The following is a 72,089-nucleotide window of genomic DNA, read 5'->3' as shown; positions in this document are numbered from 1 at the left end:
CAGTTTTTAACGACTTCATATAAATCGCAATTTTGGATGTCCCTAAAGAGCTAGGAAGCCAAATTTTTTTATATTTGGATTGCTTGAGATTGTAGTTTTCTAATAAGGTATAACTTAAGTAGCTAGCTAAAACAGTACCCGATATATATGCGGGTATATCGGACATTTTTCGAAAACTGTCCCAAAATTACCCCAGTTTTTAACGACTTCATATAAATCGCAATTTTGGAGGCCCCTAAAGAGGCAGGAAGCTAAATTTTTTTATATTTGGATTGCTTGCTTAAATCGCAATTTTGGATGTCCCTAAAGAGCTAGGAAGCCAAATTTTTTTATATTTGGATTGCTTGAGATTGTAGTTTTAGATTGTAGCTTTCTAATAAGGTATAACTTAAGTAGCTAGCTAAAATAGTACCCGATATATATGCGGGTATATCAGACATTTTTCGAAAAATGTCCCAAATTACCCCAGTTTTTAACGACTTCATATAAATCGCAATTTTGGAGGCCCCTAAAGAGCTAGGAAGCTAAATTTGTTTATATTTGGATTGCTTGAGATTGTAGTTTTAGATTGTAGGTTTCTAATAAGGTATAACTTAAGTAGCTAGCTAAAATAGTACCCGATATATATGCGGGTATATCAGACATTTTTCGAAAAATGTCCCAAATTACCCCAGTTTTTAACGACTTCATATAAATCGCAATTTTGGAGGCCCCTAAAGAGCTAGGAAGCTAAATTTGTTTATATTTGGATTGCATGAGAATGTAGCTTTCTAATAAGGTATAACTTAAGTAGCTAGGATTAATAGTACCTGATATATATGCGGGTATATCGGACATTTTTCGAAAAATGTCCCATATTACCCCAGTTTTTAACGACTTCATATAAATCGCAATTTTGGAGGCCCCTAAGGAGCTAGGAAGCCAAATTTTTTTATATTTGGATTGCATGAGAATGTAGCTTTCTAATAAAGTATAACTTAAGTAGCTAGCTAAAATAGTACCCGACATATATGCGGGTATATCAGACATTTTTCGAAAAATGTCCCAAATTACCCCAGTTTTTAACGACTTCATATAAATCGCAATTTTGGAGGCCCCTAAAGAGCTAGGAAGCTAAATTTGTTTATATTTGGATTGCATGAGAATGTAGCTTTCTAATAAGGTATAACTTAAGTAGCTAGGATTAATAGTACCCGATATATATGCGGGTATATCAGACATTTTTCGAAAAATGTCCCAAATTACCCCAGTTTTTAACGACTTCATATAAATCGCAATTTTGGAGGCCCCTAAAGAGCTAGGAAGCTAAATTTGTTTATATTTGGATTGCTTGAGATTGTAGTTTTAGATTGTAGGTTTCTAATAAGGTATAACTTAAGTAGCTAGCTAAAATAGTACCCCATATATATGCGGGTATATCAGACATTTTTCGAAAAATGTCCCAAATTACCCCAGTTTTTAACGACTTCATATAAATCGCAATTTTGGAGGCCCCTAAAGAGCTAGGAAGCTAAATTTGTTTATATTTGGATTGCATGAGAATGTAGCTTTCTAATAAGGTATAACTTAAGTAGCTAGGATTAATAGTACCTGATATATATGCGGGTATATCGGACATTTTTCGAAAAATGTCCCAAATTACCCCAGTTTTTAACGACTTCATATAAATCGCAATTTTGGAGGCCCCTAAAGAGCTAGGAAGCTAAATTTGTTTATATTTGGATTGCTTGAGATTGTAGTTTTAGATTGTAGGTTTCTAATAAGGTATAACTTAAGTAGCTAGCTAAAATAGTACCCGATATATATGCGGGTATATCAGACATTTTTCGAAAAATGTCCCAAATTACCCCAGTTTTTAACGACTTCATATAAATCGCAATTTTGGATGACCCTAAAGAGCCAGGAAGCCAAATTTTTTTATATTTGGATTGCTTGAGATTGTAGCTTTCTAATAAGGCATAACTTAAGTAGCTAGCTAAAATAGTACCCGACATATATGCGGGTATATCAGACATTTTTCGAAAAATGTCCCAAATTACCCCAGTTTTTAACGACTTCATATAAATCGCAATTTTGGAGGCCCCTAAAGAGCCAGGAAGCCAAATTTTTTTATATTTGGATTGCTTGAGATTGTAGTTTTCTAATAAGGTATAACTTAAGTAGCTAGCTAAAACAGTACCCGATATATATGCGGGTATATCGGACATTTTTCGAAAACTGTCCCAAAATTACCCCAGTTTTTAACGACTTCATATAAATCGCAATTTTGGAGGCCCCTAAAGAGCCAGGAAGCTAAATTTTTTTATATTTGGATTGCTTGCTTAAATCGCAATTTTGGATGTCCCTAAAGAGCTAGGAAGCCACATTTTTTTATATTTGGATTGCTTGAGATTGTAGTTTTAGATTGTAGCTTTCTAATAAGGTATAACTTAAGTAGCTAGCTAAAATAGTACCCGATATATATGCGGGTATATCAGACATTTTTCGAAAAATGTCCCAAATTACCCCAGTTTTTAACGACTTCATATAAATCGCAATTTTGGAGGCCCCTAAAGAGCCAGGAAGCTAAATTTTTTTATATTTGGATTGCTTGCTTAAATCGCAATTTTGGAGGCCCCTAACAAGCTAGGAAGCCAAATTTTTTTATATTTGGATTGCATGAGAATGTAGCTTTCTAATAAGGTATAACTTAAGTAGCTAGCTAAAATAGTACCCGACATATATGCGGGTATATCAGACATTTTTCGGAAAATGTCCCAAATTACCCCAGTTTTTAACGACTTCATATAAATCGCAATTTTGGAGGCCCCTAAAGAGCTAGGAAGCTAAATTTGTTTATATTTGGATTGCATGAGAATGTAGCTTTCTAATAAGGTATAACTTAAGTAGCTAGGATTAATAGTACCTGATATATATGCGGGTATATCGGACATTTTTCGAAAAATGTCCCATATTACCCCAGTTTTTAACGACTTCATATAAATCGCAATTTTGGAGGCCCCTAAGGAGCTAGGAAGCCAAATTTTCTTATATTTGGATTGCATGAGAATGTAGCTTTCTAATAAAGTATAACTTAAGTAGCTAGCTAAAATAGTACCCGACATATATGCGGGTATATCAGACATTTTTCGAAAAATGTCCCAAATTACCCCAGTTTTTAACGACTTCATATAAATCGCAATTTTGGAGGCCCCTAAAGAGCTAGGAAGCTAAATTTGTTTATATTTGGATTGCATGAGAATGTAGCTTTCTAATAAGGTATAACTTAAGTAGCTAGGATTAATAGTACCCGATATATATGCGGGTATATCAGACATTTTTCGAAAAATGTCCCAAATTACCCCAGTTTTTAACGACTTCATATAAATCGCAATTTTGGAGGCCCCTAAAGAGCTAGGAAGCTAAATTTGTTTATATTTGGATTGCTTGAGATTGTAGTTTTAGATTGTAGGTTTCTAATAAGGTATAACTTAAGTAGCTAGCTAAAATAGTACCCCATATATATGCGGGTATATCAGACATTTTTCGAAAAATGTCCCAAATTACCCCAGTTTTTAACGACTTCATATAAATCGCAATTTTGGAGGCCCCTAAAGAGCTAGGAAGCTAAATTTGTTTATATTTGGATTGCATGAGAATGTAGCTTTCTAATAAGGTATAACTTAAGTAGCTAGGATTAATAGTACCTGATATATATGCGGGTATATCGGACATTTTTCGAAAAATGTCCCAAATTACCCCAGTTTTTAACGACTTCATATAAATCGCAATTTTGGAGGCCCCTAAAGAGCTAGGAAGCTAAATTTGTTTATATTTGGATTGCTTGAGATTGTAGTTTTAGATTGTAGGTTTCTAATAAGGTATAACTTAAGTAGCTAGCTAAAATAGTACCCGATATATATGCGGGTATATCAGACATTTTTCGAAAAATGTCCCAAATTACCCCAGTTTTTAACGACTTCATATAAATCGCAATTTTGGATGACCCTAAAGAGCCAGGAAGCCAAATTTTTTTATATTTGGATTGCTTGAGATTGTAGCTTTCTAATAAGGCATAACTTAAGTAGCTAGCTAAAATAGTACCCGACATATATGCGGGTATATCAGACATTTTTCGAAAAATGTCCCAAATTACCCCAGTTTTTAACGACTTCATATAAATCGCAATTTTGGAGGCCCCTAAAGAGCCAGGAAGCCAAATTTTTTTATATTTGGATTGCTTGAGATTGTAGTTTTCTAATAAGGTATAACTTAAGTAGCTAGCTAAAACAGTACCCGATATATATGCGGGTATATCGGACATTTTTCGAAAACTGTCCCAAAATTACCCCAGTTTTTAACGACTTCATATAAATCGCAATTTTGGAGGCCCCTAAAGAGCCAGGAAGCTAAATTTTTTTATATTTGGATTGCTTGCTTAAATCGCAATTTTGGATGTCCCTAAAGAGCTAGGAAGCCACATTTTTTTATATTTGGATTGCTTGAGATTGTAGTTTTAGATTGTAGCTTTCTAATAAGGTATAACTTAAGTAGCTAGCTAAAATAGTACCCGATATATATGCGGGTATATCAGACATTTTTCGAAAAATGTCCCAAATTACCCCAGTTTTTAACGACTTCATATAAATCGCAATTTTGGAGGCCCCTAAAGAGCCAGGAAGCTAAATTTTTTTATATTTGGATTGCTTGCTTAAATCGCAATTTTGGAGGCCCCTAACAAGCTAGGAAGCCAAATTTTTTTATATTTGGATTGCATGAGAATGTAGCTTTCTAATAAGGTATAACTTAAGTAGCTAGCTAAAATAGTACCCGACATATATGCGGGTATATCAGACATTTTTCGGAAAATGTCCCAAATTACCCCAGTTTTTAACGACTTCATATAAATCGCAATTTTGGAGGCCCCTAAAGAGCTAGGAAGCTAAATTTGTTTATATTTGGATTGCATGAGAATGTAGCTTTCTAATAAGGTATAACTTAAGTAGCTAGGATTAATAGTACCTGATATATATGCGGGTATATCGGACATTTTTCGAAAAATGTCCCAAAATTACCCCAGTTTTTAACGACTTCATATAAATCGCAATTTTGGATGTCCCTAAAGAGCTAGGAAGCCAAATTTTTTTATATTTGGATTGCTTGAGATTGTAGTTTTCTAATAAGGTATAACTTAAGTAGCTAGCTAAAACAGTACCCGATATATATGCGGGTATATCGGACATTTTTCGAAAACTGTCCCAAAATTACCCCAGTTTTTAACGACTTCATATAAATCGCAATTTTGGAGGCCCCTAAAGAGCCAGGAAGCAAAATTTTTTTATATTTGGATTGCTTGCTTAAATCGCAATTTTGGATGTCCCTAAAGAGCTAGGAAGCCAAATTTTTTTATATTTGGATTGCTTGAGATTGTAGTTTTAGATTGTAGCTTTCTAATAAGGTATAACTTAAGTAGCTAGCTAAAATAGTACCCGATATATATGCGGGTATATCAGACATTTTTAGAAAAATGTCCCAAATTACCCCAGTTTTTAACGACTTCATATAAATCGCAATTTTGGAGGCCCCTAAAGAGCTAGGAAGCTAAATTTGTTTATATTTGGATTGCTTGAGATTGTAGTTTTAGATTGTAGGTTTCTAATAAGGTATAACTTAAGTAGCTAGCTAAAATAGTACCCGATATATATGCGGGTATATCAGACATTTTTCGAAAAATGTCCCAAATTACCCCAGTTTTTAACGACTTCATATAAATCGCAATTTTGGAGGCCCCTAAAGAGCTAGGAAGCTAAATTTGTTTATATTTGGATTGCATGAGAATGTAGCTTTCTAATAAGGTATAACTTAAGTAGCTAGGATTAATAGTACCTGATATATATGCGGGTATATCGGACATTTTTCGAAAAATGTCCCATATTACCCCAGTTTTTAACGACTTCATATAAATCGCAATTTTGGAGGCCCCTAAGGAGCTAGGAAGCCAAATTTTTTTATATTTGGATTGCATGAGAATGTAGCTTTCTAATAAGGTATAACTTAAGTAGCTAGGATTAATAGTACCCGATATATATGCGGGTATATCAGAAATTTTTCGAAAAATGTCCCAAATTACCCCAGTTTTTAACGACTTCATATAAATCGCAATTTTGGAGGCCCCTAAAGAGCTAGGAAGCTAAATTTGTTTATATTTGGATTGCTTGAGATTGTAGTTTTAGATTGTAGGTTTCTAATAAGGTATAACTTAAGTAGCTAGCTAAAATAGTACCCGATATATATGCGGGTATATCAGACATTTTTCGAAAAATGTCCCAAATTACCCCAGTTTTTAACGACTTCATATAAATCGCAATTTTGGATGACCCTAAAGAGCCAGGAGGCCAAATTTTTTTATATTTGGATTGCTTGAGATTGTAGCTTTCTAATAAGGCATAACTTAAGTAGCTAGCTAAAATAGTACCCGACATATATGCGGGTATATCAGACATTTTTCGAAAAATGTCCCAAATTACCCCAGTTTTTAACGACTTCATATAAATCGCAATTTTGGAGGCCCCTAAAGAGCCAGGAAGCCAATTTTTTTTATATTTGGATTGCTTGAGATTGTAGTTTTCTAATAAGGTATAACTTAAGTAGCTAGCTAAAACAGTACCCGATATATATGCGGGTATATCGGACATTTTTCGAAAACTGTCCCAAAATTACCCCAGTTTTTAACGACTTCATATAAATCGCAATTTTGGAGGCCCCTAAAGAGCTAGGAAGCTAAATTTGTTTATATTTGGATTGCATGAGAATGTAGCTTTCTAATAAGGTATAACTTAAGTAGCTAGGATTAATAGTACCTGATATATATGGGGGTATATCGGACATTTTTCGAAAAATGTCCCAAAATTACACCAGTTTTTAACGACTTCATATAAATCGCAATTTTGGATGCCCCTAAAGAGCTAGGAAGCTAAATTTGTTTATATTTGGATTGCATGAGAATGTAGCTTTCTAATAAGGTATAACTTAAGTAGCTAGCTAAAACAGTACCTGATATATATGCGGGTATATCGGACATTTTTCGAAAACTGTCCCAAAATTACCCAAGTTTTTAACGACTTCATATAAATCGCAATTTTAGAGGCCCCTAAAGAGCTAGGAAGCCAAATTTTTTAATATTTGGATTGCATGAGAATGTAGCTTTCTAATAAGGTATAACTTAAGTAGCTAGCTAAAACAGTACCTGATATATATGCGGGTATATCGGACATTTTTCGAAAACTGTCCCAAAATTACCCAAGTTTTTAACGACTTCATATAAATCGCAATTTTAGAGGCCCCTAAAGAGCTAGGAAGCCAAATTTTTTTATATTTGGATTTCTTGAGATTGTAGCTTTCTAATAAGGTATAACTTAAGTAGCTAGCTAAAATAGTACCCGACATATATGCGGGTATATCAGACATTTTTCGAAAAATGTCCCAAATTACCCCAGTTTTTAACGACTTCATATAAATCGAAATTTTGGAGGCCCCTAAAGAGCTAGGAAGCTAAATTTGTTTATATTTGGATTGCATGAGAATGTAGCTTTCTAATAAGGTATAACTTAAGTAGCTAGGATTAATAGTACCTGATATATATGCGGGTATATCGGACATTTTTCGAAAAATGTCCCAAAATTACACCAGTTTTTAACGACTTCATATAAATCGCAATTTTGGATGCCCCTAAAGAGCTAGGAAGCTAAATTTGTTTATATTTGGATTGCATGAGAATGTAGCTTTCTAATAAGGTATAACTTAAGTAGCTAGGATTAATAGTACCTGATATATATGCGGGTATATCGGACATTTTTCGAAAACTGTCCCAAAATTACCCAAGTTTTTAACGACTTCATATAAATCGCAATTTTATATTTGGATTTCTTGAGATTGTAGCTTTCTAATAAGGTATAACTTAAGTAGCTAGCTAAAATAGTACCCGACATATATGCGGGTATATCAGACATTTTTCGAAAAATGTCCCAAATTACCCCAGTTTTTAACGACTTCATATAAATTTTGGAGGCCCCTAAAGAGCTAGGAAGCTAAATTTGTTTATATTTGGATTGCATGAAAATGTAGCTTTCTAATAAGGTATAACTTAAGTAGCTAGGATTAATAGTACCTGATATATATGCGGGTATATCGGACATTTTTCGAAAAATGTCCCAAAATTACCCCAGTTTTTAACGACTTCATATAAATCGCAATTTTGGATGACCCTAAAGAGCCAGGAAGCCAAATTTTTTTATATTTGGATTGCTTGAGATTGTAGTTTTCTAATAAGGTATAACTTAAGTAGCTAGCTAAAACAGTACCCGATATATATGCGGGTATATCGGACATTTTTCGAAAACTGTCCCAAAATTACCCCAGTTTTTAACGACTTCATATAAATCGCAACTTTGGAGGCCCCTAAAGAGCTAGGAAGCTAAATTTGTTTATATTTGGATTGCATGAGAATGTAGCTTTCTAATAAGGTATAACTTAAGTAGCTAGGATTAATAGTACCTGATATATATGCGGGTATATCGGACATTTTTCGAAAAATGTCCCAAAATTACACCAGTTTTTAACGACTTCATATAAATCGCAATTTTGGATGTCCCTAAAGAGCTAGGAAGCTAAATTTGTTTATATTTGGATTGCATGAGAACGTAGCTTTCTAATAAGGTATAACTTAAGTAGGTAGGATTAATAGTACCTGATATATATGCGGGTATATCGGACATTTTTCGAAAAATGTCCCAAAATTACCCCAGTTTTTAACGACTTCATATAAATCGCAATTTTGGATGTCCCTAAAGAGCTAGGAAGCTAAATTTGTTTATATTTGGATTGCATGAGAATGTAGCTTTCTAATAAGGTATAACTTAAGTAGCTAGCTAAAACTGTACCCGATATATATGCGGGTATATCGGACATTTTTCGAAAACTGTCCCAAAATTACCCAAGTTTTTAACGACTTCATATAAATCGCAATTTTGGAGGCCCCTAAAGAGCCAGGAAGCTAAATTTTTTTATATTTGGATTTCTTGAGATTGTAGCTTTCTAATAAGGTATAACTTAAGTAGCTAGCTAAAATAGTACCCGATATATATGCGGGTATATCGGACGTTTTTTTGAAAACTGTCCCAAAATTACCCCAGTTTTTAACGACTTCATCTAAATCGCAATTTTGGAGGCCCCTAAAGAGCTAGGAAGCTAAATTTGTTTATATTTGGATTGCATGAGAATGTAGCTTTCTAATAAGGTATAACTTAAGTAGCTAGGATTAATAGTACCTGATATATATGCGGGTATATCGGACATTTTTCGAAAAATGTCCCAAAATTACACCAGTTTTTAACGACTTCATATAAATCGCAATTTTGGATGCCCCTAAAGAGCTAGGAAGCTAAATTTGTTTATATTTGGATTGCATGAGAATGTAGCTTTCTAATAAGGTATAACTTAAGTAGCTAGGATTAATAGTACCTGATATATATGCGGGTATATCGGACATTTTTCGAAAACTGTCCCAAAATTACCCAAGTTTTTAACGACTTCATATAAATCGCAATTTTATATTTGGATTTCTTGAGATTGTAGCTTTCTAATAAGGTATAACTTAAGTAGCTAGCTAAAATAGTACCCGACATATATGCGGGTATATCAGACATTTTTCGAAAAATGTCCCAAATTACCCCAGTTTTTAACGACTTCATATAAATTTTGGAGGCCCCTAAAGAGCTAGGAAGCTAAATTTGTTTATATTTGGATTGCATGAAAATGTAGCTTTCTAATAAGGTATAACTTAAGTAGCTAGGATTAATAGTACCTGATATATATGCGGGTATATCGGACATTTTTCGAAAAATGTCCCAAAATTACCCCAGTTTTTAACGACTTCATATAAATCGCAATTTTGGATGACCCTAAAGAGCCAGGAAGCCAAATTTTTTTATATTTGGATTGCTTGAGATTGTAGTTTTCTAATAAGGTATAACTTAAGTAGCTAGCTAAAACAGTACCCGATATATATGCGGGTATATCGGACATTTTTCGAAAACTGTCCCAAAATTACCCCAGTTTTTAACGACTTCATATAAATCGCAACTTTGGAGGCCCCTAAAGAGCTAGGAAGCTAAATTTGTTTATATTTGGATTGCATGAGAATGTAGCTTTCTAATAAGGTATAACTTAAGTAGCTAGGATTAATAGTACCTGATATATATGCGGGTATATCGGACATTTTTCGAAAAATGTCCCAAAATTACACCAGTTTTTAACGACTTCATATAAATCGCAATTTTGGATGTCCCTAAAGAGCTAGGAAGCTAAATTTGTTTATATTTGGATTGCATGAGAACGTAGCTTTCTAATAAGGTATAACTTAAGTAGGTAGGATTAATAGTACCTGATATATATGCGGGTATATCGGACATTTTTCGAAAAATGTCCCAAAATTACACCAGTTTTTAACGACTTCATATAAATCGCAATTTTGGATGTCCCTAAAGAGCTAGGAAGCTAAATTTGTTTATATTTGGATTGCATGAGAATGTAGCTTTCTAATAAGGTATAACTTAAGTAGCTAGCTAAAACTGTACCCGATATATATGCGGGTATATCGGACATTTTTCGAAAACTGTCCCAAAATTACCCAAGTTTTTAACGACTTCATATAAATCGCAATTTTGGAGGCCCCTAAAGAGCCAGGAAGCTAAATTTTTTTATATTTGGATTTCTTGAGATTGTAGCTTTCTAATAAGGTATAACTTAAGTAGCTAGCTAAAATAGTACCCGACATATATGCGGGTATATCAGACATTTTTCGAAAAATGTCCCAAATTACCCCAGTTTTTAACGACTTCATATAAATCGCAATTTTGGATGACCCTAAAGAGCCAGGAAGCCAAATTTTTTTATATTTGGATTGCTTGAGATTGTAGTTTTCTAATAAGGTATAACTTAAGTAGCTAGCTAAAACAGTACCCGATATATATGCGGGTATATCGGACGTTTTTTTGAAAACTGTCCCAAAATTACCCCAGTTTTTAACGACTTCATCTAAATCGCAATTTTGGAGGCCCCTAAAGAGCTAGGAAGCTAAATTTGTTTATATTTGGATTGCATGAGAATGTAGCTTTCTAATAAGGTATAACTTAAGTAGCTAGGATTAATAGTACCTGATATATATGCGGGTATATCGGACATTTTTCGAAAAATGTCCCAAAATTGCCCCAGTTTTTAACGACTTCATATAAATCGCAATTTTGGATGTCCCTAAAGAGCTAGGAAGCCAAATTTTTTTATATTTGGATTGCTTGAGATCGTAGTTTTCTAATAAGGTATAACTTAAGTAGCTAGCTAAAACAGTACCCGATATATATGCGGGTATATCGGACATTTTTCGAAAACTGTCCCAAAATTACCCAAGTTTTTAACGACTTCATATAAATCGCAATTTTATATTTGGATTTCTTGAGATTGTAGCTTTCTAATAAGGTATAACTTAAGTAGCTAGCTAAAATAGTACCCGACATATATGCGGGTATATCAGACATTTTTCGAAAAATGTCCCAAATTACCCCAGTTTTTAACGACTTCATATAAATTTTGGAGGCCCCTAAAGAGCTAGGAAGCTAAATTTGTTTATATTTGGATTGCATGAAAATGTAGCTTTCTAATAAGGTATAACTTAAGTAGCTAGGATTAATAGTACCTGATATATATGCGGGTATATCGGACATTTTTCGAAAAATGTCCCAAAATTACCCCAGTTTTTAACGACTTCATATAAATCGCAATTTTGGATGACCCTAAAGAGCCAGGAAGCCAAATTTTTTTATATTTGGATTGCTTGAGATTGTAGTTTTCTAATAAGGTATAACTTAAGTAGCTAGCTAAAACAGTACCCGATATATATGCGGGTATATCGGACATTTTTCGAAAACTGTCCCAAAATTACCCCAGTTTTTAACGACTTCATATAAATCGCAACTTTGGAGGCCCCTAAAGAGCTAGGAAGCTAAATTTGTTTATATTTGGATTGCATGAGAATGTAGCTTTCTAATAAGGTATAACTTAAGTAGCTAGGATTAATAGTACCTGATATATATGCGGGTATATCGGACATTTTTCGAAAAATGTCCCAAAATTACACCAGTTTTTAACGACTTCATATAAATCGCAATTTTGGATGTCCCTAAAGAGCTAGGAAGCTAAATTTGTTTATATTTGGATTGCATGAGAATGTAGCTTTCTAATAAGGTATAACTTAAGTAGGTAGGATTAATAGTACCTGATATATATGCGGGTATATCGGACATTTTTCGAAAAATGTCCCAAAATTACCCCAGTTTTTAACGACTTCATATAAATCGCAATTTTGGATGTCCCTAAAGAGCTAGGAAGCTAAATTTGTTTATATTTGGATTGCATGAGAATGTAGCTTTCTAATAAGGTATAACTTAAGTAGCTAGCTAAAACTGTACCCGATATATATGCGGGTATATCGGACATTTTTCGAAAACTGTCCCAAAATTACCCAAGTTTTTAACGACTTCATATAAATCGCAATTTTGGAGGCCCCTAAAGAGCCAGGAAGCTAAATTTTTTTATATTTGGATTTCTTGAGATTGCAGCTTTCTAATAAGGTATAACTTAAGTAGCTAGCTAAAATAGTACCCGACATATATGCGGGTATATCAGACATTTTTCGAAAAATGTCCCAAATTACCCCAGTTTTTAACGACTTCATATAAATCGCAATTTTGGATGACCCTAAAGAGCCAGGAAGCCAAATTTTTTTATATTTGGATTGCTTGAGATTGTAGTTTTCTAATAAGGTATAACTTAAGTAGCTAGCTAAAACAGTACCCGATATATATGCGGGTATATCGGACGTTTTTTTGAAAACTGTCCCAAAATTACCCCAGTTTTTAACGACTTCATCTAAATCGCAATTTTGGAGGCCCCTAAAGAGCTAGGAAGCTAAATTTGTTTATATTTGGATTGCATGAGAATGTAGCTTTCTAATAAGGTATAACTTAAGTAGCTAGGATTAATAGTACCTGATATATATGCGGGTATATCGGACATTTTTCGAAAAATGTCCCAAAATTGCCCCAGTTTTTAACGACTTCATATAAATCGCAATTTTGGATGTCCCTAAAGAGCTAGGAAGCCAAATTTTTTTATATTTGGATTGCTTGAGATCGTAGTTTTCTAATAAGGTATAACTTAAGTAGCTAGCTAAAACAGTACCCGATATATATGCGGGTATATCGGACATTTTTCGAAAACTGTCCCAAAATTACCCAAGTTTTTAACGACTTCATATAAATCGCAATTTTATATTTGGATTTCTTGAGATTGTAGCTTTCTAATAAGGTATAACTTAAGTAGCTAGCTAAAATAGTACCCGACATATATGCGGGTATATCAGACATTTTTCGAAAAATGTCCCAAATTACCCCAGTTTTTAATGACTTCATATAAATTTTGGAGGCCCCTAAAGAGCTAGGAAGCTAAATTTGTTTATGTTTGGATTGCATGAAAATGTAGCTTTCTAATAAGGTATAACTTAAGTAGCTAGGATTAATAGTACCTGATATATATGCGGGTATATCGGACATTTTTCGAAAAATGTCCCAAAATTACCCCAGTTTTTAACGACTTCATATAAATCGCAATTTTGGATGACCCTAAAGAGCCAGGAAGCCAAATTTTTTTATATTTGGATTGCTTGAGATTGTAGTTTTCTAATAAGGTATAACTTAAGTAGCTAGCTAAAACAGTACCCGATATATATGCGGGTATATCGGACATTTTTCGAAAACTGTCCCAAAATTACCCCAGTTTTTAACGACTTCATATAAATCGCAACTTTGGAGGCCCCTAAAGAGCTAGGAAGCTAAATTTGTTTATATTTGGATTGCATGAGAATGTAGCTTTCTAATAAGGTATAACTTAAGTAGCTAGGATTAATAGTACCTGATATATATGCGGGTATATCGGACATTTTTCGAAAACTGTCTCAAAATTACCCCAGTTTTTAACGACTTCATATAAATCGCAATTTTGGAGGCCCCTAAAGAGCTAGGAAGCTAAATTTGTTTATATTTGGATTGCATGAGAATGTAGCTTTCTAATAAGGTATAACTTAAGTAGCTAGGATTAATAGTACCTGATATATATGCGGGTATATCGGACATTTTTCGAAAAATGTCCCAAAATTGCCCCAGTTTTTAACGACTTCATATAAATCGCAATTTTGGATGTCCCTAAAGAGCTAGGAAGCCAAATTTTTTTATATTTGGATTGCTTGAGATCGTAGTTTTCTAATAAGGTATAACTTAAGTAGCTAGCTAAAACAGTATCCGATATATATGCGGGTATATCGGACATTTTTCGAAAACTGTCCCAAAATTACCCCAGTTTTTAACGACTTCATATAAATCGCAATTTTGGATGTCCATTAAAAAGCGAGGAAGCTAAATTTGTTTATATTTGGATTGCATGAGAATGTAGCTTTCTAATAAGGTATAACTTAAGTAGCTAGGATTAATAGTACCTGATATATATGCGGGTATATCGGACATTTTTCGAAAAATGTCCCAAAATTACACCAGTTTTTAACGACTTCATATAAATCGCAATTTTGGATGTCCCTAAAGAGCTAGGAAGCTAAATTTGTTTATATTTGGATTGCATGAGAATGTAGCTTTCTAATAAGGTATAACTTAAGTAGCTAGGATTAATAGTACCTGATATATATGCGGGTATATCGGACATTTTTCGAAAAATGTCCCAAAATTACCCCAGTTTTTAACGACTTCATATAAATCGCAATTTTGGAAGTCCCTAAAGAGCTAGGAAGCCAAATTTTTTTATATTTGGATTGCTTGAGATTGTAGTTTTCCAATGAGGTATAACTTAAGTAGCTAGCTAAAACAGTACCCGATATATATGCGGGTATATCGGACATTTTTCGAAAACTGTCCCAAAATTACCCCAGTTTTTAACGACTTCATATAAATCGCAATTTTGGAGGCCCCTAAAGAGCCAGGAAGCTAAATTTTTTTATATTTGGATTGCTTGAGATTGTAGCTTTCTAATAAGGTATAACTTAAGTAGCTAGGATTAATAGTACCTGATATATATGCGGAGCTAGGAAGCCAAATTTTTTTATATTTGGATTGCTTGAGATCGTAGTTTTCTAATAAGGTATAACTTAAGTAGCTAGCTAAAACAGTACCCGATATATATGCGGGTATATCGGACATTTTTCGAAAACTGTCCCAAAATTACCCCAGTTTTTAACGACTTCATATAAATCGCAATTTTGGAGGCCCCTAAAGAGCCAGGAAGCTAAATTTTTTTATATTTGGATTGCTTGAGATTGTAGCTTTCTAATAAGGTATAACTTAAGAAGCTAGGATTAATAGTACCTGATATATATGCGGGTATATCGGACATTTTTCGAAAAATGTCCCAAAATTACCCCAGTTTTTAACGACTTCATATAAATCGCAATTTTGGAAGTCCCTAAAGAGCTAGGAAGCCAAATTTTTTTATATTTGGATTGCTTGAGATTGTAGTTTTCCAATGAGGTATAACTTAAGTAGCTAGCTAAAACAGTACCCGATATATATGCGGGTATATCGGACATTTTTCGAAAACTGTCCCAAAATTACCCCAGTTTTTAACGACTTCATATAAATCGCAATTTTGGAGGCCCCTAAAGAGCCAGGAAGCTAAATTTTTTTATATTTGGATTGCTTGAGATTGTAGCTTTCTAATAAGGTATAACTTAAGTAGCTAGGATTAATAGTACCTGATATATATGCGGAGCTAGGAAGCCAAATTTTTTTATATTTGGATTGCTTGAGATCGTAGTTTTCTAATAAGGTATAACTTAAGTAGCTAGCTAAAACAGTACCCGATATATATGCGGGTATATCGGACATTTTTCGAAAACTGTCCCAAAATTACCCCAGTTTTTAACGACTTCATATAAATCGCAATTTTGGAGGCCCCTAAAGAGCCAGGAAGCTAAATTTTTTTATATTTGGATTGCTTGAGATTGTAGCTTTCTAATAAGGTATAACTTAAGAAGCTAGGATTAATAGTACCTGATATATATGCGGGTATATCGGACATTTTTCGAAAAATGTCCCAAAATTACCCCAGTTTTTAACGACTTCATATAAATCGCAATTTTGGATGTCCCTAAAGAGCTAGGAAGCCAAATTTTTTTATATTTGGATTGCTTGAGATCGTAGTTTTCTAATAAGGTATAACTTAAGTAGCTAGCTAAAATAGTACCCGATATATGTGCGGGTATATCTGACATTTTTCGAAAAATGTCCCAAATTACCCCAGACTTCATATAAATCGCAATTTTGGAGGCCCCTAAAGAGCTAGGAAGCTAAATTTGTTTATATTTGGATTGCATGAGAATGTAGCTTTCTAATAAGGTATAACTTAAGTAGCTAGGATTAATAGTACCTGATATATATGCGGGTATATCGGACATTTTTCGAAAAATGTCCCAAATTACCCCAGTTTTTAACGACTTCATATAAATAAAATGAGAATGTAGCTTTCTAATAAGGTATAACTTAAGTAGCTAGCTAAAATAGTACCCGACATATATGCGGGTATATCAGACATTTTTTGAAAAATGTCCCAAATTACCCCAGTTTTTAACGACTTCATATAAATCGCAATTTTGGAGGCCCCTAAAGAGCTAGGAAGCTAAATTTGTTTATATTTGGATTGCATGAGAATGTAGCTTTCTAATAAGGTATAACTTAAGTAGCTAGGATTAATAGTACCTGATATATATGCGGGTATATCGGACATTTTTCGAAAACTGTCCCAAAATTACCCCAGTTTTTAACGACTTCATATAAATCGCAATTTTGGAGGCCCCTAAAGAGCCAGGAAGCTAAATTTTTTTATATTTGGATTGCTTGAGATTGTAGCTTTCTAATAAGGTATAACTTAAGAAGCTAGGATTAATAGTACCTGATATATATGCGGGTATATCGGACATTTTTCGAAAAATGTCCCAAAATTACCCCAGTTTTTAACGACTTCATATAAATCGCAATTTTGGATGTCCCTAAAGAGCTAGGAAGCCAAATTTTTTTATATTTGGATTGCTTGAGATCGTAGTTTTCTAATAAGGTATAACTTAAGTAGCTAGCTAAAATAGTACCCGATATATATGCGGGTATATCTGACATTTTCGAAAATGTCCCAAATTACCCCAGACTTCATATAAATCGCAATTTTGGAGGCCCCTAAAGAGCTAGGAAGCTAAATTTGTTTATATTTGGATTGCATGAGAATGTAGCTTTCTAATAAGGTATAACTTAAGTAGCTAGGATTAATAGTACCTGATATATATGCGGGTATATCGGACATTTTTCGAAAAATGTCCCAAATTACCCCAGTTTTTAACGACTTCATATAAATAAAATGAGAATGTAGCTTTCTAATAAGGTATAACTTAAGTAGCTAGCTAAAATAGTACCCGACATATATGCGGGTATATCAGACATTTTTTGAAAAATGTCCCAAATTACCCCAGTTTTTAACGACTTCATATAAATCGCAATTTTGGAGGCCCCTAAAGAGCTAGGAAGCTAAATTTGTTTATATTTGGATTGCATGAGAATGTAGCTTTCTAATAAGGTATAACTTAAGTAGCTAGGATTAATAGTACCTGATATATATGCGGGTATATCGGACATTTTTCGAAAAATGTCCCAAAATTACCCCAGTTTTTAACGACTTCATATAAATCGCAATTTTGGATGTCCCTAAAGAGCTAGGAAGCCAAATTTTTTTATATTTGGATTGCTTGAGATTGTAGTTTTCTAATAAGGTATAACTTAAGTAGCTAGCTAAAACAGTACCCGATATATATGCGGGTATATCGGACATTTTTCGAAAAATGTCCCAAAATTACCCCAGTTTTTAACGACTTCATATAAATCGCAATTTTGGATGTCCCTAAAGAGCTAGGAAGCTAAATTTGTTTATATTTGGATTGCATGAGAATGTAGCTTTCTAATAAGGTATAACTTAAGTAGCTAGCTGAAACTGTACCCGATATATATGCGGGTATATCGGACATTTTTCGAAAACTGTCCCAAAATTACCCAAGTTTTTAACGACTTCATATTAATCACAATTTTGGAGGCCCCTAAAGAGCCAGGAAGCTAAATTTTTTTATATTTGGATTTCTTGAGATTGTAGCTTTCTAATAAGGTATAACTTAAGTAGCTAGCTAAAAGAGTACCCGACATATATGCGGGTATATCAGACATTTTTCGAAAAATGTCCCAAATTACCCGAGTTTTTAACGACTTCATATAAATCGCAATTTTGGAGGCCCCTGAAGAGCCAGGAAGCCAAATTTTTTTATATTTGGATTGCTTGAGATTGTAGTTTTCTAATAAGGTATAACTTAAGTAGCTAGCTAAAACAGTACCCGATATATATGCGGGTATATCGGACATTTTTCGAAAACTGTCCCAAAATTACCCCAGTTTTTAACGACTTCATATAAATCGCAATTTTGGAGGCCCCTAAAGAGCCAGGAAGCTAAATTTTTTTATATTTGGATTGCTTGCTTAAATCGCAATTTTGGATGTCCCTAAAGAGCTAGGAAGCCAAATTTTTTTATATTTGGATTGCTTGAGATTGTAGTTTTAGATTGTAGCTTTCTAATAAGGTATAACTTAAGTAGCTAGCTAAAATAGTACCCGATATATATGCGGGTATATCAGACATTTTTCGAAAAATGTCCCAAATTACCCCAGTTTTTAACGACTTCATATAAATCGCAATTTTGGATGTCCCTAAAGAGCTAGGAAGCCAAAGTTTTTTATATTTGGATTGCTTGAGATTGTAGTTTTAGATTGTAGCTTTCTAATAAGGTATAACTTAAGTAGCTAGCTAAAATAGTACCCGATATATATGCGGGTATATCAGACATTTTTCGAAAAATGTCCCAAATTACCCCAGTTTTTAACGACTTCATATAAATCGCAATTTTGGAGGCCCCTAAAGAGCCAGGAAGCTAAATTTTTTTATATTTGGATGCTTGCTTAAATCGCAATTTTGGAGGCCCCTAAAGAGCTAGGAAGCTAAATTTGTTTATATTTGGATTGCATGAGAATGTAGCTTTCTAATAAGGTATAACTTAAGTAGCTAGGATTAATAGTACCTGATATATATGCGGGTATATCGGACATTTTTCGAAAAATGTCCCATATTACCCCAGTTTTTAACGACTTCATATAAATCGCAATTTTGGAGGCCCCTAAGGAGCTAGGAAGCCAAATTTTTTTATATTTGGATTGCATGAGAATGTAGCTTTCTAATAAGGTATAACTTAAGTAGCTAGCTAAAATAGTACCCGACATATATGCGGGTATATCAGACATTTTTCGAAAAATGTCCCAAATTACCCCAGTTTTTAACGACTTCATATAAATCGCAATTTTGGAGGCCCCTAAAGAGCTAGGAAGCTAAATTTGTTTATATTTGGATTGCATGAGAATGTAGCTTTCTAATAAGGTATAACTTAAGTAGCTAGGATTAATAGTACCCGATATATATGCGGGTATATCAGACATTTTTCGAAAAATGTCCCAAATTACCCCAGTTTTTAACGACTTCATATAAATCGCAATTTTGGAGGCCCCTAAAGAGCTAGGAAGCTAAATTTGTTTATATTTGGATTGCTTGAGATTGTAGTTTTAGATTGTAGGTTTCTAATAAGGTATAACTTAAGTAGCTAGCTAAAATAGTACCCGATATATATGCGGGTATATCAGACATTTTTCGAAAAATGTCCCAAATTACCCCAGTTTTTAACGACTTCATATAAATCGCAATTTTGGAGGCCCCTAAAGAGCTAGGAAGCTAAATTTGTTTATATTTGGATTGCATGAGAATGTAGCTTTCTAATAAGGTATAACTTAAGTAGCTAGGATTAATAGTACCTGATATATATGCGGGTATATCGGACATTTTTCGAAAAATGTCCCAAAATTACCCCAGTTTTTAACGACTTCATATAAATCGCAATTTTGGATGTCCCTAAAGAGCTAGGAAGCCAAATTTTTTTATATTTGGATTGCTTGAGATTGTAGTTTTCTAATAAGGTATAACTTAAGTAGCTAGCTAAAACAGTACCCGATATATATGCGGGTATATCGGACATTTTTCGAAAACTGTCCCAAAATTACCCCAGTTTTTAACGACTTCATATAAATCGCAATTTTGGAGGCCCCTAAAGAGCCAGGAAGCTAAATTTTTTTATATTTGGATTGCTTGCTTAAATCGCAATTTTGGATGTCCCTAAAGAGCTAGGAAGCCAAATTTTTTTATATTTGGATTGCTTGAGATTGTAGTTTTAGATTGTAGCTTTCTAATAAGGTATAACTTAAGTAGCTAGCTAAAATAGTACCCGATATATATGCGGGTATATCAGACATTTTTCGAAAAATGTCCCAAATTACCCCAGTTTTTAACGACTTCATATAAATCGCAATTTTGGAGGCCCCTAAAGAGCTAGGAAGCTAAATTTGTTTATATTTGGATTGCTTGAGATTGTAGTTTTAGATTGTAGGTTTCTAATAAGGTATAACTTAAGTAGCTAGCTAAAATAGTACCCGATATATATGCGGGTATATCAGACATTTTTCGAAAAATGTCCCAAATTACCCCAGTTTTTAACGACTTCATATAAATCGCAATTTTGGAGGCCCCTAAAGAGCTAGGAAGCTAAATTTGTTTATATTTGGATTGCATGAGAATGTAGCTTTCTAATAAGGTATAACTTAAGTAGCTAGGATTAATAGTACCTGATATATATGCGGGTATATCGGACATTTTTCGAAAAATGTCCCAAAATTACCCCAGTTTTTAACGACTTCATATAAATCGCAATTTTGGATGTCCCTAAAGAGCTAGGAAGCCAAATTTTTTTATATTTGGATTGCTTGAGATTGTAGCTTTCTAATAAGGTATAACTTAAGTAGCTAGCTAAAATAGTACCCGATATATATGCGGGTATATCAGACATTTTTCGAAAAATGTCCCAAATTACCCCAGTTTTTAACGACTTCATATAAATCGCAATTTTGGAGGCCCCTAAAGAGCTAGAAGCTAAATTTGTTTATATTTGGATTGCATGAGATTGTAGTTTTCTAATAAGGTATAACTTAAGTAGCTAGGATTAATAGTACCCGATATATATGCGGGTATATCAGACATTTTTCGAAAAATGTCCCAAATTACCCCAGTTTTTAACGACTTCATATAAATCGCAATTTTGGAGGCCCCTAAAGAGCTAGGAAGCTAAATTTGTTTATATTTGGATTGCTTGAGATTGTAGTTTTAGATTGTAGGTTTCTAATAAGGTATAACTTAAGTAGCTAGCTAAAATAGTACCCGATATATATGCGGGTATATCAGACATTTTTCGAAAAATGTCCCAAATTACCCCAGTTTTTAACGACTTCATATAAATCGCAATTTTGGAGGCCCCTAAAGAGCTAGGAAGCTAAATTTTTTTATATTTGGATTGCTTGCTTAAATCGCAATTTTGGATGTCCCTAAAGAGCTAGGAAGCCAAATTTTTTTATATTTGGATTGCTTGAGATTGTAGTTTTAGATTGTAGCTTTCTAATAAGGTATAACTTAAGTAGCTAGCTAAAATAGTACCCGATATATATGCGGGTATATCAGACATTTTTCGAAAAATGTCCCAAATTACCCCAGTTTTTAACGACTTCATATAAATCGCAATTTTGGAGGCCCCTAAAGAGCTAGGAAGCTAAATTTGTTTATATTTGGATTGCTTGAGATTGTAGTTTTAGACTGTAGGTTTCTAATAAGGTATAACTTAAGTAGCTAGCTAAAATAGTACCCGATATATATGCGGGTATATCAGACATTTTTCGAAAAATTTCCCAAATTACCCCAGTTTTTAACGACTTCATATAAATCGCAATTTTGGAGGCCCCTAAAGAGCTAGGAAGCTAAATTTGTTTATATTTGGATTGCATGAGAATGTAGCTTTCTAATAAGGTATAACTTAAGTAGCTAGGATTAATAGTACCTGATATATATGCGGGTATATCGGACATTTTTCGATAAATGTCCCATATTACCCCAGTTTTTAACGACTTCATATAAATCGCAATTTTTTAGGCCCCTAAGGAGCTAGGAAGCCAAATTTTTTTATATTTGGATTGCTTGAGATTGTAGTTTTAGACTGTAGGTTTCTAATAAGGTATAACTTAAGTAGCTAGCTAAAATAGTACCCGATATATATGCGGGTATATCAGACATTTTTCGAAAAATTTCCCAAATTACCCCAGTTTTTAACGACTTCATATAAATCGCAATTTTGGAGGCCCCTAAAGAGCTAGGAAGCTAAACTTGTTTATATTTGGATTGCTTGAGATTGTAGGTTTCTAATAAGGTATAACTTAAGTAGCTAGCTAAAATAGTACCCGATATATATGCGGGTATATCAGACATTTTTCGAAAAATGTCCCAAATTACCCCAGTTTTTAACGACTTCATATAAATCGCAATTTTGGAGGCCCCTAAAGAGCTAGGAAGCTAAATTTTTTTATATTTGGATTGCATGAGAATGTAGCTTTCTAATAAGGTATAACTTAAGTAGCTAGGATTAATAGTACCTGATATATATGCGGGTATATCGGACATTTTTCGAAAAATGTCCCAAAATTACCCCAGTTTTTAACGACTTCATATAAATCGCAATTTTGGATGTCCCTAAAGAGCTAGGAAGCCAAATTTTTTTATATTTGGATTGCTTGAGATTGTAGTTTTCTAATAAGGTATAACTTAAGTAGCTAGCTAAAACAGTACCCGATATATATGCGGGTATATCGGACATTTTTCGAAAACTGTCCCAAAATTACCCCAGTTTTTAACGACTTCATATAAATCGCAATTTTGGAGGCCCCTAAAGAGCCAGGAAGCTAAATTTTTTTATATTTGGATTGCTTGCTTAAATCGCAATTTTGGATGTCCCTAAAGAGCTAGGAAGCCAAATTTTTTTATATTTGGATTGCTTGAGATTGTAGTTTTAGATTGTAGCTTTCTAATAAGGTATAACTTAAGTAGCTAGCTAAAATAGTACCCGATATATATGCGGGTATATCAGACATTTTTCGAAAAATGTCCCAAATTACCCCAGTTTTTAACGACTTCATATAAATCGCAATTTTGGAGGCCCCTAAAGAGCTAGGAAGCTAAATTTGTTTATATTTGGATTGCATGAGAATGTAGCTTTCTAATAAGGTATAACTTAAGTAGCTAGGATAAATAGTACCCGATATATATGCGGGTATATCAGACATTTTTCGAAAAATGTCCCAAATTACCCCAGTTTTTAACGACTTCATATAAATCGCAATTTTGGAGGCCCCTAAAGAGCTAGGAAGCTAAATTTGTTTATATTTGGATTGCATGAGAATGTAGCTTTCTAATAAGGTATAACTTAAGTAGCTAGGATTAATAGTACCTGATATATATGAGGGTATATCGGACATTTTTCGAAAAATGTCCCAAAATTACCCCAGTTTTTAACGACTTCATATAAATCGCAATTTTGGATGTCCCTAAAGAGCTAGGAAGCCAAATTTGTTTATATTTGGATTGCATGAGAACGTAGCTTTCTAATAAGGTATAACTTAAGTAGCTAGGATAAATAGTACCCGATATATATGCGGGTATATCAGACATTTTTCGAAAAATGTCCCAAATTACCCAAGTTTTTAACGACTTCATATAAATCGCAATTTTGGAGGCCCCTAAAGAGCTAGGAAGCTAAATTTGTCTATATTTGGAGTGCATGAGAATGTAGCTTTCTAATAAGGTATAACTTAAGTAGCTAGGATTAATAGCACCTGATATATATGCGGGTATATCGGACATTTTTCGAAAAATGTCCCAAAATTACCCCAGTTTTTAACGACTTCATATAAATCGCAATTTTGGAAGTCCCTAAAGAGCTAGAAAGCTAAATTTGTTTATATTTGGATTGCATGAGAACGTAGCTTTCTAATAAGGAATAACTTAAGTAGCTAGGATAAATAGTACCCGATATATATTTCAGACATTTTTCGAAAAATGTCCCAAATTACCCCAGTTTTTAACGACTTCATATAAATCGCAATTTTGGAGGCCCCTAAAGAGCTAGGAAGCTAAATTTGTTTATATTTGGATTGCATGAGAATGTAGCTTTCTAATAAGGTATAACTTAAGTAGCTAGGATTAATAGTACCTGATATATATGCGGGTATATCGGACATTTTTCGAAAAATGTCCCAAAATTACCCCAGTTTTTAACGACTTCATATAAATCGCAATTTTGGAGGCCCCTAAAGAGCTAGGAAGCTAAATTTGTCTATATTTGGATTGCATGAGAATGTAGCTTTCTAATAAGGTATAACTTAAGTAGCTAGGATTAATAGTACCTGATATATATGCGGGTATATCGGACATTTTTCGAAAAATGTCCCAAAATTACCCCAGTTTTTAACGACTTCATATAAATCGCAATTTTGGATGTCCCTAAAGAGCTAGAATAGTACCCGATATATATGCGGGTATATCAGACATTTTTCGAAAAATGTCCCAAATTACCCCAGTTTTTAACGACTTCATATAAATCGCAATTTTGGAGGCCCCTAAAGAGCTAGGAAGCTAAATTTGTTTATATTTGGATTGCATGAGAATGTAGCTTTCTAATAAGGTATAACTTAAGTAGCTAGGATTAATAGTACCTGATATATATGCGGGTATATCGGACATTTTTCGAAAAATGTCCCAAAATTACCCCAGTTTTTAACGACTTCATATAAATCGCAATTTTGGATGTCCCTAAAGAACTAGGAAGCCAAATTTGTTTATATTTGGATTGCATGAGAACGTAGCTTTCTAATAAGGTATAACTTAAGTAGCTAGGATAAATAGTACCCGATATATATGCGGGTATATCAGACATTTTTCGAAAAATGTCCCAAATTACCCAAGTGTTTAACGACTTCATATAAATCGCAATTTTGGAGGCCCCTAAAGAGCTAGGAAGCTAAATTTGTCTATATTTGGATTGCATGAGAATGTAGCTTTCTAATAAGGTATAACTTAAGTAGCTAGGATTAATAGTACCTGATATATATGCGGGTATATCGGACATTTTTCGAAAAATGTCCCAAAATTACCCCAGTTTTTAACGACTTCATATAAATCGCAATTTTGGAAGTCCCTAAAGAGCTAGAAAGCTAAATTTGTTTATATTTGGATTGCATGAGAACGTAGCTTTCTAATAAGGAATAACTTAAGTAGCTAGGATAAATAGTACCCGATATATATTTCAGACATTTTTCGAAAAATGTCCCAAATTACCCCAGTTTTTAACGACTTCATATAAATCGCAATTTTGGAGGCCCCTAAAGAGCTAGGAAGCTAAATTTGTTTATATTTGGATTGCATGAGAATGTAGCTTTCTAATAAGGTATAACTTAAGTAGCTAGGATTAATAGTACCTGATATATATGCGGGTATATCGGACATTTTTCGAAAAATGTCCCAAAATTACCCCAGTTTTTAACGACTTCATATAAATCGCAATTTTGGATGTCCCTAAAGAGCTAGGAAGCCAAATTTGTTTATATTTGGATTGCATGGGAACGTAGCTTTCTAATAAGGTATAACTTAAGTAGCTAGGATTAATAGTACCTGATATATGCGGGTATATCGGACATTTTTCGAAAAATGTCCCAAAATTACCCCAGTTTTTAACGACTTCATATAAATCGCAATTTTGGATGTCCCTAAAGAGCTAGAAAGCTAAATTTTTTTATATTTGGATTGCATGGGAACGTAGCTTTCTAATAAGGTATAACTTAAGTAGCTAGGATTAATAGTACCTGATATATATGCGGGTATATCGGACATTTTTCGAAAAATGTCCCAAAATTACCCCAGTTTTTAACGACTTCATATAAATCGCAATTTTGGATGTCCCTAAAGAGCTAGGAAGCCAAATTTTTTTATATTTGGATTGCTTGAGATTGTAGTTTTCTAATAAGGTATAACTTAAGTAGCTAGCTAAAACAGTACCCGATATATATGCGGGTATATCGGACATTTTTCGAAAACTGTCCCAAAATTACCCAAGTTTTTAACGACTTCATATAAATCGCAATTTTGGAGGCCACTAAAGAGCCAGGAAGCTAAATTTTTTTATATTTGGATTTCTTGAGATTGTAGCTTTCTAGTAAGGTATAACTTAAGTAGCTAGCTAAAATAGTACCCGATATATATGCGGGTATATCAGACATTTTTCGAAAAATGTCCCAAATTACCCCAGTTTTTAACGACTTCATATAAATCGCAATTTTTGAGGCCCCTAAAGAGCTAGGAAGCTAAATTTGTTTATATTTGGATTGCTTGAGATTGTAGTTTTCTAATAAGGTATAACTTAAGTATTTAGGATTAATAGTACCTGATATATGCGGGTATATCGGACATTTTTCGAAAAATGTCCCAAAATTACCCCAGTTTTTAACGACTTCATATAAATCGCAATTTTGGATGTCCCTAAAGAGCTAGGAAGCCAAATTTGTTTATATTTGGATTGCATGGGAACGTAGCTTTCTAATAAGGTATAACTTAAGTAGCTAGGATTAATAGTACCTGATATATGCGGGTATATCGGACATTTTTCGAAAACTGTCCCAAAATTACCCCAGTTTTTAACGACTTCATATAAATCGCAATTTTGGAGGCCCCTAAAGAGCCAGGAAGCTAAATTTTTTTATATTTGGATTTCTTGAGATTGTAGCTTTCTAATAAGGTATAACTTAAGTAGCTAGCTAAAACAGTACCCGATATATATGCGGGTATATCGGACATTTTTCGAAAACTGTCCCAAAATTACCCAAGTTTTTAACGACTTCATATAAATCGCAATTTTGAGGCCCCTAAAGAGCTAGGAAGCTAAATTTGTTTATATTTGGATTGCACGAGAATGTAGCTTTCTAATAAGGTATAACTTAAGTAGCTAGGATTAATAGTACCTGATATATATGCGGGTATATCGGACATTTTTCGAAAAATGTCCCAAAATTACCCCAGTTTTTAACGACTTCATATAAATCGCAATTTTGGATGTCCCTAAAGAGCTAGGAAGCCAAATTTTTTTATATTTGGATTGCTTGAGATTGTAGTTTTCTAATAAGGTATAACTTAAGTATTTAGGATTAATAGTACCTGATATATGCGGGTATATCGGACATTTTTCGAAAAATGTCCCAAAATTACCCCAGTTTTTAACGACTTCATATAAATCGCAATTTTGGATGTCCCTAAAGAGCTAGGAAGCCAAATTTTTTTATATTTGGATTGCATGGGAACGTAGCTTTCTAATAAGGTATAACTTAAGTAGCTAGGATTAATAGTACCTGATATATATGCGGGTATATCGGACATTTTTCGAAAAATGTCCCAAAATTACCCCAGTTTTTAACGACTTCATATAAATCGCAATTTTGGAGGCCCCTAAAGAGCTAGGAAGCTAAATTTGTCTATATTTGGATTGCATGAGAATGTAGCTTTCTAATAAGGTATAACTTAAGTAGCTAGGATTAATAGTACCTGATATATATGCGGGTATATCGGACATTTTTCGAAAAATGTCCCAAAATTACCCCAGTTTTTAACGACTTCATATAAATCGCAATTTTGGATGTCCCTAAAGAGCTAGAAAGCTAAATTTGTTTATATTTGGATTGCATGAGAACGTAGCATTCTAATAAGGTATAACTTAAGTAGCTAGGATAAATAGTACCCGATATATATGCGGGCAGACATTTTTCGAAAAATGTCCCAAATTACCCCAGTTTTTAACGACTTCATATAAATCGCAATTTTGGAGGCCCCTAAAGAGCTAGGAAGCTAAATTTGTTTATATTTGGATTGCATGAGAATGTAGCTTTCTAAAAAGGTATAACTTAAGTAGCTAGGATAAACAGTACCCGATATATATGCGGGTATATCAGACATTTTTCGAAAAATGTCCCAAATTAAAATAAATAGTACCCGATATATATGCGGGTATATCAGACATTTTTCGAAAAATGTCCAAAATTACCCCAGTTTTTAACGACTTCATATAGATCGCAATTTTGGAGGCCCCTAAAGAGCTAGGAAGCTAAATTTGTTTAGATTTGGATTGCATGAGAATGTAGCTTTCTAATAAAGTATAACTTAAGTAGCTAGGATTAATAGTACCTGATATATATGCGGGTATATCGGACATTTTTCGAAAAATGTCCCAAAATTAAACCAGTTTTTAACGACTATTTGGATTGCTTGAGATTGTAGTTTTCTAATAAGGTATAACTTAAGTAGCTAGCTAAAACAGTACCCGATATATATGCGGGTATATCGGACATTTTTCGAAAACTGTCCCAAAATTACCCAAGTTTTTAACGACTTCATATAAATCGCAATTTTGGAGGCCCCTAAAGAGCCAGGAAGCTAAATTTTTATTTGGATTTCTTGAGATTGTAGCTTTCTAATAAGGTATAACTTAAGTAGCTAGCTAAAATAGTACCCGATATATATGCGGGTATATCAGACATTTTTCGAAAAATGTCCCAAATTACCCCAGTTTTTAACGACTTCATATAAATCGCAATTTTGGAGGCCCCTAAAGAGCTAGGAAGCTAAATTTGTTTATATTTGGATTGCATGAGAATGTAGCTTTCTAATAAGGTATAACTTAAGTAGCTAGGATTAATAGTACCTGATATATATGCGGGTATATCGGACATTTTTCGAAAAATGTCCCAAAATTACCCCAGTTTTTAACGACTTCACATAAATCGCAATTTTGGATGTCCCTAAAGAGCTAGGAAGCCAAATTTTTTTATATTTGGATTGCTTGAGATTGTAGTTTTCTAATAAGGTATAACCTAAGTAGCTAGCTAAAACAGTACCCGATATATATGCGGGTATATCGGACATTTTTCGAAAACTGTCCCAAAATTACCCAAGTTTTTAACGACTTCATATAAATCGCAATTTTGGAGGCCCCTAAAGAGCCAGGAAGTTAAATTTTTTTATATTTGGATTTCTTGAGATTGTAGCTTTCTAATAAGGTATAACTTAAGTAGCTAGCTAAAATAGTACCCGATATATATGCGGGTATATCAGACATTTTTCGAAAAATGTCCCAAATTACCCCAGTTTTTAACGACTTCATATAAATCGCAATTTTGGAGGCCCCTAAAGAGCTAGGAAGCTAAATTTGTTTATATTTGGATTGCATGAGAATGTAGCTTTCTAATAAGGTATAACTTAAGTAGCTAGGATTAATAGTACCTGATATATATGCGGGTATATCGGACATTTTTCGAAAAATGTCCCAAAATTACCCCAGTTTTTAACGACTTCATATAAATCGCAATTTTGGATGTCCCTAAAGAGCTAGGAAGCCAAATTTGTTTATATTTGGATTGCATGAGAACGTAGCTTTCTAATAAGGTATAACTTAAGTAGCTAGGATAAATAGTACCCGATATATATGCGGGTATATCAGACATTTTTCGAAAAATGTCCCAAATTACCCCAGTTTTTAACGACTTCATATAAATCGCAATTTTGGAGGCCCCTAAAGAGCTAGGAAGCTAAATTTGTTTATATTTGGATTGCATGAGAATGTAGCTTTCTAATAAGGTATAACTTAAGTAGCTAGGATAAACAGTACCCGATATATATGCGGGTATATCAGACATTTTTCGAAAAATGTCCCAAATTACCCCAGTTTTTAACGACTTCATATAAATCGCAATTTTGGAGGCCCCTAAAGAGCTAGGAAGCTAAATTTGTTTATATTTGGATTGCATGAGAATGTAGCTTTCTAATAAGGTATAACTTAAGTAGCTAGGATAAACAGTACCCGATATATATGCGGGTATATCAGACATTTTTCGAAAAATGTCCCAAATTAAAATAAATAGTACCCGATATATATGCGGGTATATCAGACATTTTTCGAAAAATGTCCAAAATTACCCCAGTTTTTAACGACTTCATATAGATCGCAATTTTGGAGGCCCCTAAAGAGCTAGGAAGCTAAATTTGTTTAGATTTGGATTGCATGAGAATGTAGCTTTCTAATAAAGTATAACTTAAGTAGCTAGGATTAATAGTACCTGATATATATGCGGGTATATCGGACATTTTTCGAAAAATGTCCCAAAATTACCCCAGTTTTTAACGACTATTTGGATTGCTTGAGATTGTAGTTTTCTAATAAGGTATAACTTAAGTAGCTAGCTAAAACAGTACCCGATATATATGCGGGTATATCGGACATTTTTCGAAAACTGTCCCAAAATTACCCAAGTTTTTAACGACTTCATATAAATCGCAATTTTGGAGGCCCCTAAAGAGCCAGGAAGCTAAATTTTTATTTGGATTTCTTGAGATTGTAGCTTTCTAATAAGGTATAACTTAAGTAGCTAGCTAAAATAGTACCCGATATATATGCGGGTATATCAGACATTTTTCGAAAAATGTCCCAAATTACCCCAGTTTTTAACGACTTCATTTTAATCGCAATTTTGGAGGCCCCTAAAGAGCTAGGAAGCTAAATTTGTTTATATTTGGATTGCATGAGAATGTAGCTTTCTAATAAGGTATAACTTAAGTAGCTAGGATTAATAGTACCTGATATATATGCGGGTATATCGGACATTTTTCGAAAAATGTCCCAAAATTACCCCAGTTTTTAACGACTTCACATAAATCGCAATTTTGGATGTCCCTAAAGAGCTAGGAAGCCAAATTTTTTTATATTTGGATTGCTTGAGATTGTAGTTTTCTAATAAGGTATAACCTAAGTAGCTAGCTAAAACAGTACCCGATATATATGCGGGTATATCGGACATTTTTCGAAAACTGTCCCAAAATTACCCAAGTTTTTAACGACTTTTTATATTTGGATTGCTTGAGATTGTAGTTTTCTAATAAGGTATAACCTAAGTAGCTAGCTAAAATAGTACCCGATATATATGCGGGTATATCAGACATTTTTCGAAAAATGTCCCAAATTACCCCAGTTTTTAACGACTTCATATAAATCGCAATTTTGGAGGCCCCTAAAGAGCTAGGAAGCTAAATTTGTTTATATTTGGATTGCATGAGAATGTAGCTTTCTAATAAGGTATAACTTAAGTAGCTAGGATTAATAGTACCTGATATATATGCGGGTATATCGGACATTTTTCGAAAAATGTCCCAAAATTACCCCAGTTTTTAACGACTTCATATAAATCGCAATTTTGGATGTCCCTAAAGAGCTAGGAAGCCAAATTTGTTTATATTTGGATTGCATGAGAACGTAGCTTTCTAATAAGGTATAACTTAAGTAGCTAGGATAAATAGTACCCGATATATATGCGGGTATATCAGACATTTTTCGAAAAATGTCCCAAATTACCCCAGTTTTTAACGACTTCATATAAATCGCAATTTTGGAGGCCCCTAAAGAGCTAGGAAGCTAAATTTGTTTATATTTGGATTGCATGAGAATGTAGCTTTCTAATAAGGTATAACTTAAGTAGCTAGGATAAACAGTACCCGATATATATGCGGGTATATCAGACATTTTTCGAAAAATGTCCCAAATTACCCCAGTTTTTAACGACTTCATATAAATCGCAATTTTGGAGGCCCCTAAAGAGCTAGGAAGCTAAATTTGTTTATATTTGGATTGCATGAGAATGTAGCTTTCTAATAAGGTATAACTTAAGTAGCTAGGATAAACAGTACCCGATATATATGCGGGTATATCAGACATTTTTCGAAAAATGTCCCAAATTAAAATAAATAGTACCCGATATATATGCGGGTATATCAGACATTTTTCGAAAAATGTCCAAAATTACCCCAGTTTTTAACGACTTCATATAGATCGCAATTTTGGAGGCCCCTAAAGAGCTAGGAAGCTAAATTTGTTTAGATTTGGATTGCATGAGAATGTAGCTTTCTAATAAAGTATAACTTAAGTAGCTAGGATTAATAGTACCTGATATATATGCGGGTATATCGGACATTTTTCGAAAAATGTCCCAAAATTACCCCAGTTTTTAACGACTATTTGGATTGCTTGAGATTGTAGTTTTCTAATAAGGTATAACTTAAGTAGCTAGCTAAAACAGTACCCGATATATATGCGGGTATATCGGACATTTTTCGAAAACTGTCCCAAAATTACCCAAGTTTTTAACGACTTCATATAAATCGCAATTTTGGAGGCCCCTAAAGAGCCAGGAAGCTAAATTTTTATTTGGATTTCTTGAGATTGTAGCTTTCTAATAAGGTATAACTTAAGTAGCTAGCTAAAATAGTACCCGATATATATGCGGGTATATCAGACATTTTTCGAAAAATGTCCCAAATTACCCCAGTTTTTAACGACTTCATTTTAATCGCAATTTTGGAGGCCCCTAAAGAGCTAGGAAGCTAAATTTGTTTATATTTGGATTGCATGAGAATGTAGCTTTCTAATAAGGTATAACTTAAGTAGCTAGGATTAATAGTACCTGATATATATGCGGGTATATCGGACATTTTTCGAAAAATGTCCCAAAATTACCCCAGTTTTTAACGACTTCACATAAATCGCAATTTTGGATGTCCCTAAAGAGCTAGGAAGCCAAATTTTTTTATATTTGGATTTCTTGAGATTGTAGCTTTCTAATAAGGTATAACTTAAGTAGCTAGCTAAAATAGTACCCGATATATATGCGGGTATATCAGACATTTTTCGAAAAATGTCCCAAATTACCCCAGTTTTTAACGACTTCATATAAATCGCAATTTTGGAGGCCCCTAAAGAGCTAGGAAGCTAAATTTGTTTATATTTGGATTGCATGAGAATGTAGCTTTCTAATAAGGTATAACTTAAGTAGCTAGGATTAATAGTACCTGATATATATGCGGGTATGTCGGACATTTTTCGAAAAATGTCCCAAAATTACCCCAGTTTTTAACGACTTCATATAAATCGCAATTTTGGATGTCCCTAAAGAGCTAGGAAGCCAAATTTGTTTATATTTGGATTGCATGAGAACGTAGCTTTCTAATAAGGTATAACTTAAGTAGCTAGGATAAATAGTGCCCGATATATATGCGGGTATATCAGACATTTTTCGAAAAATGTCCCAAATTACCCAAGTTTTTAACGACTTCATATAAATCGCAATTTTGGAGGCCCCTAAAGAGCTAGGAAGCTAAATTTGTCTATATTTGGATTGCATGAGAATGTAGCTTTCTAATAAGGTATAACTTAAGTAGCTAGGATTAATAGTACCTGATATATATGCGGGTATATCGGACATTTTTCGAAAAATGTCCCAAAATTACCCCAGTTTTTAACGACTTCATATAAATCGCAATTTTGGAAGTCCCTAAAGAGCTAGAAAGCTAAATTTGTTTATATTTGGATTGCATGAGAAGGTAGCTTTCTAATAAGGAATAACTTAAGTAGCTAGGATAAATAGTACCCGATATATATGCGGGTATATCAGACATTTTTCGAAAAATGTCCCAAATTACCCCAGTTTTTAACGACTTCATATAAATCGCAATTTTGGAGGCCCCTAAAGAGCTAGGAAGCTAAATTTGTTTATATTTGGATTGCATGAGAATGTAGCTTTCTAATAAGGTATAACTTAAGTAGCTAGGATAAATAGTACCCGATATATATGCGGGTATATCAGACATTTTTCGAAAAATGTCCCAAATTACCCCAGTTTTTAACGACTTCATATAAATCGCAATTTTGGAGGCCCCTAAAGAGCTAGGAAGCTAAATTTGTTTATATTTGGATTGCATGAGAATGTAGCTTTCTAATAAGGTATAACTTAAGTAGCTAGGATTAATAGTACCTGATATATATGCGGGTATATCGGACATTTTTCGAAAAATGTCCCAAAATTACCCCAGTTTTTAACGACTTCATATAAATCGCAATTTTGGATGTCCCTAAAGAGCTAGGAAGCTAAATTTGTTTATATTTGGATTGCATGAGAATGTAGCTTTCTAATAAGGTATAACTTAAGTAGCTAGGATTAATAGTACCTGATATATATGCGGGTATATCGGACATTTTTCGAAAAATGTCCCAAATTACCCCAGTTTTTAACGACTTCATATAAATCGCAATTTTGGAGGCCCCTAAAGAGCTAGGAAGCTAAATTTGTCTATATTTGGATTGCATGAGAATGTAGCTTTCTAATAAGGTATAACTTAAGTAGCTAGGATTAATAGTACCTGATATATATGCGGGTATATCGGACATTTTTGAAAAATGTCCCAAAATTACCCCAGTTTTTAACGACTTCATATAAATCGCAATTTTGGAAGTCCCTAAAGAGCTAGAAAGCTAAATTTGTTTATATTTGGATTGCATGAGAACGTAGCTTTCTAATAAGGAATAACTTAAGTAGCTAGGATAAATAGTACCCGATATATATGCGGGTATATCAGACATTTTTCGAAAAATGTCCCAAATTACCCCAGTTTTTAACGACTTCATATAAATCGCAATTTTGGAGGCCCCTAAAGAGCTAGGAAGCTAAATTTGTTTATATTTGGATTGCATGAGAATGTAGCTTTCTAATAAGGTATAACTTAAGTAGCTAGGATAAATAGTACCCGATATATATGCGGGTATATCAGACATTTTTCGAAAAATGTCCCAAATTACCCCAGTTTTTAACGACTTCATATAAATCGCAATTTTGGAGGCCCCTAAAGAGCTAGGAAGCTAAATTTGTTTATATTTGGATTGCATGAGAATGTAGCTTTCTAATAAGGTATAACTTAAGTAGCTAGGATTAATAGTACCTGATATATATGCGGGTATATCGGACATTTTTCGAAAAATGTCCCAAAATTACCCCAGTTTTTAACGACTTCATATAAATCGCAATTTTGGATGTCCCTAAAGAGCTAGGAAGCTAAATTTGTTTATATTTGGATTGCATGAGAATGTAGCTTTCTAATAAGGTATAACTTAAGTAGCTAGGATTAATAGTACCTGATATATATGCGGGTATATCGGACATTTTTCGAAAAATGTCCCAAATTACCCCAGTTTTTAACGACTTCATATAAATCGCAATTTTGGAGGCCCCTAAAGAACTAGGAAGCTAAATTTGTTTATATTTGGATTGCATGAGAATGTAGCTTTCTAATAAGGTATAACTTAAGTAGCTAGGATTAATAGTACCTGATATATATGCGGGTATATCGGACATTTTTCGAAAAATGTCCCAAATTACCCCAGTTTTTAACGACTTTATATAAATCGCAATTTTGGATGTCCCTAAAGAGCTAGAAAGCTAAATTTGTTTATATTTGGATTGCATGAGAACGTAGCTTTCTAATAAGGTATAACTTAAGTAGCTAGGATAAATAGTACCCGATATATATGTGGGTATATCAGACATTTTTCGAAAAATGTCCCAAAATTACCCCAGTTTTTAACGACTTCATATAAATCGCAATTTTGGAGGCCCCTAAAGAGCCAGGAAGCTAAATTTTTTTATATTTGGATTTCTTGAGATTGTAGCTTTCTAATAAGGTATAACTTAAGTAGCTAGCTAAAATAGTACCCGATATATATGCGGGTATATCAGACATTTTTCGAAAAATGTCCCAAATTACCCCAGTTTTTAACGACTTCATATAAATCGCAATTTTGGAGGCCCCTAAAGAACTAGGAAGCTAAATTTGTTTATATTTGGATTGCATGAGAATGTAGCTTTCTAATAAGGTATAACTTAAGTAGCTAGGATTAATAGTACCTGATATATATGCGGGTATATCGGACATTTTTCGAAAAATGTCCCAAAATTACCCCAGTTTTTAACGACTTCATATAAATCGCAATTTTGGATGTCCCTAAAGAGCTAGGAAGCCAAATTTTTTTATATTTGGATTGCTTGAGATTGTAGTTTTCTAATAAGGTATAACTTAAGTAGCTAGCTAAAACAGTACCCGATATAAATGCGGGTATATCGGACATTTTTCGAAAACTGTCCCAAAATTACCCAAGTTTTTAACGACTTCATATAAATCGCAATTTTGGAGGCCCCTAAAGAGCCAGGAAGCTAAATTTTTTATATTTGGATTTCTTGAGATTGTAGCTTTCTAATAAGGTATAACTTAAGTAGCTAGCTAAAATAGTACCCGATATATATGCGGGTATATCAGACATTTTTCGAAAAATGTCCCAAATTACCCCAGTTTTTAACGACTTCATATAAATCACAATTTTGGAGGCCCCTAAAGAGCTAGGAAGCTAAATTTGTTTATATTTGGATTGCATGAGAATGTAGCTTTCTAATGAGGTATAACTTAAGTAGCTAGGATTAATAGTACCTGATATATATGCGGGTATATCGGACATTTTTCGAAAAATGTCCCAAAATTACCCCAGTTTTTAACGACTTCATATAAATCGCAATTTTGGATGTCCCTAAAGAGCTAGGAAGCCAAATTTTTTTATATTTGGATTGCTTGAGATTGTAGTTTTCTAATAAGGTATAACTTAAGTAGCTAGCTAAAACAGTACCCGATATAAATGCGGGTATATCGGACATTTTTCGAAAACTGTCCCAAAATTACCCAAGTTTTTAACGACTTCATATAAATCGCAATTTTGGAGGCCCCTAAAGAGCCAGGAAGCTAAATTTTTTTATACTTGGATTTCTTGAGATTGTAGCTTTCTAATAAGGTATAACTTAAGTAGCTAGCTAAAATAGTACCCGATATATATGCGGGTATATCAGACATTTTTCGAAAAATGTCCCAAATTACCCCAGTTTTTAACGACTTCATATAAATCGCAATTTTGGAGGCCCCTAAAGAGCTAGGAAGCTAAATTTGTTTATATTTGGATTGCATGGGAACGTAGCTTTCTAATAAGGTATAATTTAAGTAGCTAGGATTAATAGTACCTGATATATATGCGGGTATATCGGACATTTTTCGAAAAATGTCCCAAAATTACCCCAGTTTTTAACGACTTCATATAAATCGCAATTTTGGATGTCCCTAAAGAGCTAGAAAGCTAAATTTGTTTATATTTGGATTGCATGAGAATGTAGCTTTCTAATAAGGTATAACTTAAGTAGCTAGGATAAATAGTACCCGATATATATGCGGGTATATCAGACATTTTTCGAAAAATGTCCCAAAATTATCCCAGTTTTTAACGACTTCATATAAATCGCAATTTTGGAGGCCCCTAAAGAGCCAGGAAGCTAAATTTTTTTATATTTGGATTTCTTGAGATTGTAGCTTTCTAATAAGGTATAACTTAAGTAGCTAGCTAAAATAGTACCCGATATATATGCGGGTATATCAGACATTTTTCGAAAAATGTCCCAAATTACCCCAGTTTTTAACGACTTCATATAAATCGCTAAAATAGTACCCGATATATATGCGGGTATATCAGACATTTTTCGAAAAATTTCCCAAATTACCCCAGTTTTTAACGACTTCATATAAATCACAATTTTGGAGGCCCCTAAAGAGCTAGGAAGCTAAATTTGTTTATATTTGGATTGCATGAGAATGTAGCTTTCTAATAAGGTATAACTTAAGTAGCTAGGATTAATAGTACCTGATATATATGCGGGTATATCGGACATTTTTCGAAAAATGTCCCAAAATTACCCCAGTTTTTAACGACTTCATATAAATCGCAATTTTGGATGTCCCTAAAGAGCTAGGAAGCCAAATTTTTTTATATTTGGATTGCTTGAGATTGTAGTTTTCTAATAAGGTATAACTTAAGTAGCTAGCTAAAACAGTACCCGATATAAATGCGGGTATATCGGACATTTTTCGAAAACTGTCCCAAAATTACCCCAGTTTTTAACGACTTCATATAAATCGCAATTTTGGAGGCCCCTAAAGAGCCAGGAAGCTAAATTTTTTTATATTTGGATTTCTTGAGATTGTAGCTTTCTAATAAGGTATAACTTAAGTAGCTAGCTAAAATAGTACCCGATATATATGCGGGTATATCAGACATTTTTCGAAAAATGTCCCAAATTACCCCAGTTTTTAACGACTTCATATAAATCGCAATTTTGGAGGCCCCTAAAGAGCTAGGAAGCTAAATTTGTTTATATTTGGATTGCATGAGAATGTAGCTTTCTAATAAGGTATAACTTAAGTAGCTAGGATTAATAGTACCTGATATATATGCGGGTATATCGGACATTTTTCGAAAAATGTCCCAAAATTACCCAAGTTTTTAACGACTTCATATAAATCGCAATTTTGGATGTCCCTAAAGAGCTAGGAAGCCAAATTTTTTTATATTTGGATTGCTTGAGATTGTAGTTTTCTAATAAGGTATAACTTAAGTAGCTAGGATTAATAGTACCTGATATATGCGGGTATATCGGACATTTTTCGAAAAATGTCCCAAAATTACCCCAGTTTTTAACGACTTCATATAAATCGCAATTTTGGATGTCCCTAAAGAGCTAGGAAGCCAAATTTTTTTATATTTGGATTGCTTGAGATTGTAGTTTTCTAATAAGGTATAACTTAAGTAGCTAGCTAAAACAGTACCCGATATAAATGCGGGTATATCGGACATTTTTCGAAAACTGTCCCAAAATTACCCAAGTTTTTAACGACTTCATATAAATCGCAATTTTGGAGGCCCCTAAAGAGCCAGGAAGCTAAATTTTTTTATACTTGGATTTCTTGAGATTGTAGCTTTCTAATAAGGTATAACTTAAGTAGCTAGCTAAAATAGTACCCGATATATATGCGGGTATATCAGACATTTTTCGAAAAATGTCCCAAATTACCCCAGTTTTTAACGACTTCATATAAATCGCAATTTTGGAGGCCCCTAAAGAGCTAGGAAGCTAAATTTGTTTATATTTGGATTGCATGGGAACGTAGCTTTCTAATAAGGTATAACTTAAGTAGCTAGGATTAATAGTACCTGATATATATGCGGGTATATCGGACATTTTTCGAAAAATGTCCCAAAATTACCCCAGTTTTTAACGACTTCATATAAATCGCAATTTTGGAGGCCCCTAAAGAGCTAGGAAGCTAAATTTGTTTATATTTGGATTGCATGGGAACGTAGCTTTCTAATAAGGTATAACTTAAGTAGCTAGCTAAAATAGTACCCGATATATATGCGGGTATATCAGACTGAAATAATTTGTTTAAGGGAATACAAATTATATTTAAATTTTCTCCTTTATTAGGTTGAAGACTAATATTCTTTGGAGAAAATGAATAATTATATTCACTCATAAAGTGAGTATAATTATTGAGATGATAATAAATAAAATTAAAATTGCATTAATAATTTGTGGGTAATATGTACATATATATGGAGAAATATATGTATAATTATTGGTTGGTACTTTACCTTTTTGTTTGTTTGGTTGTGAGTTACCAAATTAGTAGACCAGATTTTTTTTTTCGTTAAACGTTATAAATTATGTTTATTAAAAAAAGGATGTAAAGGCAACAGACGAGTTCTGTTGCTATGTGAGAAGTGACAAATTATAATTTTTGTTTTAATAAGGAAACCTAATTTTAACTTCCAAAACCCGAAGATGTTTTGGAATTTCTTATGTATAGCTAACCTACCGTTAGCAACATTTCATTAAAATTATCTTAATTACTAACATTTTAGTTCATTATTATGTTAAATATTAAGGTAGTACATATTTACCTTTATTTAAAAATACTAACAATTCATTTTAAAATAACAATTCATGGTAAAATTCATTCAATAATAAAATACAATTAATAGTACAAAATTCAAATAATATTATAAAATTCAATTAATAAAATTGATAAAAATAAAATAAAAAAATTCAATTAAATATGGTTTAAACCGTAGTTTAAACATGGCGCCGGCCTCGGCCTTTGCCGGGTTTATTCTGGCTTGCTTTGAAAGCATAATACGTTGGCCAGCGATTTAATAGCTTCAGCCAAGATATGTTGATCTGGCATTGGTGGTGTGGTAGTTGAAACAACTGGAGCTGGTGATTGTTGAAGTTGATGTTGTTGAGTTTGATGACGTTGTTGAGTTTGATGACGTTGTTGTTGTTGATTATGCAGCTGTTGGCGTTGATGACGACGATGATGTGGCTGTTGGCGTTGATGACGACGATGATGTGGCTGACGAGGTTGATGGTGTCGGTGTTGACGATGCTGATGATAACGTTGACGATGGTGATGATGATGTTGACGTGGTTGTTGGTGCGGTTGTAACTGGGTCTCGGCGTCACGACTGCGTTGGCTGCTGACGGTAGACAAGTTGGGCGATGGGCTGCGGGTCCTCGATGGGTGCAACATGGTGTGGTGCAGTTGGTTGCATTTTATGCAAGACTCCATCGAGGTACACGACCTTATATTGTGGCTTCGAGCCAAACAATTGGTGCAATAGCCAAGACGCTCAACAATATCACGTCTTCTCTCTGGCGTCATTTTTCGGAATTTCCGGCAAAACTTGAGCCCATGATACCCTTTACAGATGATGCAATAATAGACTTCTAAGTCCCTCGGGACTACGCTTCTCTCATCGTTTGGGTTTTGAGTTTCATTGGGGACCCGAGTTGCTGTCAGTCGTCTATTTGACCTGCTGGGAAAATATATAATAAGGAAAATACAGTTCAATTAGTATGTTATATGGAAATTGTTGGATAATAAATGGATGTGGGTAAAAAGCCACTAAACAGCAATGATTTTGAATAACTGGAAATCTTTATTATGCCAATAATTTTGAATACAATATTTGAGTAGAAATAATTATAAGAAACTATTTGAGAGAATTATCTAAATGGAGGATTGTACTTTAAGGTTTGAGTCAACTTGCGCTTCCTCTTGATTTAGAAAAGGGAGGTAACATAATTTGACGATAGGGCGCTTAATTACACCGCTAGCGGTACGTACGTCTGCAGTTCTTACATTACCATCTGAACCAGAAAATGTTTTTTCGATCCTGCCAAGATTCCATTCATGAGGTGGTAGTAGATCGTCCATAACAATAACTAAATCTCCAATCTGCATATTTTTGCAAGAGGTTTTCCACTTATACCTTTTGTGTTGTGATTTCAGATAATCAGTTTTCCAACGTTGAGCAAATTGATGATGTATGGCTTTCAGCTTTTCCCATCTATTTAAAACCGACATGTTCGAACAATCTTGTTCAGGGAATGCCATCAGGGGGGCACCTCTTAGAAAATGTCCAGGCGTTAGAGCTGTGATATCTGAGGGATCTTCTGAAACTGCTGATATAGGTCTTGAATTGAGTACTCCTTCTATTCTTGCTAAAACTGTTGCGAATTCTTCGAAAGTAAATTTATGAGAACCTGCAATTCGCTTAAAATGATATTTAAAACTCTTTACGGCTGCCTCCCAAAGGCCTCCCATATGAGGAGCGTGAGGTGGAATGAATTTCCATTCAAATCCGTATGTGATGTATTTCTGAGCTACATCTTGGGCACTATTTTTGACAAACGCAGAAAATTCTCGTTCGAGAGTTCTACTAGCTCCTAAGAAATTTCGTCCATTGTCTGTAACTACCCTTTGGGGGAGCCCCCGCCTCCCGATGAAGCGAGCGAAAGCAGCTTGGAACGCCGCTGAGGATAACTCTGAACAAGGCTCTAAATGGATAGCTTTTGTGCTAAAACATACAAACACACTTACGTATCCTTTAGTTATTGGAGATTTCCTTAGAATCGATGTTTTTGTCTCGAATGGTCCAGCAAAATCAATTCCTGTTACCTGGAAAGGAAGAGAGAGAGTACATCTTTCCGGAGGTAAAGGAGCCATTATTTGAGAGCTTGGCTGTTGTTTATACATTATACATCTTTTACACTTACGTATTATTCCTTTGATACGTGGTTTTAACCTGAATATGAGAAATTCAGTTTGTATAATTCTGTACATTTGACCGCAGTCAGCATGAGAGAGAAACTCATGCAAATGGTGTAAGTACAATTGGCAAAATCGGGAGTTGCCTGGTAAAATAATTGGGTAACGTTCACCATATGGTAGTGATGATTGGGATAATCTACCATTTACTCTTAAAATTGTGTCTTTATCCATAAATGGATTTAGACTTTTCAAAGGACTTTTATTTGAAATATTTTTTGATTCATTAACGCATTGATATTCCTCATTATAAAATCTTTTTTGAGCTAAAACAATTAGTCTCGATTTAACAAATTTCATCTCATTTTGTGTCAAAGAGACTTGAGTATTTTCATCAACATTTTGTCGCATTTTCTTCGTTGTATTATGAAAAAATCTAAAAATGTAGCATATTACACGTAAAGCTCTACTGTATGATGAAAAATTGTCCAATATATCATTTGCTTCAATCTGAACATGTAGAGATTGTATTTCTTTATCTTCTGAGCTACGATTTAAAATATTTCTTTTGGGCCATTCTGATGAAGGTTTTTGTAACCATGATGGTCCATTCCACCAAAGTGAATTATTTACCAAATGTTGGGCTTTACAACCTCGTGTGCCCAGATCAGCTGGATTATCATGTGTTGGGACATGTCGCCATGTGACATCAGACATTAATTCGTGTATTCGTGCTGTTCTGTTCGCCACATAGGTTTCCCACGATGAAGGTGGTTTTGATAACCATCCTAGGACTATAGCTGAGTCCGACCATAAATATATCTCGCTATTACTGAAATTGATAGAGTTTTTTACATAATTAACTAAATTTGCTAATAGCACTGCGCCATTAAGCTCTAAGCGCGGGAGGCAAACAGTTTGTAAAGGGGCTACTTTACTTTTTGCTACCAATAAATTTGAGAATGTGTTTTGAGTTTTTGTTTGGCACCGAATGTATACAGTAGCACAATATGCGGATTTCGATGCATCGCAGAATCCGTGAATTTGGATTGTGTCGCTAGGCATAAGTTGAATCCAACGAGGAATTGATATTAGTTCAACTTCAGACAAGTCCTGAACTAGCTCGTTCCAATTTTGTAGAGATTCCGCGTTAATTTCTTCGTCCCATTCTATACCGTCTAACCATAATTGCTGCATACATATTTTTGCTCTGATTACTATAGGAGCTAGCCATCCAGCTGGATCAAATAGTTTTGCGACAGATGATAGAACTTGGCGTTTTGTTATTTTCGTAGAAGGACTTATTGATGAGAAATTATAAGTAAATGTATCTGTGATTGCGTTCCACTTTATGCCTAAAGTTTTAGTTGAGCTAGTTTCGTGGAAACGTAAAAAATCTGAATCATATATATCCTCTGTTGGTAAATCTGATAATAATTGAGCATCGTTTGCTGTTATCTTCTTGAGTAAAAATCCAGCAGATTTTAGAGTTTTAATTAGCTGATTTTGTGCGTAACGAGTTTCTTCAATTGAATAACCTCCAGTTAAAATATCATCTACATAAGTTTCGTACCTTAAAATTGATGATGCTTGAGGGGATTCGGCTTTTGAGTCTGAAGCGAGTTGATGTAACGTACGAATTGCTAGAAAAGGCGCACAATTTACTCCAAACGTTACTGTTTTCAATTCGAAATCTTTAATAGGGCCATTTGGTTCAGGTTGATATAAAATTCTCTGGAATGCTCTATCGTCTGGATGAACTAGGATTTGACGATACATTTTCTGTATGTCACCACTGAACACATATTTATATCTTCTCCAATTCAGAATTACAGTTATTAAATCATTTTGAATTGTAGGACCAGTGTACAGAACATCATTTAGTGAAAATTTGGATTTTGTTTTTCTAGAGGCATTGAACACAATTCTTACCTTTGTAGTTTTATGTTCTGGTCGCACGACCGCGTGATGGGGCAAATAAAAAGAGCTATGTTTACCTTCAGAATTGATTTCGTTTGAGGTTGTTTCTTCCATATGGTCGAGAGTTAAATACTCATCCAAAACAGCTTTATATTCAGCTTGCAATTCTTTATTTTTTCCTAATGTTTTGTCCATACTGGCATATTGAGCGAGTGCGATGAATCTAGACGATCCTAAGAAAACCGATTCGGGATATTCCTTTTTGAATGGTAGCCTTACCATATATCGTCCATCTTTGCTTCGAGTAGTTGTTTTAGTGAAAAATTGTTCAACAAATTCATCTTCTTCGGATTTAAAGCGAGTTTTTGGTATTTCCTCTTGCTCCCAAAATTTTCTCAATAGTGTGCTGAGTTCTGAAGATTCTGATGAAGTGACAGCAGTTGTGAATGTTTGAACGGTTTCCGTTTTCATCGGTCCACTAAGCACCCATCCAAATATAGTTTTGTAAGCTGATGTTTGGCCACATATATTTTTCTTTATCCCTTCGAGGTTTAGACAATGTTCATAATCATTGCCAAGAATAAGATCAATTTGGGAAGATTTATTAAAATTCGGGTCTGCTAAATCCAATTTTCTAAGTTCTGCTGAATATGGGACATTAAACGTAACAGCTGGAAGTGTTTTAGTAACATTTGATAAAACAATTGCTTTAATTGGGATTCTCAGATTATATTTTCTTGCAAATAATGTGAAATCACACTCTTTTTTAGCTGATTGTTTTTGACCTCCTATTCCAATAATTTCAAAATGTGAATTTCTATAAGGCAACTGTAACCGACTTCTTATTCTTTCTGTTATGAAGGTTCTTTGAGAGCCTGGATCAATTAAAGCTCTTATCGTGAAAACTTCGCCTTGATGCTCTATTTGCATCAATGCTGTACGCAATAAAATGTTTTCATTGCTCGTAGAGCAGTTTGCTTGAACACGCCGTGAGGTAGTTGGAAGTTCATCTTTGTAAGAATTACTTGGCTGTTCTGTTTGTGTATTTGTATTTTGAACAATATTTTTATTTTGATTACCATTACCATTGGTTTGAGTATTTTCAGATGTTTTTTGTACATTTGATGATTTGTGTGCAATATGCAATAATGAATGGTGATCTTTTTTGCAGTAAAAACATGTTCTTTTACTTTTACAATTTGCCTTAATATGTGAAGGACTTAAACAATTGTTACATATTTTATTTTTGAAAACATAATCTATTCTTTGTTGTGTTGAAAAAGTTCTAAAATTGGGACAATTTCTTAAATAATGTACATTATTACATAGTTTGCAATTTGTGTTTATGTTTTCTTGGGATGTATATGTTTGAATATTAGGTTTTTTCGTATTAGACAGTGTAAAACTGTCTTTTGTGGTTTTTATGCTTGTTAGCCGCTCTACCGCTTCGTATCTGTCAACTAAAAATTGTGACATTTGTGACCATTTTGGTAGTTCACGAGGGGAAGTCAGTGATTGCTCCCATAGTTCTAAAGTACAATCTGGTAATTTTGTTGATATTAAACGAATTAAAATGGGATCCCAACTATTTACTTCTACCCCTAGAGTTCTGAGTGTTGCTAATGAGTCGTTTACTGACGACTGTATTTTTCTTATGGACTCACTATCTTCATTAATTGCTGCTGGTATATCAAACAAGATTTTGATTTGGTTATCTACCAAAACTCGTTTGTTTTCGTATCTTGTTTTTAACGCATTCCAAGCTAATTCAAAATTATCATTAGATAATGGATATCGTTTAACTATAGCACCTGCTTCGCCTCTTGTCTTGTTCCTGAGATGGTATAGCTTAGTTACAGGAGTAAGTTTTGAATGATTTATATAAACTGCAGTGAACATGTCTCTAAACGAGGGCCATTGTTCATAACTGCCTTTAAATATTTCTGTGTCGCATGGGGGGAGTTTAATGCAAATACTTGAATTATCGCTCGTTGGATTTTGATTTGGGACAGAGTGACGAGATGTTGATTGGAACATTGGCATTTGTACTGTATCTAAGCGGATACTTTTAAGAATTTCAAAAATTTGTGATGTGCTCTGTACATATGCGTCATTACAAGCATCAAATTCCTCTCTTGCTTGGTTCTTAAATTCTGCATCAATTACGTCATCTTGAGATAACATTACCTTTTGATATGAAGTATCTACGTTTGTCCATCTTGCATCTATTTCTTTTAACCTTGCCTCTAATATAGATTCGTTTTGATCTTCTCTTCGGCTCTCATTCACCTTTCCACAATACTGAAGCAAATGTTCACAATCAAATTTAAAATAATCTTTGTAGGATGGATTAAATGACCTATCAGCTGCAGGTGAATTTTCTGTTTCACGCGGCATTTTGTTTGATAATTGTACTTGATATTGTATTTTATTCAAGGAATTAGGTTTCTGTGGTTATACAGAGTAAAATTTTTAAATTATAAAGTATTATATTGAGATATAAACTTTTGAGATGTGCAGTTAAATTTTTCTAGTTTAGAACAAATTTTATTTTAATTTTTAGAGAATAATTAAATTTGTATTTAATTAATTTTAAATTTTTCGAAATATAATGTTATTTAATTATCGTACTAGATCCTGTACTAGTATAAAAGAAAACAAGAGATATAAATCCTATTTATTTGTTCACTTTTTAGTATATCATTAGAATTTTGTATTAAGTATAAAATAGTTTGTACACAAATGGGAGCAGCGGTTAATTACAGAGTGTTTTTTCTATATCCTTTTGTGATAGCTTAGCTATGGGGTAAATGCACTAGATAGTTGTAATCTAGTAAAACAAAATTAATAGAATATACACTTATAATCGAAAAAATTAGTTTTAATGAAACAATGAGATTGATAATGAAGCGGTTTAAACAATTATTAGTACCTATGTAGACTAATATTTTTATCAATTTTAATTTCATTAAAATTTTTGTGTACTATGTGGTATTCTGATTTTTATAGAGACAATTTTGTGAATTTGTTTCAGAGATACCACTTAAGCGGTTAATTGTGAACAAATAGGAAAATTAATCCGTAATCAATTTATTAAGTGGATTTAGTATTAATCATTAAATTTGATTTTTATTTTTTTTTTTTGAAATTTGATTTTTAGAAAAAAAATTATTTATTATGAGACAAAATTTTTATAGAAATATTTAAAATTTTAGATTTCTTCATTTGCAAATTAAATTTATTTAAATTTGTTGAGATTAAAATTTTCCTTTTATGTTAAATTTATTCTTTTAGAGAATATTCTTATTATTATGAATTTTTAAATTCTTTTGTATTATAAAATTTTTTCGATTATTATGAATTTTAACTTTTATAAAATTCTAATTGAAATAATTTTTGAATTCTATTTTGTAAATACTTTAAGAATTTTATTTTAAATAAAATAAATTTACTTTTTTAAATTGGTTTGGGAAAATGCATGTACCTTTTACTGTATAAATTTACTTGGTATATTGGTTTATGAAAATTGCAAGTACCTTTTACTGTATAAAATTAAACAAAATAAATTTCCTTAGTAAATTGATTTATAAAATTGTAGGTACCTTTTACTGTATAAAATTATACAAACCAAACCATGAGCAAAATAACTGTTAATTCTTGAAAAATTGTTGTTCTGGGTTTTTTAATATACTACAATAAACACTTGTATAAAGAAATTCAACTCAACAGTTTTTAATTGTAAATTTCATTTCTTTTATTGTATACGTGTTATTCTCTTTGTTTGTTCATCTACATTAAAGAGAGTGACAACGTTCCAACAAGTTTTTTATTTGTATTTTACTCAAGAGAACGCACTTAATGTTTTACCGGCGAGATTTGCAAGTTAATATAGAGAACGCACTTAACTTTACCGGCACGAATGATTATAGGGTTATATACATTTGAAATTTTTAAAATATTACTGAGATAAATGGTTAGTAGTTAAATATTTTATTAACTTTTGTTTCGTAATATATTTGTTATTGTGTAATGTACAATTCTCTTATTTCCCGATTACTTATATAGAATTGTAGTGTATAAAATTTTTTCCTCAAGTTTGTATCCTGTGTGGCTGTATTATGTATTCTTAATTAAGTCTCAAAATTCAAACTTTAAATACATATACATTTTTAATTCTATTCTACTTATTAGGCAGAATAAACACCACATTTGCTATTTCCACTTCAAGTTTGTGTTTTGTGTGGCTGCATATGTATTCTTAGTTATGTTTTAGAATTTAAACTTTAAATACATATACGTTTTTAATTCTATTCTACTTATTAGGCAGAATAAACACCACATTCGCTAATACACAATATCGCAATATTATTTCACACAATTTGGAATTTTCCAATTTTCTTCTCTATCGTTGGGATTTTCGGGTACAAATAATCACAAATTAGGGATTTTGTAAACCGGAGTTGCGAACCCTATATTTAGTGGACTGTATTTGGATTATTAAAGAGAATTGTATACACTTTACTTAAACACATGAATAATTGGGAAAACCGCATAAATATTTTTCAAACCGCACTTTTTAAATCAAATAAATTTATTTTTTTTGTTAAAATGCTATTTATTATTATATTTTTATATTATAATAATTTACATTATATTTTTCCTTTATATTTGATTTTTTGTAGAAATTAAATTACACACATTAAATGTTTGAGTGTAAAATTGATGTAGGTCAGTTTGTATAATATAGAGATTACTTACTTTGACTTGATGAATCTCTTACCTCAAGAGATATTCTTGATTCTCTTACCTCAAGAGATCTTAATTGATGTTGAGCTTCTTTTGTTGTTGTTGTTGGGATGTTTAACCAGTTGAGCATTTATGTTGTTTTCCTTTTTTGGTTCTTTGAGTGGGAGAGATGCAAAACCAATGTTTCTGTTTTGTGTTTTTCACTTTTTTCTTATTTGTAACTGCTATTTTTTATTTTTTTTATTTTATCTTAATTCTTATGTTCTCACTTTATTTTCTTACAATTATGTATGTATGCTTTGTGTTGAATGTAAAAAAAAACAATTAGGGTATTCGTTTTGTTAAAAATTAAAAACCAATTAGGGTATCCGTTAAATGATTAAAGTATGTAAAATAAGTGTGTATATATTTATGTTTTTTTTTTTTTTTTAGTATTCCGTTTATTATAAATATGTATATGTACATAAAAGTGAATTTATTTATTTGCAATATTTGTTAAAATCACTTTTTGTTGAAATTCATTTTATTTGTATGTACATATATGTATGAGAGATTATGTATTCATGTATATAACAAATATTTTTATGTTTTTAAATTATTTATTTTCGGAACATTTTGTTATATACATTCATACCTGTAATTTTAACGGCACCTTTTTCATTTATTTATTATATGTATATGTTTTTTATGTATTTATGTATATAACATACTTATTTATGTATTCGTTAAGTAAAAATTTATCTTTTATAAAATTTTGTTATATACATATATACATATGAATTTTAACGGCACCCTTTTTTTCTAATTAATTTTAACGGCACTTTTGTTAAAAAAAAATTTTACTTTTTTTTTTTTTTTTTTAATTTTTCGTTTTTTTTTCATATATAAGGTTTTAACGGCACTTTTTTTTTTTTTACTTAACCGGCACTTTTTCTTATACATAAATATTTACATTTTATTTCTTTTAACGGCGCTTTTTTTTTTTTTTTTTATACTTAACGTTTACTGGCTTTTATATTTTTTTTAACCTTGATTCTTTTTTGTTTCTTATTTTTTAATTTTCTTATTTTTCAATTTTAATTTTTATATTTTTTACAATTTTTAAGCAAAAAAAATCATTTCTTTTAAAATTTTTCTTAATTTCGTAAAATTTTCTCATTTTCTTAAAAAAATTTTTTTCTTTCTTGTTAATCTTTCAATTTTTTCATTCTTGTTATTTAATTTCCTAAAATCCCACGTTTCTTTTCCATGTTGTTTTTTTTTTATTTTTTAAGTTTCTGTTCGATTTTTTCCACTTATGTATTTTTTTTCCAATTTTATTTAAATTTTTTTTTTCATTCTTTTTATTTTTACTTTATTTAATTTAAGTATGTATTTTCCCAATTTTTTATTTTTGTTTTGCCGACGGCTTTTATGTATTTTGTATTGCCGACGGCTTTTATGTATTTTTTCACTTTATGTATTTTTGTATTGCCGACGGCTTTTATGTATTTTTTCACTTTATGTATTTTTGTATTGCCGACGGCTTTTATGTATTTTTTCACTTTATGTATTTTTGTATTGCCGACGGCTTTTTATTTAATTTAAATATATTTTTTTTTTTTTTCATCTATTTTATATATGTATGTAATTTTTCAATTATTTTTTTTTTTTTAACTTTTTGTATTTTTTCTTTACCGACGGCTTTTTAATTTAAATTAACACTTTTACTTTTCTTTTAATTTGGGTTTTTCGTACTTACATTTTCGACCTGTTATTTGAACTAATGTAATTGAGTGAGAAATTTTTGTATTACCTCATAATGTTGTATAGTTGAGTTATTTTTATGATCTTCTTTGTTCTTCTTTGTTTTATGTTATTGCCGACTTCTTTTGAGCTGAGGTGACCAGTTCAATTTTTGCTTAGGACCATGAAATAATTTGTTTAAGGGAATACAAATTATATTTAAATTTTCTCCTTTATTAGGTTGAAGACTAATATTCTTTGGAGAAAATGAATAATTATATTCACTCATAAAGTGAGTATAATTATTGAGATGATAATAAATAAAATTAAAATTGCATTAATAATTTGTGGGTAATATGTACATATATATGGAGAAATATATGTATAATTATTGGTTGGTACTTTACCTTTTTGTTTGTTTGGTTGTGAGTTACCAAATTAGTAGACCAGATTTTTTTTTTCGTTAAACGTTATAAATTATGTTTATTAAAAAAAGGATGTAAAGGCAACAGACGAGTTCTGTTGCTATGTGAGAAGTGACAAATTATAATTTTTGTTTTAATAAGGAAACCTAATTTTAACTTCCAAAACCCGAAGATGTTTTGGAATTTCTTATGTATAGCTAACCTACCGTTAGCAACATTTCATTAAAATTATCTTAATTACTAACATTTTAGTTCATTATTATGTTAAATATTAAGGTAGTACATATTTACCTTTATTTAAAAATACTAACAATTCATTTTAAAATAACAATTCATGGTAAAATTCATTCAATAATAAAATACAATTAATAGTACAAAATTCAAATAATATTATAAAATTCAATTAATAAAATTGATAAAAATAAAATAAAAAAATTCAATTAAATATGGTTTAAACCGTAGTTTAAACACAGACATTTTTCGAAAAATGTCCCAAATTACCCCAGTTTTTAACGACTTCATATAAATCGCAATTTTGGATGTCCCTAAAGAGCTAGGAAGCCAAATTTTATATTTGGATTGCTTGAGATTGTAGTTTTCTAATAAGGTATAACTTAAGTAGCTAGGATTAATAGTACCTGATATATGCGGGTATATCGGAAATTTTTCGAAAAAGGTCCCAAAATTACCCCAGTTTTTAACAACTTCATATAAATCGCAATTTTGGATGTCCCTAAAGAGCTAGGAAGCCAAATTTGTTTATATTTGGATTGCATGGGAACGTAGCTTTCTAATAAGGTATAACTTAAGTAGCTAGGATTAATAGTACCTGATATATATGCGGGTATTGTAATGCGTGCGTGCGTTTTTATGTGAGAATAGACTTCTATTTCTAGTGTCTGTTGTTAACTTTACATAAAGTAAATTCTCCAATAGAATTTTGCACATAAAAGTTAGTTTAGGGGTAGGACTGCGGGAGCCTTTAATTTGCTAGCATAGCAGCCGGGTGGGGGGTTCGTGTCCTTCCCAAACACAACCAAGTTCCTTACAACTCATTATTTTAGACTCCCTATTTATTTAAACAAAGATACTTTTAAGAGGGTCAGTACGACTAGATCTATAAAAAAAAGAAAAATGCCCCAGTCTAGTCATTTATGATGAAAAAATTAAATAAACTACTCTAATAGGTATACTTGAATTTGGATTCCTAACATCTCTCAGGTCTTATAGAGATGAACGCCTCTATACCCTCACCAACCAAATGTTCCATTGGCGAATTATTAAATTACAAGAACCCCTAACATTATTATACCCTAATTTATTGTATCATCGAATAAAAACACCTTAAATTTCGGACTAGCACCACATTGTGCAAAATATAACAAATTTATTTAATTTCAAAAAGAAAAACATTATTATATCTTAAAGTTAGCTTTTAATTTAATTTTCTCAATATTAAATATTAAATTTATCATAAATTTATGATTAAATTTCATATGACGATTAATTTATTCAAACAAAACAAATTAAATAAGATTCAAATATTTATATCTCAAATTAATCAGAAACTTAATTTAATAGAACATCTTCACTCTTTCTTATGAAAATTTAGCATAAAAAAAAACTTTACAAAAATATTGTCACTGTATTATATTTGTGTATTCAATGTAATCTAGTTTTTATCATTATAAAACATTTTTGAATTTAATTATTAATTTTATTAACTCATAACCACTGTGCTAGTTTACTTTAAAAAAAAACTTTATTTCTAGTCTGGATTTGCATTTCTACTTTTTTTATGGATCAAAACAAAATATAAAAAAAAACAAAAACCAAAATAGATTGAAGATTTCAACAAAAGATCAACATGAATACATCATACTCAGTGAGCAGACAGAGAACTTTGCAATGAGAGTATTGTAATGTAAATGCAATCAACATGTTTATATGGGAATGGTTTGGCAATGGTATAAGAAAAGCTTTAATATTGTATTAAACATGAGCTTTACATTATACTCTCTATAAAAAATTATTCCTTTTGGTTGTTGTTATTTTATCATATTTTCTAAAAAATGTATGTTAAAATTTTATGTTGCAAGAACTATAAACATATTTTTAGATAGAGATACGTATGATCGAACTTACCAACATAACATCGAACAGTAGAAGGCCTTCCAGGGTAGCGATGCAGGTTGCTAAAAGAATAAGATGTTTATGGTTCTTGCCTTTGTTTACATTGACCAGATTATTGTTTTGATTCTTGTATTAATTTATTACATTTCTTGTAATTATTTGTTTAACTTGTTATGTCATTTTATGGTATTTTTAAATTATTAAATTTTGTTTTCATGTTTTAACATTTTTATAGTAAACTTTGCACTGTGATATGTATAAATATTTTTGATCTATATTATTTCTAAGCACCATGGATATTTTTAAGCATTATGCTATGTATTAAATTCAGTAATTTCATTTTAAAATTTTCTTATGTAAATATTTCTTTTCTTTTATAACTTTTTAAATTAACATTTTTTTACATATTTTTTACTTTTTCATGTTTAAAAATTTTCTGAACTAATCACTGTTTGCTACTTTCTGATTTTACATTTCGATCTTAAAACATTGAACACTATTTGAATTTCTGGATTATGATTATATGAGATTTTCTTAAAATTTTGTATTGTTTTCACATTTCCCACTACTATTTTTATCACATATTGGATTGTTTTTAGTTCTATTGGATTATTTTTATGTAATTTTAATGTTGAATTCTGGATTTATGTGTAATTCTGGCAATGTAAAATGAAGCGTTTTGGTGAACTATGTTGACGATGATATTGTGGTGGTGATCATGGTGATATACTTTGGCAGATTTAGGTGACTTGATACATCATTTGTGTTATAGGCTTAGGCTTTTTGTTCAATATTTCTCACGAGGTTTTGGATCAGAATTTGTAGGTTTTACCTCCAGATCTATTAAAGACAATATATATTATAAACTACTGAAAAATTTAGGATCTGAGAGGAACGTTATTTACCCAAATTATTTGGATCTGATGTTTTGATCATAGGTGTAGTTTCGTGGCTGCTTCTCTTCTAATGAGTAATTGGGATACTTCATCCAAATGTGTGGTTAATGCCACAAGATGAGGATGGGCTACCAAATGATCAATTATGACACTTTGCTAGGCACGTGTATGGCAATTTTCTTGGAACCACAATAGTTTTAATAAATTGCGGATATGTGAGGCTTATTTCATGCAGGTTAACTGCAAAGATTTCACTTTACGTAAATCGATCACGTGTCTAATGGTATGTCTAAAACAAAAATTATATTGCCATTTTAGAATTAAAAGTCTTATTAATTCTTTAACAAAATTGTTCCTTAATTACCTTGATTCTGCAACTTTCACTCTGAATGGAGATAAAATTTTTACTTTTTCAGCTCAAAATTATTATGATGTTTTAAATTATTTAGGATTGAATTTTTTACTTTTATTTAATGTTATCTGGTTGAAAACTAGATGAAAAAGGAAGCTTAACTTCGAATCAAGCCATATATAAAGCGTCACGTTGCAGTTTAATAGAACAATCGAGACTATTTTCGATGATCGAATGTAAAAAACCGTAATTATTCTATTACAAGTTACTTTGTTGCAATCAAAAGTAGCAAATGTATAGATTATGTCTTGACATGATCATAACATAATATCAACAAATGTATTATTATCACTCACACCTATATTTCGTCTTTTTCTTTTATCTGCCAGTGTATAATTTACCACATAAAAATTACCACAATTATTATCTAAATTCTAAATATTATTTCATATTAATATTTTATAGTAAACTATTGGGGAATATTTAATTAAATTCATGTCAATGTTCTATACATGCAAATCTAGCAAAGACACAAACTAGTTACACCCGTGTGTCAATTTACAACTCTGAACAAATGATCGTCTACATTCCACAGCGTATGTAAAGGCAAACGTAAAACCAGAAAAAAGTAAAAAGAGTAACAATAAAGATCAAAGTTCGTTTTCATTTTGTTCTTCACCTTAAATTTTTACAAATTAAAAACAATTAAAATAATTTAATTATTCAGCAATAACTTGCTGAATTTACTTTATATAAAAAAGAGTGTACATTCTCTTCTAGTTTTATTTCATTGAGGTAAGAGAAATGAATTATAATATTTGTGTACAATTAAAAATATAATAAAATTTCCAAATCATATTGTAGGTAATTAACCCATTAAACTCAACAAACTGCAATATCGCCGATTCTTTAAAATAAACCATTATGGATAGAACTAATACTCTCCAAGTCTAGTGGACACTAATAGTGGACAACTAATAATCGGTGTAATCCAGAGAATTAAAATAAGAATCAATGTTATTTATGTATGCAACAATGTAAACACATAAGTGCTTTTCAATAAAAGTTAAATTGTTTAATTCATTTTGTAATATAAAACAATGATGTTGGAAAATTTTTAATAATGGCAATAAGAATTTATAATAACTTAATTCGAGAAAAATTTATAATACAATTGTATTACAAACAAAAAGTTTAAATTGGTAATAAAACATAAAATATAATGATTTCAGTCAAGTGGCAAATGATGTATAGATTTACACTGTGAATCAAATAAGTTTTATTGAAAATAAATTATTAAAGACAATGTCTGTGAAAGCGTCCATTACAAACCGGATAATTCTTTTGAAATTCAAAGCAGAATTAGATGGAAAAAGGCGCTTACTTAGGCTTTGATATCCTTTCCATGATAAGTTCCAACACATTTTCCCTGTAAATCTTCAAGAACATAATAGCTATTTCCTAGTTTTTCCCTAATTCTAGCCTTTACAAATACTGGAGATAGTTTAGCATTAAAGCGTTTTTCAAAATTGCTCTGTGCAAAGTTTCTCCTGAAGATTTCCTGACCAACTTGAAAGTTTTGAGGTTTCGCACGTAGATTATACTGATGTTTATTCCTGTTATATGCTTCACTAATGTTTTTCCTTATATCCTGACGAATTGTTTGTAACTGATCGTCACGTGACAATTTCGCAGAAGGCTCATCAAGCAATTTAAGTTTTCTTAATAGATCATAAGATGAGGCATGTGTGACCATATCAAAGCCAAATAGAGCATGGTAAGGTGAATATTTGATGGATTGGTGACAGGAATTGCGGAGAGCACAACTGATCGCCGTGAGATTTTCATCCCATAAACGTTGATCTTTCTTAAGATAGGCCCTAATACCAGCAATCAGTGAACGATTCACACGTTCAGATGCGTTGGATTGGGGGGAGTAAAGTGCTGTATAAGTGTGCTGAATTCCATACGTTGTCAAGAAAGCATTGAAATTATTCGCGCGAAATTGGCTACCATTATCACTCACGATGGTTTCGGGAACGCCATATATATGAAAAATTTGTTTTTCCAAAAAGTCTTGAATAACATCCGACGTAAATTTTTTAAGAGGGCATAGCCAATGAAATTTGCTGAAATGATCTAATATAATAAGTAAACCGATAAAACCAGATTTGCTGCGAGGGTATGGCCCTAACAAATCAATGTATAGGCGCTGGAATGGGCGTACTGAAAAAGCTTGATTACCCATTGGTGGTTTCATTATTAAGTTTGGAGATTTTGTGGATTTACAAATCTCACAGTCGCGAACATAATTTTTCACATCCCGCACCATTCCAGGCCAGAAAAAGTTTCTTCTTAATAAATCAATGGTTTTGATCATGCCTCCGTGGGCCGCTATCGGTGTATCGTGCGCTCTAGAAATAGTTTCTTTTCGAAGGCCATAGGGAATCCAAAGTTTCCAACAATTTTGTTCTTGAGTATCATCTCCTGTATAGTGTTGAGTGCGATAATACACATATTTATCTACAACTTTTATATCGGGATATTTTGCTAAATTATTGGTAACTTTTTCCTTTAAATCATTGTAGTCTTTGTCTTCAAAATGATTTGAATTTAAATCCACTTCTGGTTCGAGAATTTCTAAGGCCGATATTTCTTCTACTGGGATTCGTGAAAGCGCATCAGGCACAATATGTTCCTTTCCTTTTCTGTGTGAGATACTAAATTTATACGCCTGTAGTTTAAAAACCCAACGGGCCAATCTACCGCTCAGATCAGGCTGTCTCATAAGCCATAATAAACTAAAATGATCCGTAACCACCTCAAACTCTTGCAATTCCAAATAGCATCTAAATCGTTTTATAGCTTCTATAGCTGCCAAGCATTCCCGCTCTGTGACACTGTAATTCCGTTGCGCTGAATTTAACTTCTTACTCATGTATGCAATTGGCTTTTCGTTTTCTTCATCATCCAATTGCACCAGAACTGCGCCAATACCGTAATCACTAGCGTCACAGTGCAGGAAAAACTTTTTTGCAAAATTTGGATTTGACAAGACCGGAGCAGTGGTTAGGAGCATTTTAATTTTATCAAAGGCTTTTTGAGCAGCATCTGTCCACACAAATTTTTTCTTGGTTGACAGCACTTCTGTAATTGGAAACACTTCGGTGGAGAAATTTTCAATGAAGCGACGATACCACCCCGCCAATCCAAGAAACCCGCGAACTTGCTTCAGATTTTTAGGTATGGGCCATTTGGTGATTGCTGTTATTTTCTCCGGATCAGTTGTGATCCCCCCATTTCCTATTACATATCCCAAATAATTCACCTTAGTAACGCAAAATTGTGATTTTGATAGGTTCAAAGTCAAGTTGGCTTTTCGAAATTGAGACGCGATTCGAACTAAAATTTCTAAGTGGGTCTGAAAATCTTCAGATACTATAACTAGATCGTCCAGATACCCAAAGACGCAGTGCCGTAGATCAGGTGGTATGATTTCGTCGATCAATCTGCACATAGTTTGAGGAGCGTTACACAGTCCGAACGGCATTACCACAAACTGGTATAATGGCCTACCCGGAACTGTGAACGCTGTCAAACATTTGGACTTATCATCTAGGGCAATTTGCCAATAGGCATCCTTCAAATCTAGTTTTGATATGAGATTTGCTTTTGGAAGCCTTGCGAAAATTCCCTCAATATTTGGCAGTGGATAAGCATCCTTTTTGGTGACTGAATTCACCTTTCTCGCATCTAAGCATAATCTAGTTTTATTTGGTTTCACAACCAAACGCATTGGTGAGCTCCATGGAGATGAAGATGGCTCTATCACCCCCAGTGCCAACATTCGGTCAATCTCACCAAACATCAGTTTCTCTACCGCGGGAGAAACCGGATAGAACCGTTGCTTGATTGGTGTAGCATGACCTACATCAATCGAGTGCTTAATTAAGCTGGTTCTTCCCAACCCTTGTTTTTCAAAGTTCGGAAAAAGTTCTGTAACAGCGCTAAGCTGTTGACGTTGGCTTAATGTTAGTGGGTAAGAATTTTCATTAAATTGAAAAGTTTTTTCTTTGCAATCGGACAAAACATCGGACTTAGTATTGATAGCGGACAAGTCAGACGGACAGTTGGACTTATTATTACAACAAACTATGCTTGCAGATCCAACTAAATCTGGAAGCAACGCGAAGGTGTTCCAAAAGTCAATTCCCAATATCATTCTCTGAGAAATCGATGGTATTATAAACAATTTTATTAATTCTGTTTTATCTTGAAACAAAATATCAACGTCCAACCAACCGAGGACAGGTTGATGCTTTCCATCGGCAGTCTTGACGAAACTCTTGCACTTAACGAAGTTGGAAAATTTTGAAAAATCATGTAATGCTAAATCAGCTCCTAAGCAGCTAATGTTTGCTCCAGTGTCTAGTAAACCGAATTCTTCAAAACATAGAAAACGCACTTTTGCATAATATCGTTTGTCTACAGGATTTGAAAATATTGTAGATACTAAAAATTTTCGACATATTCTACGTACTCTATAAAATGCTCTCATTCTACTGGTATTACGTTTGGTTTTCTTTATTGGACTAGAAGAAATGGAAGACACGTTAAAAATGTCATCACGTTTTTGTAGATAGATCTCCCATCTTTTATGATAGGGAATTTTTGGGAAAATTATTCGGTTTACATTTTGATTAAAAATATCATTCGGATTATTATTAGAACTATGACGCTGTAATACTATTATTGTTTTGTTTGAAATTTTATCAGGATTAGTGGTTATGTTAGATTGACTTGAATTTACATCTCGCTTAAAATTATTATTATTATTATTGCTGTCACATTTGGTATTTTCAATATTATTTTTAAAATAGCAATTTGAATTTACATTTGTTCTTTCACTCGACTGAATGTTTTGAAGTTTTTTGATGCGTTTTGTTTTCGTGATGCACAAGTAACACATTTGGGTTTGTAGACATTCTTTGCGCCACAGCCGTAGCAGAAAATGTTCCTATCTTGTAGGCAATCCTCCCAATGATGTCCAGTCTCATCACAGTTCCAACATTTAGAGGTAATCTCTGAATGTTGTATGGCATCAACAGAGTAATTAGCATCAGCAACTTCAGCATAATTATCATTATCAACGTTATCAATCTCATTTATATATCGACGAGGCATCATTGCATTAGGGTTTCGACTAACAAAACTTTTTCTTACATATTCATCGTTCAAGAAGTTTTCTCTCATTTGAACAAGCTTGCGTAAATGAGATATAGAATGAATAGGAACATATAAGAGGTCTTGTCGAATGTCAGGACGAAGATTTCTAGCAAGGATTTCAATCAATTCCGGTTCAGACATGGGACTTGGTAGGCGATCCATTATAGATGATACAGCTTCGTAGAAAGAGTCAAAAGTTTCGCCATGTTTTTGCTTTCTGTTGCGTATTTCTTCTCGTATGTCAAACGAGGATTTGAATTCTTTGTATTGACATTTTATCGCATCGCAAAAATCTGACCAATCTATAACTTGTACCTGTTTGTGGTATCGCCAATACCAATCCCTTGCCTTTCCCGTTAATAGAATATGTAGATTTTTACATACTACAGAAAAATCACCATTAAAGTTATCTCGGGTCAATGAACGGACGCGATATAAAAATTCATCGACGCTTAAACCAACAGCTGAACCATCGAACTTGAGATTCCAATTTTGGATCACAGATGTAATTTTATCAGGGTGCATTGTTGTATTAAAAGAATTCGAGTTCGAAAGTACGTTTGGTGAATTAAGAAAATTTGTGTTTTGAGTATTAGTATTTAAATTTGGATTACCAGGGCTGGTTGATCGAATATGGTTGCTAGTGTCATTATTGATCCTATTAGATAATGGAATAAGGTTTAAATTTGTCAAAAGCCTTGTTAAATTATTTTCAATCATACGATTAATTTGATCGTAATCAATATTACCACTATTCATATTACGTGAAGGAGTAGGTTGTGAACGTTGACGAACCGGTGTATTCAAAACATTTGCTCCAGAAACATTATGAATAGGACGATCCGGTGTTGCTAAATTTTCCGAAGGGTACTGTGTATTACTACCAGTTGGATTCTGAGAATCAGAAAATAGGATGCGAGTTGTGCTGCGCGTATTATAGGGTTTAGCAACTGTGCCTCGACCTTTGCCTTTTGTATTTTGCTTTGCCAAAGGAAGAAGTTTAGTGACAATAGTCAAATTTCGCAACTCAGAGAGTTGAAACGATCTCTTACACATTGGGCAATCAGAAGAACTAGTTAAATGTGATTCAATACACTGCCTATGATATGCGTGGGAGCATTCATCAATTATGAAACATTCTTGACCTTCTACCATAGTCTCGTTGCAAACATGACATACTGAAGGTTCTATAGAAATGGGAGCCAAAGGCAATGGAGGTGGAATACTACTGTGTGGTGGTGTTCGATCAAGTGACATGATTAACCAATTGTTGAAAAAAAAAAAATAAAAAAATTAACAACAGAATAAACTTTATAAAATTTCTAAATTTCAAGAAAAAAAAATAGAGTACTAAATAGTTATTGTTATGGGAGCCTATTGCTTCCTCAAAGTAACAATATCAAAATTCTTTTTCTAAAAACAAATTTTCCTTTACGGAAATGAGAATTATTCTTTAAAATAGAAAACAACTTTAAATAATTTATCCCAGATAACAAAATTCAAATCGAGAAAACGTTGAAACTAAATTAGTAAGTTTAAAAAAGTAAATATAATTGATTTATAATAATTAAATCAATGATTAATATTTATATAATAAAAATATTTAATATATCAATTATTTAATCAATATTATGATGAAAAAATTAATATCCGATTTAATTATTCGATAGAAATTTAGGAACTTATATTTCAGGTGTTTTTATTTTGCATGATCAACTAATAAATAGGGTAAATGGAAACCTTAAAAATTCAAAGTATACTGGATCAAAATTTTAGCTATGGAGTGATGTATAATATTAAAATTCGTTTTATGTCCAGACAAACCAACAAACTATCAACTTATCGATTTTCTTATTTAAGTGACATATCCCTAAATCCAAAGGTCATTAAATTGTCCACGACATTTCAGTGAAATCCATTTGAATATAGGTGGTTGATAACTAAGTCTGTAACATAAAACAAATTTCTATTACTCTCACTACACTCAACAAAAAACTCTTCCGAAAATATTAAACATATATATAAAAGAATCTACAGCTACTTATCGGTCAGCCTATCCGAACTTTTCATCCTCAGATAGCTGAGATATCCAGAAAAGTTTTATAAATGATTTATATAAAAGTGTCATATTAACAGACAAATTTTGAATTAAGTTGTTTTATGAACTCTAAAAAAAATAAACAAATAAATAAAATTTAGAGCCTGACAGAACCGAAGTCCTATCGAGCCCCACGTTGGGCGCCATTTTTTTTGTAATGCGTGCGTGCGTTTTTATGTGAGAATAGACTTCTATTTCTAGTGTCTGTTGTTAACTTTACATAAAGTAAATTCTCCAATAGAATTTTGCACATAAAAGTTAGTTTAGGGGTAGGACTGCGGGAGCCTTTAATTTGCTAGCATAGCAGCCGGGTGGGGGGTTCGTGTCCTTCCCAAACACAACCAAGTTCCTTACAACTCATTATTTTAGACTCCCTATTTATTTAAACAAAGATACTTTTAAGAGGGTCAGTACGACTAGATCTATAAAAAAAAGAAAAATGCCCCAGTCTAGTCATTTATGATGAAAAAATTAAATAAACTACTCTAATAGGTATACTTGAATTTGGATTCCTAACATCTCTCAGGTCTTATAGAGATGAACGCCTCTATACCCTCACCAACCAAATGTTCCATTGGCGAATTATTAAATTACAAGAACCCCTAACATTATTATACCCTAATTTATTGTATCATCGAATAAAAACACCTTAAATTTCGGACTAGCACCACATTGTGCAAAATATAACAAATTTATTTAATTTCAAAAAGAAAAACATTATTATATCTTAAAGTTAGCTTTTAATTTAATTTTCTCAATATTAAATATTAAATTTATCATAAATTTATGATTAAATTTCATATGACGATTAATTTATTCAAACAAAACAAATTAAATAAGATTCAAATATTTATATCTCAAATTAATCAGAAACTTAATTTAATAGAACATCTTCACTCTTTCTTATGAAAATTTAGCATAAAAAAAAACTTTACAAAAATATTGTCACTGTATTATATTTGTGTATTCAATGTAATCTAGTTTTTATCATTATAAAACATTTTTGAATTTAATTATTAATTTTATTAACTCATAACCACTGTGCTAGTTTACTTTAAAAAAAAACTTTATTTCTAGTCTGGATTTGCATTTCTACTTTTTTTATGGATCAAAACAAAATATAAAAAAAAACAAAAACCAAAATAGATTGAAGATTTCAACAAAAGATCAACATGAATACATCATACTCAGTGAGCAGACAGAGAACTTTGCAATGAGAGTATTGTAATGTAAATGCAATCAACATGTTTATATGGGAATGGTTTGGCAATGGTATAAGAAAAGCTTTAATATTGTATTAAACATGAGCTTTACATTATACTCTCTATAAAAAATTATTCCTTTTGGTTGTTGTTATTTTATCATATTTTCTAAAAAATGTATGTTAAAATTTTATGTTGCAAGAACTATAAACATATTTTTAGATAGAGATACGTATGATCGAACTTACCAACATAACATCGAACAGTAGAAGGCCTTCCAGGGTAGCGATGCAGGTTGCTAAAAGAATAAGATGTTTATGGTTCTTGCCTTTGTTTACATTGACCAGATTATTGTTTTGATTCTTGTATTAATTTATTACATTTCTTGTAATTATTTGTTTAACTTGTTATGTCATTTTATGGTATTTTTAAATTATTAAATTTTGTTTTCATGTTTTAACATTTTTATAGTAAACTTTGCACTGTGATATGTATAAATATTTTTGATCTATATTATTTCTAAGCACCATGGATATTTTTAAGCATTATGCTATGTATTAAATTCAGTAATTTCATTTTAAAATTTTCTTATGTAAATATTTCTTTTCTTTTATAACTTTTTAAATTAACATTTTTTTACATATTTTTTACTTTTTCATGTTTAAAAATTTTCTGAACTAATCACTGTTTGCTACTTTCTGATTTTACATTTCGATCTTAAAACATTGAACACTATTTGAATTTCTGGATTATGATTATATGAGATTTTCTTAAAATTTTGTATTGTTTTCACATTTCCCACTACTATTTTTATCACATATTGGATTGTTTTTAGTTCTATTGGATTATTTTTATGTAATTTTAATGTTGAATTCTGGATTTATGTGTAATTCTGGCAATGTAAAATGAAGCGTTTTGGTGAACTATGTTGACGATGATATTGTGGTGGTGATCATGGTGATATACTTTGGCAGATTTAGGTGACTTGATACATCATTTGTGTTATAGGCTTAGGCTTTTTGTTCAATATTTCTCACGAGGTTTTGGATCAGAATTTGTAGGTTTTACCTCCAGATCTATTAAAGACAATATATATTATAAACTACTGAAAAATTTAGGATCTGAGAGGAACGTTATTTACCCAAATTATTTGGATCTGATGTTTTGATCATAGGTGTAGTTTCGTGGCTGCTTCTCTTCTAATGAGTAATTGGGATACTTCATCCAAATGTGTGGTTAATGCCACAAGATGAGGATGGGCTACCAAATGATCAATTATGACACTTTGCTAGGCACGTGTATGGCAATTTTCTTGGAACCACAATAGTTTTAATAAATTGCGGATATGTGAGGCTTATTTCATGCAGGTTAACTGCAAAGATTTCACTTTACGTAAATCGATCACGTGTCTAATGGTATGTCTAAAACAAAAATTATATTGCCATTTTAGAATTAAAAGTCTTATTAATTCTTTCACAAAATTGTTCCTTAATTACCTTGATTCTGCAACTTTCACTCTGAATGGAGATAAAATTTTTACTTTTTCAGCTCAAAATTATTATGATGTTTTAAATTATTTAGGATTGAATTTTTTACTTTTATTTAATGTTATCTGGTTGAAAACTAGATGAAAAAGGAAGCTTAACTTCGAATCAAGCCATATATAAAGCGTCACGTTGCAGTTTAATAGAACAATCGAGACTATTTTCGATGATCGAATGTAAAAACCCGTAATTATTCTATTACAAGTTACTTTGTTGCAATCAAAAGTAGCAAATGTATAGATTATGTCTTGACATGATCATAACATAATATCAACAAATGTATTATTATCACTCACACCTATATTTCGTCTTTTTCTTTTATCTGCCAGTGTATAATTTACCACATAAAAATTACCACAATTATGATCTAAATTCTAAATATTATTTCATATTAATATTTTATAGTAAACTATTGGGGAATATTTAATTAAATTCATGTCAATGTTCTATACATGCAAATCTAGCAAAGACACAAACCCGTTAAGTATCTAGTTACACCCGTGTGTCAATTTACAACTCTGTACAAATGATCGTCTACATTCCACAGCGTATGTAAAGGCAAACGTAAAACCAGAAAAAAGTAAAAAGAGTAACAATAAAGATCAAAGTTCGTTTTCATTTTGTTCTTCACCTTAAATTTTTACAAATTAAAAACAATTAAAATAATTTAATTATTCAGCAATAACTTGCTGAATTTACTTTATATAAAAAAGAGTGTACATTCTCTTCTAGTTTTATTTCATTGAGGTAAGAGAAATGAATTATAATATTTGTGTACAATTAAAAATATAATAAAATTTCCAAATCATATTGTAGGTAATTAACCCATTAAACTCAACAAACTGCAATATCGCCGATTCTTTAAAATAAACCATTATGGATAGAACTAATACTCTCCAAGTCTAGTGGACACTAATAGTGGACAACTAATAATCGGTGTAATCCAGAGAATTAAAATAAGAATCTATGTTATTTATGTATGCAACAATGTAAACACATAAGTGCTTTTCAATAAAAGTTAAATTGTTTAATTCATTTTGTAATATAAAACAATTATGTTGGAAAATTTTTAATAATGGCAATAAGAATTTATAATAACTTAATTCGAGAAAAATTTATAATACAATTGTATTACAAACAAAAAGTTTAAATTGGTAATAAAACATAAAATATAATGATTTCAGTCAAGTGGCAAATGATGTATAGATTTACACTGTGAATCAAATAAGTTTTATTGAAAATAAATTATTAAAGACAATGTCTGTGAAAGCGTCCATTACAGTATATCGGACATTTTTCGAAAAATGTCCCAAAATTACCCCAGTTTTTAACGACTTCATATAAATCGCAATTTTGGATGTCCCTAAAGAGCTAGAAAGCTAAATTTGTTTATATTTGGCTTGCATGAGAATGTAGCTTTCTAATAAGGTATAACTTAAGTAGCTAGGATAAATAGTACCCGATATATATGCGGGTATATCAGACATTTTTCGAAAAATGTCCCAAAATTACCCCAGTTTTTAACGACTTCATATAAATCGCAATTTTGGAGGCCCCTAAAGAGCCAGGAAGCTAAATTTTTTTATATTTGGATTGCTTGAGATTGTAGTTTTCTAATAAGGTATAACTTAAGTAGCTAGCTAAAACAGTACCCGATATATATGCGGGTATATCAGACATTTTTCGAAAACTGTCCCAAAATTACCCAAGTTTTTAACGACTTCATATAAATCGCAATTTTGGAGGCCCCTAAAGAGCCAGGAAGCTAAATTTTTTTATATTTGGATTTCTTGAGATTGTAGCTTTCTAATAAGGTATAACTTAAGTAGCTAGCTAAAATAGTACCCGATATATATGCGGGTATATCAGACATTTTTCGAAAAATGTCCCAAATTACCCCAGTTTTTAACTACTTCATATAAATCGCAATTTTGGGTGTCCCTAAAGAGCTAGGATGCTAAATTTGTTTATATTTGAATTGCATGAGAATGTTGCTTTCTAATAAGGAATAACTTAAGTAGCTAGGATAAATAGTACCCGATATATATGCGGGTATATCAGACATTTTTCGAAAAATGTCCCAAATTACCCCAGTTTTTAACGACTTCATATAAATCGCAATTTTGGAGGCCCCTAAAGAGCTAGGAAGCTAAATTTGTTTATATTTGGATTGCATGAGAATATAGCTTTCTAATAAGGTATAACTTAAGTAGCTAGGATTAATAGTACCTGATATATATGCGGGTATATCGGACATTTTTCGAAAAATGTCCCAAAATTACCCCAGTTTTTAACGACTTCATATAAATCGCAATTTTGGATGTCCCTAAAGAGCTAGAAAGCTAAATTTGTTTATATTTGGATTGCATGAGAACGTAGCTTTCTAATAAGGTATAACTTAAGTAGCTAGGATAAATAGTACCCGATATATATGCGGGTATATCAGACATTTTTCGAAAAATGTCCCAAATTACCCCAGTTTTTAACGACTTCATATAAATCGCAATTTTGGAGGCCCCTAAAGAGCTAGGAAGCTAAATTTGTTTATATTTGGATTGCATGAGAATGTAGCTTTCTAATAAGGTATAACTTAAGTAGCTAGGATTAATAGTACCTGATATATATGCGGGTATATCGGACATTTTTCGAAAAATGTCCCAAAATTACCCCAGGTTTTTAACGACTTCATATAAATCGCAATTTTGGATGTCCCTAAAGAGTTAGGAAGCCAAATTTTTTTATATTTGGATTTCTTGAGATTCTTAAATTATTCTATGATTAAATCTCATATTGATATATAGTGCTTAAATTTCATTACTAGATGGTAAAAATCTAACTTAATATCCCTAATTTGAAAGTATTCAATTAATTACAAAACAGAAATAATATGTATATGACCTACTGTAGGGTATGCAAACAAAATATCAGTTGAAGATATAGAAAAACAGTGAAATGTAAATTAAAAAAAAAATAAAGAAAAAGAATTAAAGAAAAAAATTACAAAAGATACAATTCGCTCAATTAAACATTCTTTCCAATAATAATCTCTCTCTCTTTATTAAAAAAAAAATGAGTGAAAAGAAAACAAAAAAATTGTATGCAGAATATTGGAGTGTTTTTTGTTTAATAAACAAAACAAACAAAAAACACCAATTAAAGAAAGAACAAAAATCATAATTTGCCTTACAGTATTCCCTTATAAATCGCGTAATGAAAAAAAATTAAAACAAAAGAGTTTACAACTACTTATAATAAAGTCTCTTACACCGAATAATGTTAATGTTTGGGAATTATGTTTACTCTTATGATACTTATAATTGAGAATTGCAAAACATAAAAACAATTTAAACTTGACTCACCAATTTATGTATATTACTCTGCAACTGCTGAATGATGAGGCCTCTTCAATCTGCAAGCTGTGGTTTCTATTTAGGTTTATAGATTAGAAAAAATATATCTTTGTTTTGCAATTTCCAATAGGGGTGTTCACTTAATGTAATGATGGATTTTGTAAAATTTTAAATCTAAATAAAAATATCATAATAATTAAATGATTCTTAATGTAAATATTATTACTTTAGTTAATTTCAATATTTTAAATACTCATAGTGCAATATTTTTTTTTTTAGTTTTATGTAGATTTTAGATAGTTTAGGGTAGTAGAAAATGTAGTTAGGTAATTTAGAGAATTTTTGATCTGTGATATAATATATAGATTAGGTTTTAAATTAGATATTTATGTTCGGAAATTGAATCTGTTTAAGTTTTAACGATAGGTTTATTTAATTGAATTTAGCACACTATATGTTAAGTCACCACAATATTTTTAAGTAGCAAATGTATAAAAGAAATTTAATTTAAGCCACTATTTATTTTAGGTTAAGTTGAAGAAACCGAATTTTAAACAGGAGGTAGTCGGGATAATGTAGATGAAATTTTTTCTTTTTTTAACAAAATTGATTAGAAACTATTGCATTTAATTAGGTTGAAAGTATGTGTAAATTAAAATATTGATATTAACGATTTACCATGCAGTTGCAATAACCAATGCATTCTGATGATGATCCAAATTGTGTTTCCAGAATGTGTTTGGAGAATATAATATTTTGATAAATCCAGATGGTGTTATATAAAATTTTTGAATTTTATATAACACCATAACGATATTTACAAATTTTAAAACCAATATTCATCAAATCTGGATTTATCAAAATATTATATTCTCCAAACACATTCTGGAAACACAATTTTGATTTGTGAGTTTTCTGTTTGAAAAAAGGTCACTAATTATCACAACTAAAATATTTTTATTCTATTAAAGAATTTTACCTGTTTCGTTATTTTCAAATATAAACTTATTAATATTGTTGTCTCAATAGGGTAAATTATAAAAATCAGACTTTGTTGCAACTTTTACAAAATCTATTGTTGAATTTTTAGTTCATACGACTTAATGCGATGAAAGTTGGTGTAAAAAGAAATTTATATGTCCACCGGAAGACGAAAAACCGACAATTATATGCATCAGGGTTGAAATTCTTCAAAAATAAAAAGTGTACATCATTGCAACTAGCTGGGTTTACACATTGCGATAAGTTGCGTCAACCTGCGTTTACATGTATTGAAATACAGTCGTGGCCACTGGCAATGAAACATGTTTGCCATATCATAGTGCAATGTCTTAAAAGAATTGTTACAGTAGAAACTGTAGCTCTTATTTTGATTTTGAATTAAAGGTATTTTTTAATGAAATTATAAGTTATGAAAAGCTAACATTACAAATCGCATAATACTGGAACCTTGTGCAACAGTATTAGGAGAAATATTTAACTTATGGCCGCAAATCTTTTGCGTGATATGTACCTAATATCTTTCCACTCATATCTTGTAGCACATAATAGTTATTGCCTACTTTCTCTTTAATAACCGATTTGATGTACAAGGGGGCAAGCTTTGCGTTGAATTTCTTTTCAAAGTTGCTTTGCGCAAAATTCCTACGATAGATTTCTTGTCCAACTTTGTAAGATATAGGTCGAGTCCGTAAGTTATATTGATACCTATTTGTCTCATAAGCTTTAGATATATGTTCCTTGAGATCTCTTCGAATTAAATATAAATTATCCTCTCTATTAAGTTTGATACAAGGCTCATCAATCATATTCAAGTTTTTCATTAAAGCATAGGAGCTACCATGAGTAACCATTTCAAAGCCGAATACAGCTCTATATGGGGAACATTGAATGGCTTGGTGCAAAGAATTTCTCAAGGAGCAACTGATAGAACTAATATTTTTGTCCCAGAGAGTTTGGTCTTGTTTTAGGTATGATCTGATACCAGCTAAGATTGAACGGTTCACTCTTTCTGAGGAGTTCGATTGTGGCGAATATATGGCCGTGTATCGATGAGTAATGCCTAATTCCGTAAGAAAAGCGTTGAATTCGTTAGCCCGGAATTGAGAGCCATTGTCGCTCATAAGAATTTCCGGAACGCCAAATACGTGAAATATGTGTTTTAGTAAATTGTCTTGTATGACAGAGGCAGTGAATTTTTTCAATGGGAAAAGCCAATGAAACTTCGTCATATGGTCCAAGACGATAAGTAAACCAATATGACCTTGTTTACTACGAGGGTAGGGACCCAAAATATCAACATACAATAACTGAAATGGCCTTGAAGTAGTCATTGGTTTACCCATTTCCGGTTTTGTAATAAAGTTTGGTGCCTTCGTTGTTTTGCATGTTTCACATTGCCGGATATACTCTCGTACATCTCGTACTAAACCGGGCCAGAAAAATTTTCGGCGGACAACTTCAACTGTTTTTGCGGTACCACCATGGGCAGCAGTAGGATTATCATGGGACCTACGTTTGACTGATTGTCGTAAATTAAGTGGAACCCAAAGTTTCCAACACTCATTCTCCTGTTCTGCATGTCCATTGTAATGATGGGTACGGATGTAAACATAGTTGTCTATAATTTTGACATCAGGATATTTTGAACTGGAATTTTCAATTTTGGCTTTTAAGTCTGTATAGTCAGGGTCAGTGAAATGTATTGAAGTCAAATCTATCTCAGGCTCTGATAACGATAAACAACCTATTTCTTCAAAAGGGATTCTTGACAAGGCGTCAGGAACTATGTTTTCTTTTCCCTTTCTATGGCTTATTGAGAACTTGTAGCCCTGTAGTTTAAAAACCCATCTGGCAAGACGACCAGATAGATCAGGTTGTTTCATCAACCAAACCAGTGAAGAATGGTCGGTGATTACTTCGAAATCTTGAAGCTCAAGATAACACCTAAATTTTTTAATTGCTTCTAGAGCAGCCAAACATTCACGCTCCGTAACGCTGTAGTTGCGTTGAGCGGTATTTAATTTTCTCGACATAAAGGCTATTGGTCGTTCGTTGCCTTCGTTGTCAAACTGAACTAATACAGCGCCGATGCCAAAATCGCTAGCATCGCAATGCAGGTAAAATTTTCTTGAGAAATCTGGGTTGGTGAGAATAGGGGCTGAGGTTAAGAGACTTTTAATTTGCTCGAAAGCGCTTTGAGCCTCAGGTGTCCAATTAAATTTACGTTTAGTAGATAATACCTCCGTTATAGGGAATACAACAGACGAAAAGTTGGCAATAAATCTACGGTACCAACCGGCTAATCCGAGGAAACCGCGGACCTGTTTAATATTTTTGGGGGCTGGCCAATTACGAATGGAAATGACTTTGTCCGGGTCCGTTTTGATGCCACCATTACCAATAATATAACCTAAATAATTGACTTCGGTTACGCAAAATTTTGATTTGGACACATTAAGTGTTAAGTTTGCTCTTTTAAACTGTTCAGCAATTCTAACTAAAACAGACAAGTGAGTTTGAAAGTCCTCGGAGACGATAATTAAGTCATCTAAATAACTAAAAACACAGTGACGTAATTCAGGCGGGATCAATTGATCCATTAACCTACACATTGTTGAAGGCGCGTTGCAGAGGCCGAATGGCATGACAACGAGTTGATATAAAGGACGGCCTGGGACTATAAAAGCAGTTAATGGTTTAGATTTTTCAGTAAGGCCAACTTGCCAGTATGCATCCTTAAGATCAAGTTTAGATATCAAATTTGCCTGGGGTAGTCTAGAGAAGATGCCCTCAATATTTGGTAGAGGGTAAGCATCTTTTTGTGTTACCTGATTCAGTCTCCTAGCATCAAGGCATAAGCGAATTTTGTTTGGCTTCAAAACTAAGCGCATGGGCGAACTCCACGGGGAATTAGAGGGCTCAATAACACCTAACGAGAGCATTCTATCAATCTCCTGAAACATTAGTTTCTCGACGGCCGGAGATACTGGATAGAATCTTTGTTTTACGGGGACAGCCATACCAACATCAATATCATGTTCAATTAGAGCTGTTCGTCCCAATCCCTGCTTCTCAAAGTTTGGAAATAATTCCACAATGGCATTCAATTGCTGCCTTTGAGTTGGATTTAAAGGATATTCCGTAGAATTCTCAGGATTTGACGAATTGCTTTGAAACTCGGGTAAAGCTTGAGAACAAACACTAAAAGATGATAGGTCCGATAATTTTAGAGATTCGGTTTCCCTATTAGATGACAACACTACATCACCAAAGACTTCTGGAGCCAGATTAAAGGCCTTCCAAAAATCGAGACCGAGAATCAGTTTTTGAGTTATAGATGGGACTATTAAAATTTTAAGTTTTCTTGATTGGTTTTTGAACAAAACATCTAAATGTAAATATCCTACAACTTTTTGCATTTTACCATCGGCCGT

The 72,089-nt window shown here is 32.3% G+C and overlaps 1 protein-coding gene across 1 annotated transcript; it reads right to left on the bottom strand.

The window, feature by feature from the left end:
- Positions 1–40,995: 40,995 nt before the first annotated feature.
- Positions 40,996–48,832, bottom strand: LOC135950653 (uncharacterized). The gene is made up of 2 exons (XM_065500184.1): positions 48,764–48,832; positions 40,996–46,404 (listed from the first exon to the last, which is right to left on the bottom strand). Exons 1-2 carry the CDS (start codon positions 48,830–48,832, stop codon positions 40,996–40,998), a joined length of 5,478 nt encoding a protein of 1,825 aa, XP_065356256.1.
- Between the last annotated feature and the right edge of the window lie 23,257 nt (positions 48,833–72,089).

Source organism: Calliphora vicina, chromosome 2 (assembly GCF_958450345.1).
Source record: "Calliphora vicina chromosome 2, idCalVici1.1, whole genome shotgun sequence".
Taxonomy (NCBI): Eukaryota; Metazoa; Arthropoda; class Insecta; order Diptera; family Calliphoridae; genus Calliphora; species Calliphora vicina.
Note: the sequence above shows the minus strand (reverse complement) of the source record. Positions and strands in the feature narration are given on the sequence as shown.

Coding starts and splice junctions, on each gene's coding strand:
- LOC135950653 (XM_065500184.1), bottom strand. CDS start 48,832: ATGCTCAACTGGTTAAACATCCCAACAACAACAACAAAAGAAGCTCAA. Junction 46,405..48,763: donor ATCAATTAAGATCTCTTGAG/GTAAGAGAATCA, acceptor GTATAACCACAG/AAACCTAATTCCTTGAATAA.